Source organism: Zea mays, chromosome 7 (genome assembly GCF_902167145.1).
Source record: "Zea mays cultivar B73 chromosome 7, Zm-B73-REFERENCE-NAM-5.0, whole genome shotgun sequence".
NCBI classification, from domain to species: domain Eukaryota; kingdom Viridiplantae; phylum Streptophyta; class Magnoliopsida; order Poales; family Poaceae; genus Zea; species Zea mays.
The window spans coordinates 155395950-155468038 of record NC_050102.1 but is presented as its reverse complement, the minus strand read 5'-3'; the positions used below and the strand labels follow the sequence as shown (position 1 = coordinate 155468038).

Here is a 72089-nt window from a genome sequence, read left to right as displayed (position 1 = left end):
ATAACGAATTCAGACTGCGACATGAACGAAGACCTTAAGCCGAAGGTCCGAAAAAACACCTTCCCTTTGCTAGAATAGCAACAGTCAATGACGGACGGAGCCCCCCAATTTGGAGCGTGCTGAGCGTATAAATAAGAACTCACACCAGCTATATTTGATACGCTGCTTGTGTCATTTGCTTTACTTCCTCAATTTCATAGTTCTTGCACACTAACGCTTGCTAGTTTTTCAAGCTTTCTGAGCTTTGGTTAAAAAGACGCATTTTCATCATTTCTTGAAGGAGAAATGTCTCAAGACAAGAAGGTTGCTGCTGAGACGAAGCTGACTGAAGAGGAGAAGCTTGTTGAGGAGAAGAAGGCTGTGAATCCTTACATTGCTGGATTTATCGAGTCAATGGCAAAAACAAATACAGAGAGGATTACTAAGGAGATACTGGAAGGCCTGTCTGAAGATACTGGTGACAGTGATAGTTATGATGCGAAAAGCGGGGGCGAAGATTCTGAGGATCAGCCCTGGAGGCCAAGTCATACAATCTTTGGGAAATCAACAATTAAACAGAGTCATCTTGACAATATGAGAGGAAGGTACTTTCGGGATATGTCTATTGTGAGAGCCGGTGGAGACAACAATGTCCCTGCCCCCGAGGAAAATGAAGTTGTGATTTACCGAAGCTTCTTCAAAGTTGGGCTTCGGTTTCCACTGAGCAGGTTTTTGGTTGAAGTGCTGAAAATATATCAGATTTACCTTCATCAGATAACCCCCGAAGCTATTATTAGAATGGGGATTTTTGTCTGGGCTGTAAGAAGCCAAGGGCTGGAGCCAAGCGCGAAATACTTTTGCAGTATGCACGAGCTTGTATATGAGACGAAGGCCATGGGCAAAGAACAATATCATAACAATTTTGGCTGTTATGGATTTATCGCTCGCCCCAACGCAAGCCATCCGGTGCTAACATTCCAGAAAAGGTGGCCCAGAGCTTGGATGGAGGAAAGGTTTTACGTGAAGAATGATTTGAAGGCAAGGGAAGATATTAAGGAAGTCATTATGCGTCCCATTTGGTCCCGCTTTGGCCTCCGAAGACCGAAGGTTGAAATTGATGATGCTGCGGAAGCATGTCAGAAGGCCTTCGGCACTGTTTGCTCTTTTATTTGCACAAGAGATTTAGTTCAAGAGCACATAGCCTTTAGGGTGTGGCCGCTTGCGGAAGGCTGGGAAATGCCGAAGGAAACCATCAATGATTCTAGCAAAGGTTATTTGGTCCGGCTGAAATACACCTTCAGGTTTGGAGATAAGTTTGATGAACCAAATGATGATTGGCTGAAGTGCATTGAAACTACTAGCGACGAGTTACTTGGGGTGTACTCCAAAACCGAGGACAATGCCTTGTCCGCAGCCTTTGGTGGCCGGAGAAAGAAAAGATTAAACAGAGTTTTCGACGCCATCGGCTTCGTATACCCTGACTAACGCTACCCGCTGCGGGGACAAGAGAAAAAGAGGAAAACTTCTGCTCCGGACATCCCAGATAAGCCAGTGTCGAAGGGCAAAAAGTTGAAGGTTCTTACCCACCGGTCGCGTTACATTGAACCGGTCGTGGTTCCTGAGTTTGGCGCAGGGACATCTTCTGCTATGGAAGCAAAAGAAACTGCCCCACCTACACAGAATATTGAAAAGCCAGCTGTAATGCCGAAGGTGCCTACAGTCAAGGTGGTTGAAATGAAGGTTGATAAGACTGAAAAGCCAGAAATTGAAGAAATAATGAAGATGCCAGAGGTTTTGAGCCCTCCAGTAAAGGCAACAGTACCGAAGGTACAAATGGGTTCTGTTGTAACTCCTAAGAGTAGGAGAATGGTAAATGTACTGGATGTGCTAGAAACAGCCAAAGCCTTGAATCCTGCTCCTACAGGGAAAGTTGCCGAAGCTTCCAAGGCGCAAACCGAAGCTGATACTAAGCAAGTAGAAGTCGAGGCTGTAGTAATTGAGGCTGAAACCGATGCTGGGCCTTCAGTGCCTGCTAAGACGAAGCTCGCCGCAACCGAGCAAAAGACCGAGGGAAAATCTCTAGATACTAGCATAGTTTTTGAGAAAAGTATGGCTAAAGAAGCCAAATCCCTTACTCCCGAAGCACTCACCGAAGATTCTGATTATATTATTCGACATGCTTCGGGAAAAAGATTATCTGAAGAAGAAATTTTTGAAGCCAAACACTACGCCCGGAAACTGAAGTATCCGAAGGGGGCCTTAGTGTTCAACGGTACGAACAAAGATGATTTCCTGTACTGCCTCCCGGACAACAAAGAATTATCCGTCTGCCAGGAGATGGCCAGAAGTATGGGTTTTCCGAAGCTCGAAGCTGGCCTTTGTGCCATGACGAAGGCCGATCTCGCAGATAGTCTTGCATACAACAGTCTGAAGGTACAAAAGTTGTGAATTTTGAAGCTTATGGACTTTGAAATGAAGTCTTTTATTCTCATGTTAATCCTTTATTCTTTCTTGTAGGGCTTAATACTTAGCAACGCCCTAAGGGCGCAAAAGAATGCTGAAGACGAGAGCTGCACTATAGCTCTCAACAACCTTCGATCAGAGGTTATCAGTCTGAGAAACGAAGCCACGGAAAAAGACAAATATCTACTTTCATTGGTGGATAAAGTAAAAGAAGATGAAGCTAGCTTCAAAACCCAATCTGAAGCCCAAAAAATTGAGATTGAAGACCTTCGGAAGCAGTTGGCCAAAGCTAAAGAGAAATGCGCAGTCGCAGAAGCTAAACGAGGAATTAGTGAATATTGGACAAATCATTTAGAGAAAAACGTTGAAGAACTTCGCACATCCAAGGAAAGATGCTTTGAAAAATCTATGGACTATGTGAAGAAAATAAAAACTAGTTTTGCCAACGTGGGCTCCTATTCTTCCGAAGAAAACTTCATACAAGGCGACCCCGAAGGCGTTATCGAATGGTTAAGTGGGGAGGCCGAAGCCTTTGAAGAAATTCTAAGTGACCGCGGGGATGTATGTGCGTTCTCCGGTGCGAGGGGGATTTCAGCTATCTTGGAGAAGGCGGGATGCGACCATATTAAAACCATAGCCCAGGACGAAGTTGCCTTCTCCATAAATGATACGAAGGACCCCTCAGCTGAAGCAAGTTTAATAGGCGGGAAATTTTATAACGACATCTGGGCAAATGGTGGCCGAGAAATGGCTCACGAAATTATGAAAAAGAGTGAAAATGACATCCATGAGACACGGGCCAAAGCAAGACAAGCTGAAGAAGCTGTAGAGCGTGAAAAACGTATAGGTATTATGTCATGATTTTTAACTTCGGCATTTGTTTTTATAGCTTTGGACTGATTAACTTTTTCTTTCTTTAGCTGATTTATCTCCGTCGTTGGTACCGCTCGATCTCCTGGCTGATCCAGAAGCGAAGGAAGCACTGGAGGTCATCAATATAGCCGAATCTGTTATTGACGAAGTCGTTAACAAATTGCTAAATGAAGTTGCGGAGAAGGTCCTGAAGGAGGACTAGTACTTTTTGTAAAAACATTTTTAGATGATCAATGAAACTTTGTTGCAACAAGACTGTAATATTCGATGTGTATAATTTTGAATCTGATCTATAAACTATTCGTAATTCACTTCTTTGCGATGCATGAAACTTTTACATACATACCGTTTTTGAGCCTTCGACGAAAAAACACCTTCCCTTCTTTTCATGCTTCGTAAAGAAAAATATCCATGCTTCGTAAAGAAAAATATCCATGCTTCGTGAAATATCCGTGCTTCGTAAGAACATCCCAGCTTCGTAAACAGAGGATCCCTTCTTTTGCAATAGAGCTGATGAAGTTGTATTTCTCAGCTTACTTTGTGCCTTAGCGCATTTTCATAGCATTCTCTGAAGATCGACTTTGTATTCAAGACGTGTCATTGGTGCGGTATGATGTATGATGTGATGCTATGCGAGATGATGTGATGATATGATGCAAAGAATGATGCTAATGTCGAAGACACATTCCCACACACCCACGCTGAAACACACAATCTCTGCGTCCCCTTAGGAACGATCGGAATCTCTTTGTCGTTTATTTTTCGGCTTCACTGCTTATTTTTCGGTGCAAGTTCTGCATCCCCTTAGGAACGTCTTTTGAACTTCTTCGCCTTCTATTTCAGTGGTATCACTGTTGACTTTTCGGTGTAAGTTCTGCATTCCCTTAGGAACGTCTTTTGAACTTCTTCGCCTTATATTTCGGCGGTATTTGGCTCTGCATTCCCTTTGGAACGACTTTTGAGCAGAAAACTTACACTGCGCTCCCTTGGAACGACTTTTTTGTAGCTTCGACACAACTTACGCTGCGCTCCCTTAGGAACGTCTTTTTTTATAGCTTCGGCATTTATCTAGCTTTGTATTCCCTTAGGAACAACTTTTGAGCTTCGACAATTTTTGAGCTTCATAAATCTGTGAAAAAAGATATATTTCATTTTAATAGAAACGAAACTATTACAAGAAATTAAAACTAAATTTACATTACTTATTCCTTATTGAAAAACAAAATGACATAGAACGTAAAAATATTTCAGGGGTAGGATATCTCTCAATAAATGTGCTTTGATTCTGGCACAGTATTGTTAACTGTGCGAGCTTCGGATTCCTCCCTGAATTCCTGTTGCTATTGAGAATGCTGGCGCCCTTCTGGCTGCTGGCTTCGAGAATAGGTCGGTTGTAGTGGTGTTGGGGGTGGGAGTTGTGGCCAAGAAGCCTATGAATGGCTAGCCGAAGCAACAGAAGCTGCAGGATGATTGCCCACATACTCTGGTATGTAGGGAGAATGACATGAAGCAGTGTGCAAGACCTGCTTCGGCTGATTCTGCCGAGCTTCGGCTTCTGCTATCTCCTTTTGCTTCTGAATGGTGATTTGGCACATTCTTGTAGTATGGCCCTTGTCCTCACCACAGAATAAGCAGTAGATCTTTCTAGGCTGATCCCCAAATCTTCCCCTGAAGCCCCTGGCGCCTCTGCCCCTTGGAGCTGGTGGCATGAAAGAGCTTTGATGTTGCCCCAAAGATTGTGAGGTGTATTGCGACCTCTGAGGCTGGCTTCCTTTGTCGTCACTCTGAGTGGAATTATGGATTGACCTGACATGCCTCGGGTGGATTCTTCCTCCGAAGCCCCTGGTCATTTCCGAGAATCTATAAGCTTCCTCCCTTCTTTGGCAGAAGTCGTTGTCAGCTCGGATGTACTCATCCATCTTCTGAAGCAGCTTCTCAAGAGTTTGTGGGGGCTTCCTGGCGAAGTACTGAGACGTAGGTCCTGGTCGAAGGCCCTTAATCATGGCCTCAATGACAATTTCATTGGGCACTGTGGGCGCTTGTGCCCTCAATCGCAAGAACCTTCGTACATACGCCTGGAGGTATTCCTCATGGTTTTGCGTGCATTGGAACAGGGCCTGAGCTGTGACTAGCTTTGTCTGAAAGCCTTGGAAACTGGTCACCAGCATGTCCTTGAGCTTCTGCCATGACGTAATTGTCCCTGGCCGAAGGGAAGAATACCAAGTCTGGGACACGTTCAGGACTGCCACGACGAAGGACTTAGCCATGACAGCTGCATTGCCTCCGTATGAGGATATTGTTGCCTCATAGCTCATCAGAAATTGTTTTGGGTCTAAGTGTCCGTCATACATGGGTAGTTGGGGTGGCTTGTAGGATTGTGGCCATGGAATAGCCTGCAATTCTACTGCCAAGGGAGAAGCATCATCAAAAGTAAAAGTATCATGATTAAAATCATCATACCATCCACCTTCGTTGAATATGCCTTCCTGACGAAGCTCCCTATGTTGGGGCCTTCGATCTTGTTCATCTTGAGCAAGATGATGCACTTCTTCAGTAGCTTCGTCGATCTTCCTTTGAAAATCAACCAGTCGCACCATCTTCTCCTTCTTCCTTTGTACTTGCTGATGGATGATTTCCATGTCCCTGATTTCTTGGTCCAATTCCTCCTCCTGGAGTGTTGAACTGGTGGCCTTCCTCTTCTGGCTTCGAGCTTCTCGGAGAGAAAGAGTTTCCTGGTTTGGGTCCAGTGGCTGCAGTGCAGCAGCCCCTGTCGTTGAAGCCTTCTTCGGCGGCATGACGAAGGTGGTCGAAAGAGTTCACCGGAGGTGGGCGCCAATGTTGGTCACTTGTTCTCAAATGCTATGAGTTAAGAACAAGGCAACACAAAATGTTAAATGTTAATGCCCTTCGTCCTTCGAGGCATTATTTCCCTTAGGATATAATAATCTTCAGACGAAGGTTATGAAGGACATGCCTTCATAAACGCGGTATATGTTAATAAAAGAAGAAGCATATGAAATATAAGAGACAACATAAACAACCATATAACATTATTAATTCATTCTCATATTATCCTGGAAAGACATAAACAATATTGAATTACAAATGTACCTTAGGCTTGATAGAAGGAAGTACAAGCGTGACGCACAAACGAATACCAGTCAGCGTGAATAGTACAGGGGTACTGTTCATCTATTTATAGGCACAGGACGCAGCCTGTGCAAAATTACATTCATGCCCTTCATGTTTACTATTGATTTATAGACAAATCTATGAGGACTAGATAGCCTTTTCCCCTTTAAGTTGGTTCCTTTTTCGCTATTTAGTCGAAGCTCCCTTGCGCGTAGCTTCAGAGCAACTCCATCGTTTGTTACGGTCATGCTTTTTACATCGTACATGCTTTTAACCTAAGTTCGAAGGTACCTGTTCATATGTCACACTTGGAAGATATTGTTAAATCACGTTTTTGAGGACCTTCGGAGGACGAAGGCCCCCAACAGGTACCATCCGTAGGGGATGAAGATTATGATGAGGACGAAGTCGCCCAAATCCGGCACTTCAATTCTTAAGCAACTACTATACTCCTCACCTCTCTAAGTCGAGAGGAGTATAATAAGGTGCAAGGGTTGAAGAGTGCCAAAGAGATTTGGGACGTACTAAAGACCGCGCACGAAGGAGACGAGGTGACCAAGATCACTAAGAGGGAAACGATCGAGGGGAAGCTCGGTCGGTTCATGCTCAACCAAGGAGAGGAGCCACAAGCTATGTACAACCGGCTCAAGTTCTTGGTCAACCAAGTGCGCAACCTCGGAAGCACAAAATGGGATGACCATGAAATGGTCAAGGTTATTCTTAGATCACTTATTTTTCTTAATCCTACTCAAGTTCAACTAATTCATGGTGATCCTAGATATAAGCTAATGTCTCCCGAGGAGGTTATAGGAAAGTTTGTGAGCTTTGAACTAATGATCAAAGGCTCCAAACAAATCATCGAGCGAGGCGCCACCTCCACACCCGAGGTGCAACCCGTCGCATTTAAAGCGACGGAGGAGAAGAAAGAAGAGTCTACGTCAAGTAGGCTCCCCATCGACGCCTCCAAGCTTGACAATGAGGAAATGGCGCTCATCATCAAGAGCTTCCGCCAAATCCTCAAGCAAAGGAGGGGGAAGCATTACAAGCCCCGCTCCAAGAAAGTTTGCTACAAGTGTGGTAAGCCCGGTCATTTTATTGCTAAATGTCCATTATCTAGTGATAGTGACAGGGGCGACGACAAGAAGGGAAAGAGGAGGGAAAAGAAGAGATACTACAAGAAGAAGGGTGGCGATGCCCATGTTTGCCGGGAGTGGAACTCCGATGAGAGCTCCACCGACTCCTCCTCCGACGAGGACGCCGCAAACATCGTCCTCAACAAGGGTCTCCTCTTCCCCAACGTCGGCCACAAGTGCCTCATGGCAAAGGACAGCAAAAAGAAGGTAAAATCTAGAGCCTCCACTAAATATGCAACATCTAGTGATGAGGAAAACTCTAGTGATGATGAAGATAATTTGCTTGCCCTTTTTGCCAACCTAAACATGCAACAAAAGGAAAAATTAAATGAATTGATAGGTGTTATTCATGAGAAGGATGAACTCTTGGATAGCCAAGAGGACTTCCTTATTAAGGAAAATATGAAGCTTGTTAAGGTTAAAAATGCTTATGCTCAAGAAGTAGAAAAATGTGAAAAATTATCTAGTGAGGTTAGCATTTGCCATGACACTATTTCCAACCTTAGAAATGAGAATGCTAAATTAACTGCTAAGGTTGAGAAGATAAATGTTTGTGATGATTCTCTTGTCAACCTCAAAAATGATAATGCCAGTTTGATTTCTAAAATTAACAAGTTGAATGAATCACTTTCTAGCCTTAAGATTGAGAATGACGATTTAATTTCTAAGGCTAAGGATTTAAATGTTTGCAATGATTCTATTTCCAATCTTAGAAATGAGAATGTCATGTTACATGCTAAGATTGATGAACTAAATGCTTGCAAATCCTCTACATCTAGTCTTGATCATGTTACTATTTGTACTAGATGTAGAGACATTAATGTTGATGCTATTCATGATCACCTAGCTTTAATTAAACAACAAAATAATCACATAGCTCAACTTAGTGCTAAAATTAATGAGTATGACTTAGAAAATGAAAAATTTAAATTTGCTAGAAGCATGCTCTATAGTGGGAGACGCCCAGGCATTAAGGATGGCATTGGCTTTCAACAGGGAGACAATGTCAAGCTTAATGCCCCTAAGAAATTGTCTAACTTTGTTAAGGGCAAAGCTCCCATGGCTCAGGATAACGAGGGTTATATTTTATATCCTGCTGGTTATCCCGAGCACAAAATTAGGAGAATTCATTCTAGGAAGTCTCACTCTAGCTCTCATCATGCTTTTATGTATAAGAGTGAGGCATCTAGTTCTAGGCAATCCACTCATGTTAAATTGCCTAAAAAGAAATCTCCTATTGCATCAAATGAACCTAATGTTTCATTTAAGACTTTTGATGCATCAAAAGAAATCTCCTATTTCCAATGTTTTTCTTGTAGATTCTTTAGATTACAACTTCCTTTCTGTTTCTCAATTATGCAAAATGGGATACAATTGTCTTTTTATGGATATAGGTGTTACTGTCTTTAGAAGAAGTGATGATTTAGTAGCATTTAAGGGAGTATTAGAGGGTCAGCTATCCTTAGTTGATTTTAATAGAGCTGAACTCGATACTTGCTTGATTGCTAAGACTAATATGGGTTGGCTCTGGCATCGCCGACTAGCCCATGTTGGGATGAAAAATCTTCATAAGCTTCTAAAGGGAGAGCACATTTTGGGACTAATAAATGTTAATTTTGAGAAAGACAGGGTTTGAACGCATGTCAAGTAGGGAAGCAATTTGGTGTTCATCATCCACACAAGAACATCATGACGACCGACAGGCCGCTTGAGCTACTCCACATGGACCTATTCGGCCTGATTGCTTACATAAGCATCGGCGGGAGTAAGTATTGTCTAGTTATTGTGGATGATTATTCTCGCTTCACTTGGGTGTTCTTTTTGCAGGATAAATCTCAAACCCAAGAGACCTTAAAGGGATTCTTGAGACGGCCTCAAAATGAGTTCGGCTTAAGGATCAAAAAGATTAGAAGCGACAACGGGACGGAGTTCAAGAACTCTCAAATTGAAGGCTTTCTTGAGGACGAGGGCATCAAGCATGAGTTCTCTTCTCCCTACACACCACAACAAAATGGTGTAGTGGAGAGGAAGAATAGAACTCTACTTGACATGGGAGGACCATGCTTGATGAGTACAAGACTTTGGACCGGTTCTGGGCGGAAGCAATCAACACCGCTTGCTATGCCATCAACCGTCCCTACCTTCACCGAATTCTCAAGAAGACATCATATGAACTCCTAACTGGTAAAAAGCCCAATGTTTCATATTTTACAGTCTTTGGTAGCAAATGTTTTATTCTTGTTAAAACAGGTAGAAAATCTAAATTTGCTCCTAAGGCTGTAGAAGGCTTTTTACTTGGTTATGACTCAAACACAAGGGCATATAGAGTCTTCAACAAATCCACTGGATTAGTTGAGGTTTCTTGTGACATTGTGTTTGATAGCTAATGACTCTCAAGTAGAGCAAGTTGATCTTGATGAGCTAGATGATGAAGAGGCTCCATGCGTCGCGCTAAGGAACATGTCCATTGGGGATGTGTGTCCTAAGGAATCCGAAGAGCCCACACAAGCATAAGATCAACTGTCATCTTCCATGCAAGCATCTCCACCAACTCAAGATGAGGATCAAGCTCAAGATGATGAAAATGAAGATCAAGAAGAGCCACCTTAAGAGGAGGACAATGATCAAGGGGGAGATGCCAATGATCAAGACAAGGAAGATGATCAGGGTCCAAGACCGCCACACCCAAGAGTCCACCAAACGATACAACGAGATCACCCCGTGAACTCCATCCTCGGCGATATTCATAAGGGGGTAACAACTCGATCTCGAGTCGCTCAATTTTGTGAACATTACTCTTTTGTTTCCTCTATTGAGCCATACAGGGTAGAGGATGCACTAAGAGATTCGGATTAGGTGTTGGCAATGCAAGAGGAACTCAACAACTTCACGAGGAATGAGGTATGGCATTTAGTTCCACGTCCTAATCAAAATGTTGTAGGAACCAAATGGGTATTCCGCAACAAACAAGATGAGCATGGTGTGGTGTCAAGGAACAAAGTCTGACTTGTGGCCAAGGGATATTCACGAATCGAAGGTTTGGATTTCGGTGAAACCTATGCACCCGTAGCTAGGCTTGAGTCAATTCGTATATTACTTGCCTATGCTACTTACCATGGCTTCAAGCTTTATCAAATGGACGTGAAGAGTGTCTTCCTCAATGGACCAATCAAGGAAGAGGTCAATGTTGAGCAACCTCTCGGCTTTGAAGATAGTGAGTACCCTAACCATGTGTATAAACTCTCTAAGGCGCTTTATGGGCTTAAGCAGGCCCCAAGAGCATGGTATGAATGCCTAAGAGATTTCCTTACCACTAATGGCTTCAAAGTCAGCAAAGTTGATCCTACTCTATTTACTAAAACAATTGCAAATGATTTGTTTGTATGTCAAATTTATGTTGATGATATCATATTTGGGTCTACTAACAAATCTACTTGTGAAAAATTTAGTAGGATCATGATTCAAAAATTCGAGATGTCTATGATGGGGGAGTTGAAGTACTTTCTAGGATTTCAAGTGAAGCAACTCCAAGAGGGCACCTTCATCAGCCAAACGAAGTACATTCAAGACATACTCACAAAGTTTGGGATGAAGGATGCCAAGCCCATCAAGACACCCATGGGAACCAATGGGCATCTCGACCTCGACACGGGAGGTAAATCCGTAGATCAAAAGGTATACCGGTCGATGATAGGATCTTTACTCTATTTATGTGCATCTCGACCAGATATTATTCTCTTCGTATGCATGTATGCAAGATTCCAAGCCGATCCTAAGGAAGTTCACCTTAGGGCCGTAAAATGAATCTTGAGATATTTAGTTCATACACCTAAGTTTGGTCTTTGGTACCCCCAAGGGATCCACATTTGATTTAATAGGTCATTCAGATGTTGATTGGGTAGGGTGTAAAATTGATAGGAAGAGCACATCAGGGACTTGCAGTTCTTGGGAAGATCCTTGGTGTCTTGGGCTTCAAAGAAACAAAATTCAGTAGCTCTTTCTACCGCCGGAGCCGAGTACATTGCCACAGGCCATTGTTGCGCGTAATTGCTTTGGATGAGGCAAACCCTTAGGGACTATGGCTACAAATTAACCAAAGTCCCTCTCCTATGTGATAATGAGAGTGCAATCTGCATGGCGGATAATCCCGTTGAGCACAGCCGCACTAAGCACATAACCATTCGGTATCACTTTTTGAGGGATCACCAACAAAGGGGGGATATCGAGATTGCTACGCACCAAAGATCAATTAGCCGATATCTTTACCAAACCATTAGATGAGAAAACTTTTACCAAACTTAGGAATGAGCTAAACATTCTTGATTCTAGGAATTTTGATTGATATTTTGCACACATAGCTCATTTATGTACCTTTGATCATCTCTCTTTCATGTGCTATGACTAATGTGTTTTTCAAGTGTACTTCTTGCTAAGTCATAGATTGAAAGGGAAATGGAGTCCTCGGCGAAGACAAGGCTTCCACTCCACTCCATCGTATTATTTATCCTTCGCCGTCACTCCGCATCGCTCTCCAACTTTGGTATAATCTTCACTCATATTTATTTGTACCATTGGGGAGAAAGTAAAAGGGGGCTCATATTTCACTCACGAAGTATCCGTTTTTGGCGATTCATGCCAAAGGGGGAGAAAGTATTAGCCCAAAGCAAAAGGACCGCGCCACCACCAATTTCAAAAAGTGTTTAAATGTAGTCTTTCAATTTGTATTAAAGAAGTGTTTCAATTGGTATCTTATTTTTTATATAATTTCAAAATGGTATGACCTCTTTCAAAATTAATATCTAAAACCCTCTTGAACACTAAGAGGAGAATTTCATTGAGGGGGAGTTTTGTTTAGTCAAAGGAAAAGCATTTGAAACAGGGGGAGAAAATTTCAAATCTTGAAAATGCTTCTCGAAATCTTATTCATTTACCTTTGACTATTTGCAAAAAGACTTTGAAAAGAATTTCCAAAAGATTTTACAAAAACAAAACAAGTAATGCAAGTGTGGTCCAAAATGTTAAAAGAAAGAAAGCAATCCATGCATATCTTATGAAAGTATAAATTGGTTTAATTCCAAGTAACCTTTGCACTTAACTTATGCAAACTAATTCAATTCTGCACTTATATATTTGCTTTGGTTTGTGTTGGCATCAATCACCAAAAAGGGGGAGATTGAAAGGGAAATAGGGTCAAACTTTTTCTAAATGATTTTGGTGGTTGAATTGCCCAACACAAATAATTGGACTAACTAGTTTGCTCTAGATTATAAGTTCTACAGGTGCCAAAGGTTCAACACAAACCAATAAAAAGTCCAAGAAAGGGTTCAAATAGAAAGGAGCTAAACCAACCGAAGGTTGCCCTGGTCTGGCGCACCGGACTATCCGGTGTGCCACTGGACTATGTCCGGTGCACCAGGGAGATCCACTCTGAACTGCTCAGCTTCGGGTTTTTGGGGAGCCACTCCGCTATAATTCACCGGACTGTCCGGTGTGCCAAGCGGAGCAACGGTCGCCAGCGCAACAATCGAGTTCAACGGTCGGCTAACAACGCTACAGTGCGTGGACAGAGCGCGCAGAGTCAGAGCAGCGCCAGAAGGCGCACCGGACAGTGAACAGTGACCGTCCGATGCACCACCGGACTGTCCGGTGGACCCACCTGTCAGAGCTCCAACGATCGAACCCTAACGGTTGGGTGACGTGGTTGGCGCATCAGACTGTCCGGTGCGCCCGTCGACAGACAGCCTCCCCAACAGCCACTTTGGTGGTTGGGGCTATAAATACCCCCCAACCACCACACTTCAAGGCATCCAAGTTTTCAGCCAACACATTCAATACAAGAGCTCTAGGCTTCACTCCAAGCCACAAAAGCAAAGATAAAATCCTCTCCAAGTCCCAAACACATTCCAAAGATTTAGTGGCTTGTGAGAGAGAGACATTTGTGTTCATTTGAGTTCTTGTCGCTTGGATCGCTTTTCTTCTTCCCCATTTATTGTTCTCAACATCATTGTAATCAAAGCAAGAGACACCAATTGTGTGGTGGTCCTTGTGGGGTCTAAGCGACCCAATTGATTGAGGAGAAAATCTCACTCGGTCTAGGTGACCGTTTGAGAGAGGGAAAGGGTTGAAAGAGACCCGGTCTTTGTGACCACCTCAACGGGGAGTAGGTTTGCAGGAACCGAACCTCGGTAAAACAAATCATCGTGTCATCTGCCTTCATTTGCTTGTGATTTGTTTTCGCCCTCTCTTTCAGACTCGATAATATTTCTAACGCTAACTCGGCTTGTAGATTGTGCTTAAAGTTTATAAATTTCAGATTTGCCTATTCACCCTCCTCTAGACGACTTTCAATTGGCCAATACAAAGTTCAAGAGACATACAAAGATTGTAGCCCACAATTTGATGCAACCCCAAAATCTATGTATGTCTTCATATAAACATCTAATGCCATTTCATTTTTGACCACATTATGAGTTTCAGGATCAATAGTTATACAATATGTTGTTCATTTTATTAGGTTGACTTTCGCATGGCAAGGGCGATAAAGCCAAAAATGTGGCTGACATATTTGTTTGTCATACTAATCGTTTTAATTTTAAAACATTTGTTGTGTTTTTATCTTTGTCATTATTTTATTAAATTATTTCTAATATATCCATATTTTTATTAGTGTCTGCTTCCTGAGGAACCCAAAATGGGTTATAATGTTGTAGTCCATCCACAGAACATCCCTCCCCAACCTTCTTTTGATAAGACACCTGTTGCACAGGTTAGTTATCAATTTTCATAATTTATGTTTTGTATAATTATTTACTTCAGGGTTCAACCACGGAATTCTTGGTTGAAGTCCCACCGAAGGACCACCCTGTTTTGACAAGACACCTGTCACCGAGGTTAGATTGTTTTCAATCCCATATCAACTTATTCTAAATAAGATTTGTATACATTTTTACTACAAACATGGTTGTATTTACCTCAGCCAACAATGCACATCAAATCGGCCCCATCAGACCAAACCACAAAAAGATGTCACGTTTTGAATGTGCTTGTGCTCTGCACCTTCTCCAGAGTTTGACAAGAGCAGGTACATGGTTTAAACAGTCCATAAAATTAATGTCATGCACACCATCTTGCTATGTTCACCACACAATCCATTTTATAGGGTATACTAACATATTTTATTCATCAAATTTCATCACCAGGACAATCATGCACATTGGACAATTTCCCTGCTCATGCCTTGACATTTATGAATCATTCTCCGAAATGATGTGCACCAGACAGTCCGGTGGTGCACCAGACAGTCACTGTTCACTGTCCGGTGCGCCTTCTGGTGCTGCTCTGACTCTGCGCGTTCTGTGCGCGCACTGTGCACCTGTCAGCCGACCGTTGAAGTCGACCGTTGCACTTGGAAGTCATTGCTCCGCTGGCACACCGGATAGTCCGATGGCACACCGGACAGTACGGTGAATTATAGCGGAGTGGCTTTTCCAGAAACTCGAAGGTGGAGAGTTGGAGGTGATCCACCCTGGTGCACCGGACACAGTCCGGTGCGCCAGACCAGGGCAGCCTTCGATTTCGTTTGCTCCTTTCTATTTGAACTCTTTCTTGGACTTTTTATTGGTTTGTGTTGAACCTTTGGCACCTGTAGAACTTATATTCTAGAGCAAACTAGTTAGTCCAATTATTTGTGTTGGACAATTCAACCACCGAAATCATTTAGGAAAAGGTTTGACCCTATTTCCCTTTCATTGTGCCCTTGATCACACTTCTTTACCTAACAATGTTCTCTGTTAATCACTGTGACATGCTCAGGTTAATTTGATGGGACCTAATAGGTTTCCCTAGTTTTGTTTACCCCATACCTTGCAAACCAATGAACTATTGGGTAGACTTGCTATTACACTACCTAGTTTTGGGATTAATGTTACATCTGAATTATGATCATGTTCCAATTTTGTTGTTGGTTTAATTATTGTTCATGACAACATTATTGTGTTAATTAGAACATGGAGCTTAACTTGAGATAACAGTGCTACCACAAGGGTGGAATGGAACGCCCTTGGCCAAGTAATTAGGAAAGCTAGGGAGATGTTACCTTACCTGAAAGGGGCAAGCAGGGAGGCGTCGCTGGAGAGTATAGGGAGGTCCTCAGGGGTCGGACTTTCTGTAAAGATTTTCACACGAGGGATTTCTATGCTTCCTTCTTCCTGAATCTGTAGCAAATTTTCTCGAACTAGTGGAACTTTGGAAAGGCCTCGCGGTGGATCCCTAGCCATTCACCTTAGAAGTGTCTAAGGGTTTAGCTAACCCTGGCTAATCGAGAAACACGTCTCAAGTCTAAGGCAAGTTGTGCCCTTGATCACACTTCTTTACCTAACAATGTTCTCTGTTAATCACTGTGACATGCTTAGGTTAACAATGTTCTCTGTTAATCACTGTGACAATGTCCTCATGACCACGCTGCTGCTTCACTAAGTAGAGATCTGAGCACGTTGTTGAGCTGTAACTCTGTTGTGTTATTTTGTGTGCTCTCTTCTTGACTCGTGTGTTGCTGTGATTTGAGTTCTTGTGTGTGTCTACCCCACCCCCCCCCACCCCCTACTCTTGTGCTTTGATTGAAGCCATTTGTGTAAGGTGTGAGAGACTCCAACTTGAGGAGATTCCTCACAAAGGGAACTTGATATAAGAAAGAAAATTGTGGTACTCAAGTTTGACCTTTGGATCACTTGAGATGGGTTGAGTGCAACCCTTGACTAAAGGAGGTCACCACAACGTGGAGTAGACATTGGCCGAACCACGGGATAAAATCGTTGTGTCTCTTGTGCGTTTCTTCATTGCAATTGTTATCTTCCAAAGAGTTCTCATATTTCACTTGTGTTATTGTCCCTAGGTTTAATACACATCTTAAAGGAACAATCAAGTGAAGAGATCCTCTCTCTTCACCTTCATTCATCACAACTTGGTTTTAGCTTTTACTAACACTTGTAATAAACTAAGTTTGTCTTATTAGAGTTAATTTTTGCAGGTACACCTATTCACCTCCCTCTAGTGCTCGCAGAGGGGTTTGGGCCGGGAAGGGAATTTGGGCCCATGTGGCGGTTTAATTTCTCTTTTTTCCTTTTCTTTTTCATGTTTTCTTTTTCTTGTTTTATTTTTTCTCCTATCTCAAATATAGTTTGATCACCCAATTAAATGCACAATCAAGGAAATTCTCAGCATGCAATGCAAGGTTGATTTTACTTTATATATCAATTATTCATTTAATCAAATGCCTAAAATATGCAACCCTTATAGAAAGAAAGAAATATGTACTAGAACTTTCATTAAGAGATGTTTGTAATTTAAATATCTACTAGGTGAGCACCCGTGCGTTGCAACGGGAACATATAATAACATAATAACTTATATAAAAAATGTGTCTTATATTGTTATAAAAAATATTTCATAATCCATTTGTAATCCTAGCCATACATAAATTTTGTTATTTTAATTTAGCTATTTCACTACTCCATTGCAACCATCAGTATCATGCAGACTTCGATATATGCCACGATTTGCATGGTCTCATCATTGAAGAGCACGTGTCACACCTGTCGGTAGAAGTTCCCTCGTACATTGTCAGTAATCAGATACGCACCACCATACACGCTTGCTTAAACAAAAAAGCAAGTGTATGTGTTTGCGAAGAGAACTAAAGGCAGGCCGACACAAAAGCTACCCCGACAATGGCGAGTAGTCATTGTTGTCGGTCCTCCTCTGCGCCACCTCTGGTGCCAAGATGACGCCACAGTCCTTGATATAGTAGTCGTCGAACGCGCACGACATGGCGAGTATCGATGACTTTTGGCTGGGCTGCCAAACGAAGTGCACCCCGGGCTCATCAGCGAGTTAGTACACCTAGCCGTTGCACCACCGGATGTGCTACTCCTCTACATAAATCTTGTTCGAGGACACTCACACAACGTCAGCAAAGACCATCGTCCTGGCGCACAAGAATTCATGGCCGGTCAGTAGTGACTTACGTGGGAGGTTGAGCTTCAAGGTGGATGATGAGCTGGACGGTGTGACGGCGTCGTTGTCGGATGTGGTGCCCATAACAACCTGAGAGTCGCCGGTGTTGGCGACGACCATGAGGTCCCCCTATTTGAAGATGGACAGCGCGGTGCAGCCGCTCTGGACCGCGTCCAAGCGGCGGCTGCGCCGGAGCTTGCCGAACACAGCAACGCATGCGGTCACGTAGTACTACTTCCAGAGGTTGAACTGGCAGTCGCCAAGCTTCTTTTCGTCGTCGATGAACGACCCCAACGCGAGCGCCTCCTGCCAGTGGTGTTTGTTCGGGGTTTTCAAGTAAGAAACATGGATTCATCTTTGGCGTTGGTTTATAAAAATGACTCACAAGTCAGAGCCATGGAAAAATATTACGGAGAATAAATGTCACACATATAAAAAGAATAAGTTGAAAACATTATTCAAACAAAAAAAATTGCATGCAAGGCTCTTTTTTAAATACTACTCCCTCCATCCAAAATATAATTCAAGAATCTCGTTGATAATTATCTACTACTACACATTGTGCAAAGGTAGCAGGTGGGCTTTGGGAGAGATGTAGTATATATTTTTACTGTAACAGATATTGACATAAACACACATGTGGTGTAGTGGTAGCTACGAGCACATTTGCTTGAGAAGTTGCGGGTTTGAATCCCATTGGAGCCACATTTGTGTTTTTTTAATTTAATTTTAGCTAGGCGTGAGATGCACGTGGGAATGGGAATGAGATTTGCGGGGAGGGGGGAATGAGAAAGACAGTGCGAGGAGGGGTAATGGGAATGACAGAACAATGGCAGAACACGGAATGACAGCCGGGAATGGGAATGAGCTTTGCGGAGAGGGGAGAATGAGAAGAATGAGCTTTGCGGAGAGGGGAGAATGAGAAAGACAGTGCGGGGAGGGGAAATGGGAATGGAGGGAGAATAGGAATGGCAGAACACGGAATGGCAGTCTATCCCTTACCTCCTTAATAAGTAGTAGAGATATATAGTTTAATAATTTACATAGTGACTTTTTATTCAATCTTTTATTGAAATATATTTTTTTCAAGAGTGATTTTAGAGGTAAGAGAATTCTTATTTAATTCAAAATCTTTGGAGATTTTTATTTAAATCCTAGAACTATGATTTTGAGGTGTTACAATGATGGCTAGCAACGCTTCAGCGGGGAAGGTAACTAAATACACAAGAGAACGCATAGAATGGTCCCAAATTTATAAGAGGCATAAGAAACTAAACAATTTGTAAAATATTTAAGGGGTGAATACACTAGAGCTAATAGATAGCTAGAAATTATCGGTGAAATTAGCTAGCTAATAAATAGATAGGTAACTATTAGTTAAATTACTAAAATTAGCTAATAGCTAAACTATTAGATATACTTTTTGAATGTACTCGCCTAATTTTAGTAGCTAACTATTAGCTTTAGTACATTCAAACATAGCCTTAGATATTGAAATTATAGTGGGACGGAGCTCACCAAGAACAAACTAAAAAGTACATTCATTTGACATTCACACAAACTAAATATATATATATATATACACCATAAATATATATATATATATATATATATATATATATATATATATATATATATATATATATATATATATATATATGTTGCCTAGGCAATCAAGAATTTCATGCTCTGCAATCTGCATCGCTAGCTAGTCTATGAAACATGTACTCTAGCCACTAGCTCAAAAAAGAGGAAAGGGTCTTGGAATTACAGCATGTTCTCGCATTACTCATTCAGGAAACTATCGTTTGCGACCGCGCATATACATGCTATGGAAACATTGGCCTAATGTAACCACATACAAAATGAAAACACACCGCCAAGCATATCACTGATGAAAGCACAGGTACCACCTCCGTTCACAAAAATATGGCATTATTGATTCTTTTCAAAAAACTTTGACCATTATCTTATTCAAAATATTTATTCAAAAATATAAAATTTTAAATAAGCACAAACTAAAACTACCTTAAATGATAAAACATTTCACAACAAAATAAATGACTCATTATTTTTTTAATAAGACGAGTGGTCAGTTTAAAAAAAATCAATGATGTCATATATTTATGAACGGATGGAGTATCTCTTAATAAGTAGGTGCATGTGAAATACATTTTGCAATATCACGGTTTGGAGGCTACCGGATTTTGCCGAATTACAGTGCACCAACTCAAATCAAATGAAATATCTTCATGCCTGCTTTGACAGTATAAAGACCCGATGGTGCCCAATCCGAACTTCATGGAAGCGCCCAAGGTGGCGAAGAACCTGGAAGACAGTCAACGTAAGCAACTTCCATTGCTAACAAAACGAGTAGGCAGGACCAGCAAGTTCAACCAACTCAGCAGCAGCGGGGGAGGGGTCATCGCCATGGTGCTGAAGGCAGCAGCGAGGGAGGCGTTGTCCCAACCGCCAGCCGGCGGGGACCAAGTCGTCGAGGTGTGGGTCCCCGGGGGCAGGAGCGCGGGCGGAGCCTGGGGCACGGCGGGCACACCGTAAGGAGGCGTCGGGGGCATGCCGTAGTGAGGTGCAGTCAGGAGGGCCGGCGCAGAGGGACGGGAGGCACTCGGTGCCTGGCCCGGCCACATGGCGATGGTCCCGATCCAGGGGTTGTAGAAGGACGGCCACGCGTGGCCGCCACCCCGGCCGGAGGGACCACCACGAGAGGATCCGCCACCCCCACGGCCGCCCTTGCGGGAGCGGCGACCTCCGTCGGTCGTGGAAGTCGGACGAGGGGCCGCCGGGACGGCGGGTGGAGGGCGGGGAGGAGCCCCGGTCGATGGAGGACGGGTGGCCTGGCCCCCTGAAAGCGGCTGACCGCTGGTAGGAGCGTTGTAGAGAGCCGAGGTAGGAGTGGGCGCTTCATTCGCCATGGTGAGCTCCTCGAGGAGAAGCTCGTTCCGCACGGCGTGGAAGGTGGGGAAGGGCACGCTCCTCTTGATGAGAGCCTTCAGGTGGCCGTAGCGGGGGCTGAGGCCACGCAGGAGGTTCAGCACCAAGGTACGATCGGCGACAGGCTCGCCGAGGTCGCGGAGAGAGTCAGCCAGGCCCTTCATCTGGCGGCAGTATTCTCCCACGGAGAGGTCCCCCTGAGCGAACAGGTGGAACTGGGCGTCGAGGTGGAGTGCCCGTGCCTCCCGATTCCCGAGGAACTGGTCCTCGAGAGCGAGCCACGCCTGGCATGCAGTGTCCGCCTGATCGCGGATGATGTCCTGCAACTCAACGGTGATGGTGTCGTGGAGCCACGAGAGGACAACGCTGTCCATGAGGCACCAGGAGCGAGGCGGTGGAGCGTCGTGGTCGACGAGGACGTGATCGTCGAGGACGAACCGCCGCAGCGTGAGAAGGACCTGTCCTCGCCAGCGGGGGTAGTGGGAAGACGTCGGATCCAACACCACGGACACGAGGGCCCGGATGTTGTGCAGACCAGTGGCTTGAGCGTGGAGAGCAGCGATGAGGTCGGCGTCGAGGTCAGAGTCGAGGGGGTCCTCCGGGGGTTCCACAGGGGCGACCGGCGAGCGACCGAGGAGGCGCTGCGTGGTGGCCATCTGGGTGGTCAGAGCGGCACCCAGGGCACGCTCTCGCTCCAGGGCGAGGGAGGCGGCGCGCTCGCGCTCCCGCGAGGCTGTCACAGCGGCCTGGATCGTAGCGAGAGTGTCAACGAGCGGGGAGGTGGGAGAAGCAAGGGTGGGAAAGCCCGACGGAGATCCGCGACGCAGTGTCAGCGGGGAGACAGCGGGAAGTGGCGCAAGGCCGGCGATGTAGGGGGGGCCCTCCATGGGCGGGCTTGCTGCTGATCGCAGCGGGGGCGATAGTGCCGGTGGCGGCAGTGGTTGTGTCATCCATGGCGGCGACGGTTGGAGGGAGTCGCAGCCGGGGGCGCAGCCGGGTTGGGGAGGGTGCTCCGGCGTGCAGAGACTTGGCGCCTGGACGCAGGGTCGGGGCGGCTGCTTGCTCAGGCGGCGGGAAACAGGGGCGGGTGGCGCGCCGGGGAGGAGGACTGGCGGCCGGAGGTGGGAGGGGAGGTGTGAGGGAGAGGAGGGAGGGAGAGGAGCCGGCGGCTGGGGGCCGGCGGCGGCTGCAGGGCGTGGAGAAGCCCCCGGCGGCTGTAGCTGCTGTTGGAAAAGACCTAAACCTAAACCTAATCTGATACCATATTGGAATGCGAACCCATAACCCTAAACAGGGATGGGGAGTAGTATTAATAGACTTAGTAACTGGGCCAGGCCCATTATAATGAGGGTGAGACGGTAATTACAAGGGGAACACCCTAAACCCTAGACGGGTAGTCTAACAGAAACCAACGCCTATTGAACATATTTATATCCTTTTGAGATGACAAACTGTCAAGGGTATTGCAAGATAATTGTCCTAACCAGTGCATCTTATAGCCTACTGTTCTGAAGGGTTGCAAGACCGGACTGCAGGGTGGATATCTATGGTTTGTACTTTGTAGCACAATATAAAAAAAGCCATAACGAAACTGCATGTTTGTAATTGCAAGATCATAGTATCATTTTCTCTTCTCTCTTCTTCGGTGGTGGTTCAAGTTTGACAACACACATTTAGATTACTTCGATTATGCATCCAAAAGTACAAAAGAAACAACAGCTTTTCCCAAATAACAGCTTGCATACAGGCTAAACATTCTATCAAATATTAATTTTCTTCAGTGATGCAAATGGTTGTTTAAAAAAAATATTGACATGATCTACACGTTGTTACAGTAAGTAGCTAGAGTTGTATATACTTACGGTAAGAATAGCTTTGCCAGTATTGTCAAGTTTTAACCCAGGTCCTTTTATATCTGCTTCCAGGAAGAAATGGTTGCCCTTTACTGCACCACTTGCTGCAATATCCCTTAGTTCCTGAATAAAATATACAAATAAATCTATTTTTTCAAATAAAAGAAGAAAATATATCTGATTGACTACCATGGAGAGGAATGAGAAGATGGCAAGGAAGAGAAATCCCGAATGTAACAATTCCCATAGCAACTTATTTTCTATGCTTCCCATTGAAGAAGTTACTTTTTTAACCGGTGATACAGGTGTTAGCATATAAGAGAATGATGTTTGCTCTTTACGGTTTATGTGCTAGGATGGATAATTTCGATAATCTTGTGGTTCGGCTCCACTACGGTGGGTTTTTGTGAACATTGATGGACTGAACATTTATGTTGGAGAGATTGCTATGAGTTACATTGACTTGGACAAGATTTTGCTTCCTGAAATCAAGGGTCGCCTAAAGATCACTTTAAAATTGACAACGTAGTGTGCATGCATTAGCTGAAACCATGGAAGGAGCTGTCCAATGGCTACTGCTGCTTGATGATAATAGTTCATGTAAACTCATGACAGATCAAACAACAGATGGTGAAATTCCAGACATATATACATGGAGGAATTAGCAGCTCGGGAAATTAAAGTTGACAGGACACCTCAGTGGACTGATGATGAAGCAGAGCAAAGTGTTTGATGACCAAGGAGAGGAGATTGGTATGATGAGGAAGAATGGATCTATATTTCTCCTCAGAAGAAATTGCAGAATGAGAATGAAGGTGGCAATGAAGAAGACAATTGTGGCACTGCTGAAGAACAAGAGGGTGGCTCTGAGGAAGAACATTGTGACACTGACAACAAATAACTGGGTGGCAATGAGGAGAAGAATGTGACAGTGCTGATGAACAGGGTGCCAATCATGGTTCAGATGACACTTCAGACAAGAAACCTACAGACGAGGACAGTTCTGCAGAGGATGAAGAAGTAATAGAATTGAGGAGGTTTGCAAAGAAATTAAGAGGAACATCAAAGCTAAGAAGTTTGGTCTGCATGGTAGTCAGCTCAGAGAAATCAAAGAGCAAGCTTTGGTAGTAGCAGAGGTTCCCAACTTAGAAGACCCAGGAAGTCCAATATGTGATTCAAGTGGTGAGTATTCATAGGAGAACAGTGCAGGAGAAACAGAGAGGTGGAAGAGTCAAGAATAGGTATGACAGCAAAGCACCAATTCCTGTTTTTGCTCTTGGGACAGCGTTCAGATGCAGCAGGTAGTTTAAGAAAGCCCTGATCAAGTATGAACTGAAGACACATAGACACCTCAAACTCATCAAGGATGAGAAGACTAGGATCAGAGCTGTTTGTACTTGGATTAGTTGCAATTGGTTCATATATGGATCAAAGACTAGCAGATCAGAGTGGTTCAAGGTTGTCAGGTTTGATAATGTCCACACCTGCCCACCTAGGAGATATAACAAACTGGTGACTTCCACAAGGATAGCCAAGCACTACTAAAATCAGATAAGGGATAACCCTACTTGGAAGGTGGGCCTCATCAAACAAGTTGTTCTGAAAGACTTCCTTGCTCATGTGACCCTATCCAAGTGCAAGAGGGCCAAACCTTTAGTACTTTGGATTCTGTGAAGGGAGAATACACGAGGGTCTTTGACTACAAAGCTGAGTTACTAAGGGTTGAGGAGCAACCCAGATTCAGCGGTTGTAGTTGCCTTAATGCAGAATTTGAAGACGGGAAAGTATTTGAGAGATTTTATTGCTGCTTTGGTGCTTGGTCGGGCAATCAGCCGTCTAGCAATAAAGGGAAGTAAAGGGTAGCAGTGAAGAGGGGGAGTAAATAGGTGACAGCCAGGGGAGGTTCCTAGTCATCAGCCAGCTAGTAACAAAGGAAGCAGTAAACATGCTAACACTGTAGATTGCGTAGTAGCTCCTAGCCAAGCAACTGAGGTGGTGAAGCAGCTGCCGGACACTGAACATCAGGATGGCGAAGACCATGGACCTGACATCTAAGACAGAAGGTAGTATCGAGAAGGCAGGATGACAGTTGTCAAGATCTGTATGGATAGTTTTTTTATGTGTGGAGCTCAAACTGTATAGTCTGTATAGTATAGCCACATGTTCGATTGCTAGGGTCTCCCTGTATAGACTATATGATCTGAATTAGATTGTCATAACTAAAAAGCAGGTGATCTGCTTCTGGCATTTTCTTTTTCTGCCTGAACTCATCTCAAACTGTTGCATTTCTGTTATATGCTTAATGGAAATGAAGAATGCCTCAGCTCAAAAAAAATGCCAAGAGCTTACCAAAGCTTTTTCCCATGTATCTTCTGACAACTGCAAGGACATTGGCAACACACTCAACAGGCAATCATACAATAGAAACAGTTGTTCACTGTCGAAAAGTGGAATTGAATGAAACAAACCTTTTTCTTAGGGCATGTAACAAGATGAGCATTGGCATCTGCATATGAAGCCACTTCATTTATTGCGATATTAACCTTTTCCAAAGTCAGTCTTCCCCTCATGTACCTGGGTCACAACAGAATACATAATTCACATCCAGTCACAATAACATATGGTCGAACTTGAATGCAAGAAAAGGACAAGGTAGATTGAGAACTAACGATGAGAGTGAATCAAGCTCCTCGGTTGAGATATACCAACGAGGTGCAGGTGCTCTTCCCTTCTTCTCAGCAATACAAGAAAACATAAGTTCAAGAAACAACTACAACTCTTATGAAAAGTCACCAGACCGCTGGACCGTGGAGGACTTGGTATCCCAAACCTGCTATATATGAGTTGGGCGCTGCAAGCTAAATGGCTTTGGCTGATTAAGACTGACCCGAATAGGCCTTGGAGTGGATTGGATCTCCCTGTTTAGTCACAAGTAAGGAAGGTAGTTGCCAGTTCGATGTACACCCATCACCCATGTGGGCAATGGCAAAAACACCCTTTTTGGATGGAGAGATGGTTGAATGGGTGCTCTATCGCACCTGAAGTGCTCTCAAAGGTGGATAAAAAGGTGGTCTCTATCAGCCTATCAGGACAGTGGATCAAGCTTTGGAGGGTATGTTGTGGGTTAGGGACATCAAACCAACCCTCTCCCTTGTAGGTATACAGCAATATCTTACGCTTTGGGACACCTTGGGTGAGATTGTGCTCACTCATCAGGAAGATCACCATGTGTGGAGATTCGAGTCTTCGGGCCTTCTCTTCTAGGTCCTGCTACAAGGTTCTGTTTTTGGGCTCCATCACTTTCGAACCTTGGAAAAGACTTTGGAAATCTTGGGCTCTTCCTAAGTGTAAGACCTTTTTATGGTTAGCCATGCAGAATAAGTGTTGGACAGCTGACAGGCTACAAAAAAGAGGTCTTCCTCATCTGGAAGCATGCCCTTTCTGTGACCAAGAGCAAGAAACGGTTCAGCATTTGTTGACTAGTTGTGTCTTCGTCAGGCAGTTTTGGCATAGCATTCTCTCCCCCTTTGGTATGGGTCACCTAACTCCAGGGCCAGAGGATACTACTTTTGCTGACTGGTGGAAAAAAGTGACCATTCAAGTGCACAAAAACTAATAGAAAGGGAGTCAACGGTGCCATTATTTTGGAAGCATGGTGCCTTTGGTTGCATAGAAACAGAGTTATCTTCGATGGAGATTCGCCAACCATTGGCAAGGTGCATAGAAGCTTCCTCGATGAGCTATCTTTATGGGTGGGTGCAAGCTGGTGCCAAACACCTCGGAAGCCTTGGTTTTGCTGCTGCTCTAGGCGCAGCAAGCTCGACTTAATTTTTTCATTGGTCGTCTCTTTGTATCTTTTTCCTATGGATGGTTTTATTATGCTTGTTGCTGGCCACCATAGGGTGGTTATTGTACTGGTCCTCTTGGACCTTAAATTCCCCTCTTCTTAATATAAAGATGTGCAGCTGCGTTTTTCGAGAAAAAACTCTTATGAAAAAGAAATCCAGCTAGAATCAATGAATAGTCCACAAGATATGTAACTGACCCTAGGAGCTGCAACTGGTTCATCCTTAATCTTCAGTTCACATTCATTAGCTTCAGTAAAAGAAGAGTTAAAATGAGGCAGCATCCTGGAAGACAAACAGCATGCTGTTACTGCCAAATGAAGGCATAAACAAAAGATATAAACGTATTTAGACAATACCTTGATGAGCTCTGTTCGTGCTGATTAGCAAAATCATTCTTGCGCATTCCAGAAGGTAAGTTCGCAAGCATATGCTGCAGCTTCTCTTCCTCCTTCAAGGACCGCTGGACTAGCTTCTGCATATGGATGCAAATATGCAATAAAGTAGCAAGTGAGAAAATAACCCATCTACTGCCAAGAGATTGAACAGAATTGATATATTTATTTCCCTCCAACAATTTTCCAAGCAAACAAAATGTAACATCACTGGTGTTTAAGCGCATGGTTTAATATTGCTTAAGCATGGCATTCAGGTTAATGATCAAGGGAGGTTCCCATAAGAGGACAAGCCATGGTAGAGTTTCACGTTATGGAACAAACCTTCACTGAGTTAAAAAAAAAAGAATGCTAAGAGAATTATTAAGGCTAATAATTATGAATGATGAAAGTTTGTGATGAAGAATGGGCTCTTATTGGGTTTCTACTTTCTAGAAAAAATGTCCTGAGAAATAATAGAGCAACCAGTACACATGAAAAGGGGGGATTATGCGAAAATGTTTAAACATTTCAAAAATTAATGCCAAATGAATTTATAAATTTAGTTCATGCCAACTATAACAGTAAAAACAAGAACAAGGGAGAAACACCTAAGTGTATAGATTATAGTTCACTAGGCTTTTTCGAATATGTTCAATTAAAGTTTTGTTGAACTCAACTAGTATTCATCTTGTATCAATCAAATAAAGGAAATCAAAAGATAAGAGAAGAACAAAAATAATTAAAAGCTCCACATTATGCATCCATTCCCCTCCTCAGAACCTCCACCCGGCTCCCTCCTCCAACAGCAGCAGCTGCCACGCCACCCCTTCTACTCCTCCCTCCCTATGCTGCTCCCATGTTGTTCCTCTCCCTCTAGCAAGATGCAGCCCCTCCCTGTTTCTCCTCCAGTGCGCCATTCCTCCCCCTTACCTTGCTCCATGCGCCCTGGGCTGGCCTGGCTCGCAGCCAGAAGTGCCAAGACCCGCCAAGGTCCGATGTGGCACGCCTGGCAGCTGCCCCATGTTGTTGTGCTCCCCGTTTGCTGCAACTTCCAGGGCAGGCTTGGTCCGCTTGGTGAGCTGCTCCTGCTCCTGAAGTAGAGTTAGGGTTGCCCCTTGGACACTTTTTACTTGGCTGCCATGACATCGCTGTAGCACTGGTGGTTTTCTTCCGTGCTATAAGTGATTGCATCAAACTCCTTTGATGTCCCCTTGAATGGCCTGCATTAAATTGTTGCCTGTTGTGCAGTGTGTGTTGCCATGCTGTTGGTAATATGAAATTATGAATATGTAAGCTCATAGGCTGGTTATGGATTCACCTAGATTTATTGTGCAATCTCTAAGTGCATAAGTTGGTTTCTTCTAGCTTCAAAAAAATGTGAACTCAACTCAATTACCTTCCTAGTAGAATGTCCCATCTAGTCAGCAGCTACACATCTGGTTGGGTTAGTGGCAGGTTAGTGCGTCTTGTTAAGGCCCACGAGGCCATATTATTTGTGTATATATATTCTACCAAGTCCTAAGGACTAGTCATACTCTCTCTAATCCAAGGTTAGTAACACGGTACCAAAGCAAGTCAGGGTTAGGGTTAATCCTTCCTGATCCGTTTTTTTTGTGCCGCCGGTCTTCCCCAATCCGGTCGTCGCCTTCCAATCGGGCGCCGTCGTCGCTGCTCCCCTATCTCGACCAACGTTGTGGGCTTGTGGCTCCACCACCACCTCGCCCGCCATCGCGGCCCCAATTCTGTCGTTGTCGTGGCTCCACACCATCCAGTCTGCATCTGCGGCCACCTCTGCTGCCGCATTAGTCGTCGTCGCGGCTTCTCCCCATCGCTGTCACCGTCAACATCCATGCCGCCTCCGCAGTCACCTGCTGCCGCCGTCGCAGCCACATCCCATTCAGGTGTGTCCATGGCCACCTGTTGTCGTTGTGGCCGCATTGGTCTTCGTCAAGTCTCCTTCCCCCATTCAGAAGCGTCCTCCCATGGTATTGGATCCATCAGGCGCGACTGCATCTACTGTCAGCGCGACTGCATCTGTTGCCGGCGCGAACTCGTTCACACGCGTCTTCCCCCTCTGAGGACTCCTTCAGACGTGTCCTCCCCTTTGTTGTCGATGCGGATCCTGGTCGTGGCTCCACCAGGGTCGCGCAGTTCCTGATACTCGTCGTCAGCATCTTCTCCCGGTGTCTGCAAGTGTTGAGGTCTTCTGCTGCTTCTTTGGAACAGAGAATCAGGTTTGAGACAGAGAATCAGGTCATCTCTTCACTAGTTCCTGTTGATTGCTTCTACCTCTGTTGTTGTTGTGTGGTTTATCTTGTCCTTGTCTTATTTACATTCTTTGTAAGTCACGCATCAATCGAACACTGTTTCAGTCAATGCTATTGTGGTTAACTTCATTCTTGACGATTTAGAGTGGGCTTTCTGTGTTCAGACTGCACTACGTGGTCATGGTTTGCTTTTTCATTTAACTGAAGATCCTCTTGCCTTATATGAGGACCGTAGTAATGCTGTTGAAATCAACGCTTGGCAGATCAATGATGGCAAAGAGATGGCTGCCATGGTTAATAGCACTAAATTGTCTATGATTATGAGCATGTCCAAGTTCACAGCTACTAAAGCTATTTGATCTTATTTGAAGGACTGTTTTGTTCAGGACAGTGGTGCTCTCTTACACACTCTCAAGAAGCAAACTCATGTTATTGAGCGGAATGGTATGTCTATTGATGAGTACTATTCTGCTTTTGGTCGTTTGATGAGTTCTTTGATATCCATGGTGTTACGATCGCTCTTACTTTCACTCATCAAGACGAACACACAGGTGCGCCTCCGCGGCAAATCCGTCGCCGAGTGGTATTTCGTATTGTGATAGTGTCTGCCGCCGCCTAGGTTCATCCAAGTTCACCTGTCTTATTATAGCACATAGTATATATAGAAATCATCCGATGGTCCTGGTCCTACTGGGCCTAATTTCCCCACTGCTCACCTATGTACTTGGGATTTTGCCTGCGTTCCCTTTTTCTTCCTGCTTCAGCCTTCATCTTTTCTTTCGGTACTTCTTGCCCATCGGCATTGCCTTTGGTACTGCTGACATCTCCTCCCCCTTCGAAAACAGCTTGTCCCCAAGCTGGCGCCAACGGAAAACGTTGCTGGATAGCTTGCTTGTATTCCCAGGTGGCCAGTGATGCCGGCGAGTCTGTCCACTGAATCAATACCTGCTTCACGGTCTTGGCGCCTCTCCTGATTAAACGTGAGTCCAACACCTCCTCAGGAACCTGCAAGTCATGAGATAAGTTTGGCAATATGTCATGGACAGGATCTCTATAACCCACGACTGGTTTTAGCTGCGAGACGTTGAACACTGGGTGTATGGAACTGCCTGGTGGAAGTTGTAACTCGTACGCAACAGAATTCACTCTTTTGGTCACTGCAAAAGGCCCAAAGTAGCGGAAAGCTAGCTTGTGGTTCAGTCACTCAGTTACCGAGTTCTGGCAGAATGGTTGTAGCTTCAAAAGTACTCGATCTCCAACCTTGAACTCCCTTTCTTTATGACCTTTATCGGCTTGCTTTTTCATGCGGTCCTGGGCTCTTTGAAGATGTAGTTTCACCTGTTGCAACATGTTTTGGCAAGTCTGCATCCACTGTTGCAGATCTGGTACCGAACACTTGTCAACTGACACCAGCCCCAGTTGAGATGGAGTATAACCATACAGAACTTCAAAAGGAGATTTTCCTAGAGAGGAGTGATGACATGTATTGTACCAAAACTCTGCTAGTGACAACCATGCATACCATTGTCGGGGGCAAGAATGGACGAAGCAATGCAAATATGCTTCCAAACACTGATTGACTCTTTCCGTTTGGCCATCCGACTGCGGATGGTACGCGCTGCTTAGACATAACTTGGTACCAGATAGTTTGAACAATTCTTGCCATAACTTGCTTGTAAAGATGGCGTCTCGGTCAGAGATAATCGAAGATGGCATACCATGCAGTCTATAAGTCTCCTTCATGTACAGTTTTGCAACCGATAGTGCTGAAAAGGGATGTGCCAGAGCAAGGAAATGGGCATACTTCGATAGCTTGTCAACAACCACCATGACACAGTTGTAATGATGTGATAAAGGTAACCCAGAAATGAAGTCTGTACTAATCACTTGCCATGAATGTTCAGGTATAGGCAAGGGAAATAGCAGCCCTGGATATCCACTCCTCTCTAGTTTCGCTGGCTGAAAGACAAGGCAAGATTGCACAAACTCCTCAATGTGTTTTTTCATACCAGGCCAACTGAATATTGCTTTGATGCGTTGGTAGGTCACTGAAAACCCGAGTGACCACCTGTTGCACTGTCATGTAACGTTGTCATGACCCTAGTCTGGACCTCACAGTTGGCACCTAGCCACACTCGATTCTTGTGTTTAATTATCCCATTGTTGTATGTGAACTGATCCACCTGCCCCCCAGTAGATAATATACTTAATAGCTTCTTCGACATCTCATCGGTTTCATACCCTTTGGATACTTCGAGCAGCCAGCTGGGAACCACAGATGAGCACGTGGTAGCATTCAACTGCATGTCAGCACCATCAGACTGGAAATCAGGTCGGGTGATAGAGCATCTACCACCTTGTTCTCTATTCCCTGTTTGTACATTATACGAAATTGCAAACCCATAAGTTTGGTTAATGCTTTTTGCTGCCATGGTGTGGTTATCCTTTGATCATCGAGATACGTTAGACTTTGTTGATCTGTTTTAATCACAAATTCCCCTTGTTGCAGATATGGATGCCATTGCTCTACGGCAAACAGAATAGCTAGGCACTCTTTCTCATATGTTGATAACCCCATATTCTTTGGACCCAACGCTTTGCTGATATAAGCTATGGGGTGACCTTGTTGTAGAACTGCTCCAACACACATTCCACTTGCATTTGTTTCTTTTTTTTCTCGAACACGCAGGAGAGCTGCGTATCATTATATTAAAAGAAGAAATAAACAAGGTCCAAAATAGACCGGGGTACAACTGACGCCTTACGGCGGCCTGAACGAAACTAGCATAGACTGACTCATCTATAAAAACTCTAGGCTACATGAGATAGGGAGGCAACAAGGGATGTCAACCCCTTGGCCCCGGCAGTCTCCCACAGACGGCGCTCATCCCCCACATGGATTAGGAAATTAGCAACATTAGGGGAAAGGCCATCAAAGATGCATCTGTTCCGGTGATTCCACAAAATCCAAGCGCCCAGCATAATGAGGGAGTTTAGGCCATCTCTGAAGGACCCCTGAATAGCTTCATTTGCTTGATGCCACCACTCCATAAAATTAATATCCGTTGGTTGGGGGGCCAAACCCTGCAGCCCGAATTGCCTTAGAAGGAGGAACCAACATTCTCTTGAGAAAACACAACTCACAAGTAGATGGTCAATTGTCTCCCTCTCCTGCTCACATAAAGGACATTTTTCCGGATGATCCAGCCCCCGCTTCTCAAGTCTATCTGTTGTCCAACATTTCTTGTGAGCCACCAGCCACAAGAAGAATCGACATTTGGGCGGAGCCCAAGTTTTCCAAATCCGCTCAAAAGGTTCAAACTCCACAGATCCAATGAAGAGCCCCTCATAAGCGGCTTTAGTCGAATATTTGCCATTACCAGCCAACCGAAAAATATGTTTGTCCTCCTTATGGGGGTCCAGATCAACATGTGCCACCAAATCCCAAATACGCAGGAAGTCTGCAAGTGCACCAACAGATAAATTCCCAAGAATATCATTAATCCAGCCATTATCCTCAATCGCCTCCTGAACTGTCCTTTTGTTAATCAGCTTCATAGGAATGGTCTCAATAAGTCGGGGAGCGATATCCCCAATCTGCTGCCCATCCAACCATCGATCACTCCAGAAAAGGGTAGAAGCTCCATTTCCAATCTCAGAATACAAGGCTACTTGTAGAAACTCTCGAATTTTTTTCGGGGTATGCAAAGGCAGGGATGCCCAGGGCCGACCTGGCTCAGTTTTTTGCAGCCAAGCCCAACGCATTTTAAGGGCCCAACTCAGTTCAGTGATGCTGAAAATACCCAGTCCACCAAGATCTCGAGGTCTGCACACACTGCCCCAGGCCACTGCACAATGGCCACCCATGGCATTTTTACGACCACGCCAAAGGAACCCTCTTCGAATTTTATCAATGTCCTTCAAAGTAGTAGAAGGCAAGTCTACAGCCATAACACTATAAATCAGCACCCCTGTCAAAACAGATTGCACCAATACACTTCTTCCTGCTTTAGTCAACAAATCAGCTTTCCATCCAGGTAGTTGATTAGCTATTTTATCCACAATGGGCTGCACCTGCTCCCTTCTTAATTTATGTAACGACAGGGGCAGCCCAAGGTACTTGCAAGGAAAGCTAGATATCTCGCAGGGCCAAAACTGTTGAATAATCTCTAAATTGTCTTCATGGCATCTGATGGGGTAGACACTAGATTTCTGATTATTATTATATAAACCAGAAGCCTCACCAAAAAGCTGAAGGATGTCTGAAATCATAGTCATGTCCTCTGCCACGGGATTAATAAAAAGAACCACATCATCAGCATAAAGAGAAACCCGGTGTTGAAGCTGCCTAGTAGAAAGAGGTTGTAATAAACCTTCCTCATCTGCTTTAGAGACAAGTTGACCAAGCACATCCATGACAAGCACAAACAGCATCGGAGAAAGAGGATCCCCCTGTCGCAGCCCTCTTCTATGAGAAATTATGCTTCCCGGATGACCATTAACTAACACTCGAGTAGAGGAAGTGAGAAGCAGCCCTGAAATGATATCTCTCCAGATCTGCCCAAACCCTAGATTCTGCATGACCTCAATAAGGAAGGGCCAGGAAACCGAATCAAAAGCTTTAGTAATATCCAGCTTGAGCATCAGGCAAGGATGCCTTTGTTGATGAAGTAATTTAGCCGTCTGCTGAACCAACATGAAATTATCCTGGATAAAGCGACCCTTAATGAAGGCATTTTGGTTTGGAGAGACCAAATCGTTGAGCCTTGAAGCCAATCGAGAAGCCAATATCTTTGTGATTAGTTTTGCAAAGCTGTGAACAAGGCTGATAGGTCTAAAATCTTTGACTTGATCAGCATTATCTTTCTTTGGGATTAGAGTGATAAAAGCAGAATTCAGCTTATGAAAATTATCAAATTTTCTGTTCCAAATCGCAATCACCGCAGCCATAAGATCCTCTTTAATAATGGACCAGCAAATTTTGTAAAATCTACCAGTAAATCCATCCGGTCCAGGAGATTTATCAGAGGGCAGAGAATTTATAGCATTGCACACTTCTTGCTCAGTAATGGGGCTGTCCAACTCGATCAAATTTGGAGATGGAGTGCCAGCAGTTTCCAGAGCCTCAAGGTTAATCGAAATATTTCTGTCTTTACTAGCCCCAACTAAATCAAAGTAAAACTGATCCACTGCTGCAGCTATGTCGCTATGAGCAGTAAGGACTTGATTTCCAACAGTAAGCTTGGAAACACTGTTTTTCTTCTTTCTGTACCTTGCAAAGGAATGGAACAACTTAGAATTTGCATCTCCTTCTTGAGCCAAGAAATTCTTGATCTAAGGCGGGCAATGATACGCTTGGTTGAGGCCAAAGCCAGAGCGAGCTTCTTCAATTTACTTAACAGCCACCTTTCCAACACAGACAGAATACGACCATCCTGCGCAATCTCAAGCTGATGGATCAAATCTCTAGCAAGGTGCAGTTGAGTCTCAATGTGCCCCACCTTCTTGCTGCTCCATCCTTGAAGGGCTTTGGCTGTCCCTTTGAGTTTTAAATCAAAAGTGGAGAAAGGGCAGTGGCCAACAGGAACCGAATTCCAGGCGTAGTGCACCACTTCATGGAACCCTTCAATTTTCGTCCAGAATGATTCAAAGTGGAAGCGCCTTTTAACACCTTTGCAATCTTTGAGACCCAATAATAAAGGACAGTGATCAGAATCTTCAGAAGCCACACTTTGTAACACTGCACCAGGAAACAGCTCCTCCCAATCAATAGAGCACAGGACTCTATCAAGTTTGACAAGAGTAGGCTGATTCTGCTGATTAGACCAAGTAAACTTGCGCCCATGGAGTGGAATTTCTTTAAGAGCGAGATCATCTACCAATTTTTTGAATCGACCCATCATAGCCCGATTAATATGCGAGTTGTTTTTATCCTCGGCATGCAAAATGAGATTGAAATCCCCAGTAATCATCCAAGGGCCCTGACAAGCTGCTCTAATATGTCTCAGCTCTTGCAGAAATTCAATCTTGGCTTCATTAGATTGAGGTCCATACACACAAGTAAGCCACCACTGGTGTCCCTCCACTGAACAAAACTGCACAGAAATACTATGGATGTCTGTCCTGGTAGCTCCAGTTATCCCCATGTGTCGTCTCCAAGCAATAAGGATTCCACCCCTCGAACCATTAGAAGGCAGGGCCAATGAACCGGTAAAATCAGACCCCAACATAGAGAGGAGAACACGCGAAGAAGGTTGTGCCATCTTAGTTTCTTGAAGACAGATTATATCCGCTCCATAACAATTGAGGAGCTCACGGACAGAATTCTGTCGAGCTAGAGAATTAAGACCTCTAACATTCCAAACAATTATTTTTTCCGGATCCATGTAGAAACAATGAGAGGTAAATCGACAAACAATATCAGCAACATCGCCAGCTAAAATAAGCTTGCTGCGGTAATATCCCCAGTCCCAGTTATATATTCTAAATTATCTGGGACAGACCACCCAAAAAGGGCAGCAAGAGCCTGCACATGACTACGAGAAAGAGTATTCTTGAAGAGCTTGGCGTAGTCGTCTAAAGCTTGACGGCTGAATCCTTCATTGTCCTCAATAATATTTAGGGCCACCATAGCTTGTTTCTTAGATCTTTTTCCCCAATCCTGAATTTTAAATTCAACTCTAACCCCCGCCACACGTCGGCTGCGTCTTGGAACTGCCAGGGGGATAGAGGACTGACGTCTGACAGATTTTGGGATTGGTAATACGCGTGTGATCTGGTTTGACAATTTGCTGATGAATTGCTCTTGAGCACAAATCTCCACAGAATCTTGTGTTGTTGCTGAAGGGTCCTCAGATGGAGCAGCCAACGCAGCATGTGTTGTTGCTGAAATGTCCTCCTCAGATGGAGCAGCCAACTCAGCGTCAACGTCTAAGGCATTAGCCTTCGACGGAGCCGCGTGTGCTGCTGCCACATCAGACAGGGAGGAAGTTAATGTTCTAGACAGAGTTGCCAACACAGCGTCAACATCTGAAACAGGATACTCAGATGGATCTGTGTCAGCAGCTGCCACGTCTGTGGTGGATGGAGGAAGCACAGTGACAGAATTGGGAGTTCCAGCTTCCTCCTGGTTCAGGACATTCTTGAATCTTTGACGAAAATAAACTTTCAGCTGCTTCGCCTTCACCGGTGAAACAAGAACCATGTCATCAGTCATCTCTACCAGCCTAGGAGACAAGGTCCCCCCATCAGATTCCAAAGTTCTCCTCAAATCTGAAACTGCCACCCCGGAGCTAATGCTCCGCTGCTGCATGTTCTCATCTCTTGGGCCCAAACGCTCATGAACTGAGAGACGTCCCGAATGACCATGTTCTCCCCTTCTCCCACTCGAATGGGGAGGTCTTGAAAAAGGAGGGGATCCCTGCTGCACGTGACCAGAACCATCCCCGCCCGAAGTAATAGCATGAAGCTTAGGATCGGATCCATCCCTCCGTGGGGCAGACGAGAATGTGATGCGGATTGGATACATCAGCGTTCTCCTGCCAGAAGACATCCCATCAACGGCAAAGGGAGGTTCGACGATCCAAAGCTCCCTTGAAGCAGGCACCAAGGACGGGTCTAAACACCAAGCAGAACATCGGTAAACAGCCACATCCTTTAGCTCCAGGGTGTCAGGCAACAAAAGGTTTGGAGAAATCTGGAACTGCTAGAACTGGTGCTTGGGTTAGAGCTGTTTTTAGAGCATTGAAAGCTTGTTGTGTCTCATCATTCCACACAAATACAGTATTCTTCCGGAGTAGATTTGTCAGCGGTTTACTGATGATGCCAAAACCAGACACAAACTTACGATAGTAACCAGCCATTCCAAGAAAACTGTGTATATCCTTAACACAATTAGGTGTTGGCCAATCTTGAATGACCTTGATCTTGTTTGGATCGGTGGATATTCCTCTAGAACTGACCACATGACCTAGGAATTCCAATCTGTCCTGAGCAAATGAACACTTGGTTTGTTTGAGTCTGAGTTGATTTTTCCTCAGCAACTCAAACACCTGTTCTAAATGCTTCACATGCTCTTCTAAATGCTCCACTATACACCAGAACATCATCCAAAAACACTACCACACATTTTCTCAGAAGAGGTTCCAGAATTTGGTTCATAAAGGCCTGAAAAGTGGCAGGGGCACCAGTTAAACCAAATGGCATAACTCTATACGCATAATGACCACGGTGTGTCTGAAATGCTGTTTTATATTCTTCACCCTCCTTAATCCTAATTTGATGATAACCTGATATGTGGTCCAATTTGGTAAAGATAGTAGCTCCCCCAAGCTCATCAGTGATTTCTTCAAATATGGGCATAGGATATTTGTTCTTGACTGTATATGCATTTAGCTTTCTATAGTCCACACACAACCTCCACTCCCCATCTTTCTTCTTTACCAACAGAATTGGAGATGCAAAGGGGCTAGAGCTGTGCTGTATCACTCCAGTATCCAACATCTCATGGACTTGTTTCTCTATTTCATCTTTTTGTTGTGGTGTATACCTGTATGGCCTCAGCCTAAATGGTTGAGCTCCAGGCATGAGAGGAATGGTATGATCCACTTTCCTTTTGGGAGGTAGGCCTTGGGGTTTCTGAAACAAATCCTGGTATCTCTCAATCAACTGAGACACGGGCCTGGGTATGTCCAGCTGTTCATTTTCAGTTACTTCTCTTAGTTCTAAGATTTGCTCCATAGCTTCGTTCCTGACTAAGCCTTTCAGTTGGGAAGAAGACAGATGGTGGCATGTCTGCAACTGAGGAACTATTCCTTGCAGGTGAATTGTTTTCCCTTGGTATTCAAATTTCATCCACTTTTCTGCCCAATGAACAGACATAGGACAGTACTTCTCCTGCCAATCCATACCAAGTATGAAGTCATACCCACTCAGAGGTAACACCTTGAAATCAGTACAAAAGTTGATACCCCCACACACAGCCATTGGCAATTAGACACCAGATAATTGCTCCACATGCAACCGCCATCAGCTACTTTTACTTGCAGGGGCTGTTTCAATTTCTGTGAATCAGACATGACCCCCATTAGATGACTTCCCATGAAGCTGGCTGAGCTACCGGAATCAACAAGTATTAGGACCTGTTGACAGTGAATTGAAGCCCATAGTCAGATGGCTCTGTTACCCTCTCCTCCTCCACTCACTGCAGCAGCTGAGATAGCCAACACTGCTTCCTCGGTTGTTTTGTCAGTTTAATCCTCTGTCTCTTCATTGCCATCCTCTTCTTCAGCTGAATTGACAACATTTCCTCCACTAGGTGCAAGGGAACACTAGTAGAGCATTTACGGTTATGCCCCCATCTATCTCCACACTTGAAACACAATCCCTTGGCCCTTCTGTATGCTTTCAAAGCTGTGAGTCTGTTGTCATCAGGTTTGATACTGGATCCCGACTGACGGTGACGGTCTTCCCTTGGTGTGTACGCCACTTGGGCAGTAGGCACATGTTATGGTTTATAGTAGGAGGCCTAAACAGCCCTCTAGTCGGCCCATTATAGAGGGACATATAGATAAGGATTAGGAGGATCCTTAGATAAGGAGAATCTGTTTAGAGATCCTAATATTAAGGAGTCTGTTTTTTAAGGAGAGTCTGTTAGAGTTCCTAAGATTAAGGAGTATGTTTAGAGTTGGACTATAAAGTCCAGGCGTCTGTAATCAATTGGAAGCATTGATCAATCTAAGAAGTGATTGTTCCCTGCCTCACCTGTGTTCCGCACCTCACCTAAGTTCCCAGCCGAGCGGCAGCACGGCGCCCCTTCGCTCCCGCTCGTCCAGCCAACTTGATACTCACTCCTATAATCTGCGCAGCCGAGGTGTTTCTACCAATTTGGTATCGGAGATGCCAGGATCCAACACCGACGACAGTGCAGCGTCCGCCACCCAGGCGTCGGAGTTGGCAGCGATCACCACCGCCCTTGCCGAAGTCCAGCGCCAACTAGGGGCCTTCGCAACGCAGATGTCCTCCATGTCCTCGCGCATTGCAGCAGTGGAGACTCCGCCTGCATCAGCGGCGCTGTCCCTTCCAGCAAGCTGCCCCTATGGCTTGCCCGGGTATGGAGGCATACCCCCCACCACGACGCCAACTGATGATGTGCCACCACCCACCACCACCCAGCTCCCAATCCATCTTCTACCATTGCCACATTCCCCTTCGCCCATCCCACATTATCCACCACCTACACTGCCATCTCTCAACACCATTCCCCATACTCCTACTGCAGGAGTTCCTCGCTTCCATCGCCTCGAATTTGCCCTATTTGACGGCAAGGAAGACCCCCTCCAGTGGCTCAATCGATGCGAACAATTCTTTGAAGGTCAGCGCACGCTGGAGGATGAGAAAGTCTGGCTCGCATCCTATCACATGACAGGAATTGCCCGGACGTGGTACACCCAGCTACAGCGCGACGAACCTTCCATGTCATGGGAACTCTTCAAGCAGCATTGCCAACTCCGCTTTGGGCCCCCATTACGCAGCAATCCTCTCGGCGAACTGGCACGCCTTCCATTCCGCACGACAGTGGATGACTACCAGGAGAGGTTTTGGGACCTGCTAGCCCAAACAGCTCCACTGTCACAGGAGCAGAAGGTACATCTGTTTACGGCTGGACTTCCGGAGCGTATCAAGATCGACGTGGAACTCATGGCACCACGGGATATCAATCACGCCTTGAGTTTGGCGCGCGCATATGAACGGAGGTCACAAGTGCTCGATCACCAGCCGACATCAACCACCAACAAGACCATGCGTCAACCCCAACGCCCGTCTGTACCAGTACCGGCACCTCAACCAGCGATTCCTGCAGCTCCCAGTACAGGACAGCAGCGAACATTCAAGAAGTTGACGCCTGCCGAGATGGCTGAGCGGCGTCGCCAGGGACTTTGTTATAATTGTGATGAACAGTATGTCCGTGGACATCGCTGCCCTAAATTGTTCTATCTTGAGGTCACGGACTATGAGGAAGATGAATCTATAGAGGCCGATTCAGTGCCAGGGGACCCAACACCAGTGATCTCCTTACATGCCCTCACGGGTATCCATTCTGAGAGTACCTTGCAGCTGGAAGTACATATCATGGGGAAAGCTCTTACAACCCTGTTGGACACAGGATCTACTCACAACTTCATCAACCAAGACACGGCACGCGCTCTGAAACTGGACTACCAGCCAAGCCCAGCCCTCCAGGCATCTGTGGCCAATGGGGATAAAATCATGTGTTGTAAGCTCTCCAACAGCATCAGCTTGACTATCGGCCAGGAAGACTTTCTGATGGATGCTTACGCCATCCCAATTGATTCTTTCGACATCATTCTCGGGGTCAAATTCTTGCGCACTTTGGGGCCAACACTTTGGGACCTCGAGAACCTGTGCCTAGCTTTCTGGAGAAGGGGACAACGAATTGTGTGGAAAGGACTGGGATCAGATCGGAAGGCCATTAATGTGTACCCAGCAGTGAGAACAATTAGCACAGATATCACAACCACCAAACCGATGATGGATCGTCTGCTCCTGCAATTTCAGAAGGTGTTTGCTACGCCCAGTGACCTTCCTCCAGCAAGAAGGTGTGATCACAGGATCCACCTTTTGCCAGGAACAGCACCCGTTGCAGTTAGGCCATATAGGTACCCACAGCTTCAAAAGGATGAATTGGAGGCACAATGCACAGCCATGTTACAACAGGGGATTATCCGCTACAGCACATCAGCTTTTTCAGCTCCAGTACTCCTAGTGAAAAAGAGGGACAAATCATGGCGCTTCTGCATTGATTATAGAGCACTGAATGAGAAAACAGTCAAAGACAAATTCCCTATACCCGTGGTTGATGAGCTGCTAGATGAACTGCAAGGGGCACATTTCTTCACTAAATTGGACCTCCGATCCGGCTACCATCAAGTCCGTGTTCATCCAGAAGACGTACACAAAACAGCCTTCAGGGCACACCATGGGCACTTTGAGTTTCTGGTTATGCCATTTGGTCTCTCAAATGCCCCAGCGACATTTCAGGCGTTGATGAATGAAGTACTGGGTCAGTTCCTTCGCCGGTTTGTCCTAGTATTCTTTGATGACATCCTCATCTATAGTGCCACATGGTCAGACCACCTCATACATGTCAAGGCTGTCCTACAGACCCTGCTGACCAACAATTTGTTTGTCAAACAGTCCAAATGTGAATTCGGCGCGACATCCGTTGCTTATTTAGGGCACATCATCTCAGCTAAAGGAGTGGCTATGGACAGCAGCAAGGTGGAAGCAGTTACTTCTTGGCCGATCCCAAAGGCACGAGGACTGCGGGGATTTCTGGGATTGGCAGGCTACTACCGGAAATTTATCAAGGAATTTGGGTTAATCGCTGCACCGTTAACCAAACTCCTAAAGAAAGAAGGCTTTTAGTGGTCTCCAGAAGCCGACTCCGCCTTCCAAGCGCTCAAACGGGCACTCTCATCAGCACCAGTCCTGCAGCTTCCTGACTTTGAACGGACTTTCACTGTGGATTGTGATGCCTCGGGCTCGGGGTTTGGTGCTGTCCTACACCAAGATCACGGCCCAATAGCTTTTTTTAGCCGGCCATTTGCAGCCCGACACATAAAATTGGAAGCATATGAGCGCGAGCTCATTGGGTTGGTACAGGCAATACGTCACTGGCGTCCTTATTTATGGGGCAGACGATTTGTGGTACGAACTGACCATTTCAGTCTCAAGTTCATACTAGATCAACGACTATCCACGGTACCACAACATTAGTGGATTAGTAAGTTGTTTGGCTTTGACTTCACAGTGGAATATCGGGCAGGACGACTCAACACAGTGGCTGATTCTTTATCTCGCAGGGACACAACTGAAAGTTCAGTCCATACCATATCAACCCCAACATTCCAGCTGTACCAAGAATTGCAGGCAGAATGTGCTAATAATGATGAGTGGAAACTCCTCCAGGCTCAGATTACAGAGGGATCCCTAGAGGCCCCATGGCAGATACGGGAAGGCTTGATACTGCACGGCCGCAGGGTGTTTATCCCAACATCATCCAAACTCATTCCCTCAATACTGGAGGCCGCACACTCAGCAGGACATGGTGGAGTACAAAAGACGCTGCATCGATTAAGAGCTGATTTCTTCATTCACAAGGATAGGACACTGGTACAAGATTGGGTCAAATCATGTGCAATCTGTCAGAGGAACAAAACAGAGTCGCTGCATCCCGCAGGGCTCCTCCAACCGCTGGAAGTCCCAATACAAATATGGACAGACATCTCAATGGATTTCATTGAGGGTTTACCAAAGGTCCATGGTAAGTCTGTCATATTAACAGTGGTTGATCGGTTCTCTAAATATGCCCACTTTATTGCCCTCAGTCATCCTTACACAGCTGCGACTGTGGCACGAGCATTTTTTATTGACATAGTGCGGCTGCATGGGTTCCCAAGTTCCATAGTCAGCGATAGAGATCCAGTTTTCACCGGACATAACTGGAGGGATCTGTTCAAGCTAACAGGTGTCAAGTTAAGAATGAGTACTGCTTTTCACCCCCAAACTGATGGTCAGTCGGAAGCAGTCAACAAAACTATTGCCATGTATTTGAGGTGCATCACGGGAGACAGGCCAAGAGCTTGGGTGGACTGGCTTGCATGGGCGGAATACTGTTACAATACATCATACCACTCAGCATTGAAGACAACTCCTTTTCGTGTAGTATATGGCAGGGATCCACCACCTCTCATTCCATATAAGCAGGGGACAGCAGACACTCAAGTTGTGGATGATATGCTACGGGAAAGAGATATATTTCTAGGGGAAGTCAGAGATAGGCTGCTGCAAGCTCAAGAGCATGCCAAAAAGTTTTATGATGGCTGACACCGGGATCTCGAGTTCGATGTGGATGACTGGGTCTGGCTCCGTCTCCTCAATCGACAAGCTCAGTCACTGGTCGAACGACCCAAAGGGAAATTGGGACCGCGATATGCGGGACCATTTCGTATTCTTGAGCGCGTGGGCGCAGTAGCATATCGTCTGGAGTTACCAGAAGGGGCACGAATTCATGATGTCTTTCACGTGGGACTCCTTAAGCCTTTCCGGGGTACCCCTCCTGTCCTGCCCCCAGACCTCCCACCTATGCAAAATGGCCGGCTTCTGCCATCGCCAGAGAAGATAATAAGAGCAAGGATGCAGCACGGACAATGGCAGGTGTTGGTGCACTGGAATGGTACTCAGTCAGTAGATGCAACATGGGAACCTCTACAACAGTTCAAGGCTTCATATCCGCAGTTTCAGCTCGAGGACGAGCTGTTCGTCGAGGGGGGGAGAAATGTTATGGTTTATAGTAGGAGGCCTAAACAGCCCTCTAGTCGGCCCATTATAGAGGGACATATAGATAAGGATTAGGAGGATCCTTAGATAAGGAGAATCTGTTTAGAGATCCTAATATTAAGGAGTCTGTTTTTTAAGGAGAGTCTGTTAGAGTTCCTAAGATTAAGGAGTCTGTTTAGAGTTGGACTATAAAGTCCAGGCGTCTGTAATCAATTGGAAGCATTGATCAATCTAAGAAGTGATTGTTCCCTGCCTCACCTGTGTTCCGCACCTCACCTAAGTTCCCAGCCGAGCGGCAGCACGGCGCCCCTTCGCTCCCGCTCGTCCAGCCAACTTGATACTCACTCCTATAATCTGCGCAGCCGAGGTGTTTCTACCAGCACACCTTTGATGTGGCTTCATAAACCCCCTGAATTCCGTCCTTCTACCATCCTTCCTTCCTGAATCCTGAGGTTGTCAGGATGTCCTCCTGTAAAAGAGCAAGGGAGCAAGCAGTATCTAGGTCTGAATGATGGAATAAGTCTTGAGCATCTAGAGGACAGTCTGCTTTTGACTGTCCTCTGTAGTCCTTTAGCATCTAGAGGACAGCTTGACTGTCCTCTGTAGTCTCTTTAGCATCTAGAGGACAACAGTCGCTTTTTGACTGTCCTCTATAGTCGCTTTAGCATCTAGAGGACAACAGTCGCTTTTGACTGTCCTCTGTAGTCTCTTTAGCATCTAGAGGACAATCCTGTTGTGTAGTGTGTGTGAGAAGGTGTGGTAGTGCAGCCCCTAGGGCTATAAATATGTGTCCCCAACCCCTCTAAGGGTATGGCATTGTGTAGTGTTTGAGGAAATAAACAGAAAATTGCCCCAATTCATAGTGTCATCCTCTTGATGAGAGTTAGAGTCCCTCTACTTACAATTGGTATCAGAGCCAAACTATCCTGCAGCCTAAACATCTCGTGCTCATCTCCTTCCCACGCCTCTCCCCACACTCAGTCGGCAGCAAGAGCTCCAACTGTTCCTTCCTCCCCTGCTCAGACGAGCAGCCTTTCGTCTGAGACAGCCTCTTCCACACGCAGCGACCCCTCACTAGCCCACCATGTCCCTACGCTCGGCCACTTCGAGTGTGCGGCGCCAGCAGGAGGCCGAGGTCGCCGCGGCACAAGAACGCGAGCGAGCAGCAGCAGCGGCTGCAGCGACAGCGGCGAGGGCAGCACGGTTGGCGGCGGCGGAACTGGCAGCGGCGAGAGCAGAAGTAGAAGCAGCGGAGGCGGCGGATGCTGCACGTGCGGCGGCAACAGAGCTCGAGGTTCTGCGCGGCAGTAGAGCTGGCAGCTCTGCTTCTGTCGACGATAACACCGACGAAGAGCTCAGGCTGGCGAGGGAAGCAGCGCGAGAGCAGGCGGCACAGTGGGCAGCCGCGCATCCCCATGGGGGCGCGCGTGGCGGCAGCCCAGATAGGCGCCGACGCGCTGACGGTGCTCCAGGCGAGGGCGCACGCGGCGGCAGCCCAGACGGGCGTAGACGCGCCGGCGGTGCTCCCGGCGGCGGCGACCGAGTCGATGGAGATCGCGGCCTCTACAGGCGGCGCGGTTCTCCCTCCCCGGATCGGTACCATGGTCGCCGCATGGCCCAGGCCATTGTCAGGGACATCGGTCCCGGCGGTGGGTGGCCTACCCTCACCAAGACCAACTACGTCGAGTGGGCCGCGGTGATGAGGGTACGGCTCCAGGTTCGCCACATGTGGGAAGCAGTTCGGTACGACGACGTCGACTACCACGAGGATCGGCGGGCGTTGGATGCCCTCATTGCTGCAGTCCCGCCCGAGATACAGTTTTCGCTTTCCCAGAAGCGGACTGCCAAGGAGGCCTAGGACGCCATCGCTGCGACCCGCATCGGCAGCGATCGTGCCTGCAAGACCACACTGCAGGCACTTCGCAAGGAGTGGGAGAACCTGGCCTTCAAGCCAGGTGAGGATGTTGATGACTTTGCTCTCCGCCTCAACACTCTGTTGCAGAAGATGGTGCAGTTCGGCGACGACACCTACGATGAGGAGAGAGCTGTTGAGAAGCTCTTTCGTTGCATCCCCGAGAAGTACAGGCAGATTGCTCGCTCGATCGAGTCTCTGCTAGACCTCTCCACGATGACGATCGAAGAGGCGATTGGTCGCCTCAAGGTGGTCGACGGCGACGAACCACAGGCTCTCTCTGGGCCTATCACTATCGGCGGGAAGCTACATCTCACTCGAGAGCAGTGGGAGGCCTGCCATGGTGACAAGAAGAAGGGGGAGTCCTCCTCGACACGAGGCCGCAAACGCGGCAAGCCGCGCAAGGCGCGTGGAGGCGCCCAGGCCGGGGCGCGAGGACATTCTGAGGGTGGTGCCCGTGGAGGTGCCCAAGGCGGCGCCGTCGGCAACAAGAAGCCGGCACGAGACGACGGTTGTCACAACTGCGGCAAGCTTGGCCACTGGGCCAGGGACTGTCGGCAGCCACGACGTGGCCAGGCCAACGTCGCACAAGCGGAGGCGGAGGAGGAGGCCCTGCTCCTGGCACATGCAAGCATCGAGCCATCTCCAGCGGCACCGGCCGCAGCGGAACTCCTCCACCTTGATGAGTCGAAAGCACGCGCTTTCCTCGGCGACGGCTCCAGCAAAGACATGATCGAAGGATGGTGCCTCGACACCGGCGCCACTCATCACATGACCGGCCGACGGGAGTTCTTCACCGAGCTTGACTCTAGCGTCCGAGGCTCCGTCAAGTTTGGGGACGCCTCCGGCGTAGAGATCAAGGGCACCGGCTCAGTCGTCTTCACCGCGGCGTCTGGTGAGCACAGGCTGCTCACCGGAGTCTACTACATCCCCGCATTGAGGAACTCTATCATCAGCTTGGGACAACTGGATGAGAACGGTTCGCGCGTGGAGGTCGAGCACGGAGTCATGAGGATCTGGGATCCCTCTCGTCGCCTTCTTGCCAAGGTACGCAGGAGTCCAAATCGGCTATACATCCTCAATGTGAAGGTGGCACAACCTTGCTGCCTTGCTGCTCGTCGAAACGACGGGGCATGGCAGTGGCACGAGCGCTTCGGGCACCTTAACTTCGAGGCCCTGAAGCGGCTCAGTGCCAAGGAGATGGTACGAGGACTGTCGTGCCTTGACCATGTGGAGCAATTCTGCGATGTCTGCGTGTTGACAAAGCAGAGACGGCTCCCCTTTCCCCAGCAGTCGAGCTTCCGAGCCAAGGAGAGGCTCGAGCTCGTGCATGGGGACTTGTGTGGCCCGGTGACACCAGCCACACCAGGAGGACGACGCTACTTCTTGCTGCTCGTCGACGATCTCTCCCGCTATATGTGGGTGATGATCCTTGGCAGCAAGGGAGAGGCTGCGAACGCCATCAGGCGTGTGCAGGTCGCTGCAGAGGCGGAGTGCGGCCGCAAGCTGCGCGTGCTGCGCACCGACAACGGCGGCGAATTCACGGCGGCTGAGTTCGCGTCGTACTGCGCGGATGAGGGCGTTCAGCGCCACTACTCCGCGCCGTACAGCCCGCAACAGAACGGCGTCGTCGAGCGGCGCAACCAGACAGTTGTGGGGATGGCTCGGGCTCTCCTCAAGCAGAGAGGAATGCCGGCTGTCTTCTGGGGAGAGGCGGTGGTGACAGCGGTTTACATCCTCAACCGCTCGCCCACCAAGGCTCTCAACGGGATGACACCGTACGAGGCTTGGCATGGGCGCAAGCCGGCGGTCTCTCATCTACGGGTCTTCGGCTGCCTCGTGTTCACCAAGGAGCTTGGCCACATCAGCAAGCTCGACGATAGGAGCACCCCGGGGGTGTTCATTGGCTACGCGGAGGGCTCGAAGGCCTACCGCATCCTTGACCCAAGAACACAGCGTGTGCGCACGGCGCGCGATGTAGTGTTCGACGAAGGGCGAGGATGGGCGTGGGACAAGGCGGTGGACGACGGCGCGACTCCGACGTACGACTTCACCATCGAGTACGTCCACTTTGAGGGAGCTAGGGGAGTAGGCAACTCTTCTCCGAGCAGGTCTACCCCAGCCCCCAAGTCTCCACCGACTCTAGCGCCAAACTCTCCAGCTCCTGCTACAACGAGCTCTTCACCACCACGCACTCCAGCCACGACTCTGGCTACAGCGAGCTCTTCGCCACCACGTACTCCAGCACCGACGGTACCCTCTCCGGGAACGTCCTCTCCGACACCAGCTCGTGTCGAGCACGACCCAGTGGAGCTCGTGACCCCTCTGTCCCGCGACGAGGAGCGCGTCGACGCGTGCTACGACGGCGAGCCGTTGCGGTATCGAAGGGTGGAGGGCCTTCTCATCGACCCGTCGATGCCAGGCCCTGCATCTCGCATTCTGGCAGGAGAGTTGCATCTTGCATGCGACGATGGTGAGCCTCGGTCTTTCGCGGAGGCCGATAAACATGCGGCTTAGCGTGCCGCGATGCAGTCGGAGATAGACGCGGTTGAGACGAACCGCACCTGGGAGCTCGCTGATCTCCCTCATGGTCATCGCGCGATCACCCTTAAATGGGTGTTCAAATTGAAGAGGGATGAAGCCGGCGCCATCGTCAAGCACAAGGCTCGCTTGGTGGCACGCGGTTTCCTACAGCAGGAGGGGATCGACTTCGACGATGCTTTCGCCCCCGTGGCACGGATGGAATCCGTGCGACTCCTCCTTGCGCTGTCAGCCCAACAGGGCTGGCACGTTCATCACATGGACGTCAAGTCGGCGTTTCTTAACGGCGACTTAAAGGGGGAGGTGTACGTACACCAGCCGCCAGGTTTTGCGATCCCTGGCAAGGAGGGCAAGGTGTTGCGCCTGCGCAAGGCTCTCTATGGCCTGCGACAGGCACCGAGGGCGTGGAATGCCAAGCTGGATTCCACGCTCAAAGGAATGGGTTTCACGCCAAGCCCGCACGAGGCGGCCATCTATCGGCGGGGCAATGGAGGAAGTGCCCTGCTGGTGGGTGTCTACGTCGACGACTTGGTGATCACCGGCGCCAAGGATGCAGAGGTGGCAGCGTTCAAGGAAGAGATGAAGGCCACCTTCCAAATGAGTGACCTGGGGCATCTCTCCTTCTACCTGGAATTGAGGTGCACCAGGGAGACTCCGGGATCACACTTCGCTAGACCGCCTACGCCAAGCGCATTGTTGAGCTAGCTGGGCTCACCGACTGCAACCCAGCTCTCACTCCGATGGAGGAGAGGCTGAAGCTGAGTCGCGACAGCACGACGGAGGAGGTGGATGCTACACAGTACCGGCGTCTTGTGGGGAGCCTTCGCTACCTCGTCCACACACGGCCTGACTTGGCATACTCCGTCGGCTACGTTAGTCGGTTCTTGCAGCGACCGACGACGGAGCATGAGCAGGTTGTGAAGAGGATCATCCGCTATGTTGCGGGGACTCTCGACCACGGTCTCTACTACCCGAGGTGCCCTAGGGAGGCACACCTTGTCGGGTACAGCGACAGCGACCACGCCGGTGACATCGACACTAGCAAGAGCACAAGCGGGATCCTCTTCTTCCTCGGCAAGTGCCTCATTAGCTGGCAGTCGGTCAAGCAGCAGGTGGTGGCCATGTCCAGCTGCGAGGCCGAGTACATAGCGGCGTCCACTATTTCGACTCAGGCTCTCTGGCTGGCTCGACTGCTCGGTGATCTCCTCGGGAGAGACATTGGAGCGGTGGAACTCAGGGTGGACAGCCAGTCCGCTCTGGCATTGGCCAAGAACCCCGTGTTCCATGAACGGAGCAAGCACATCCGGCTGAGATACCACTTCATCCGAGACTGCTTGGCAGAAGGGAGCATCAAGGCGCGCTACATCAACACCAAGGATCAGCTTGCAGACCTGCTCACCAAGCCCCTTGGGAAGATCAAGTTTGTTGAGCTTTGCTCCAGGTCCGGGATGGCCCAACTTTCTCACAAGACGACGCCCAAGACTTAGGGGGAGAATGATGGAATAAGTCTTGAGCATCTAGAGGACAGCCTGCTTTTGACTGTCCTCTGTAGTCCTTTAGCATCTAGAGGACAGCTTGACTGTCCTCTGTAGTCTCTTTAGCATCTAGAGGACAACAGTCGCTTTTTGATTGTCCTCTGTAGTCGCTTTAGCATCTAGAGGACAACAGTCGCTTTTGACTGTCCTCTGTAGTCTCTTTAGCATCTAGAGGACAATCCTGTTGTGTAGTGTGTGTGAGAAGGTGTGGTAGTGCAGCCCCTAGGGCTATAAATATGTGTCCCCAACCCCTCTAAGGGTATGGCATTGTGTAGTGTTTGAGGAAATAAACAGAAAATTGCCCCAACTCATAGTGTCATCCTCTTGATGAGAGTTAGAGTCCCTCTACTTACACTGAAGGCCTTTGAATTACTACTACAGATTTAATCTCATCCGTGAGCCCATCAACAAATCTAGCAGTGATCATGGATGAAGTTAACTGGGTTTCATGAGCAAGTAACTGGTGCATGAGAATATCAAACTCCTCTATGTATTCTGCTACAGATGTCTGCTGGTAGATGTGGTAAAACTGCCTAATCAGCAAATTATGTTGATCTCTACCAAAACGGGTATTCAAGTGTAAACAAAACTCTTCCCAATTCATCTCCCTCAATCTATTTTCTACAGCATGTAACCAAAATACTGTTGGGACCTTGAAATGCATGATGGCCAGCTTAATCCACATCTCTGGCTCTACGACATAAAATTCAAAATAAGTTTCACACCGTCGTTTCCATAATTTTGGGGTTGGGTCCATCACATGAAGGGAAATCCATATTCCGAACTGCAGAACCCATCCCCGATCCGTGAGACCAACCCCCAAAAGAATTTCACCCCATGGTTTCGAATTGGAATGGATCACAATTTGAGGGGTGGGATCGTAACTCCGACCGGAGTGGGTGACCGGAACATATCGTTCCCGACAGCACCCGCTCTCCGGTAAGGGTCTGACGAGTGGTGGCGATTATGCCCGTGCATCGTCTCCGTAGAAGGTGGTTCCAGATGTGCGAAACCCGACGCACCATTCGTCGCCTTAATTTCTGCCTTCGATGAAGCAGATACAGATCTCTGCGCCACTTCATTCACCTTGGCTGGATGGCTTGGAGCGCCTCGGCGATCTCTGTCACCCTGGTCTCCACTTCGGGTCGCCACCTCTGGAACTCCACTTGTTCCCCCATCACGCTCTTCACCGTGGATTCCATGTTGCCAATCGCCGTCTGCGTCACCTCCATTCTCGGATGTGTCTCTTTGTTCCCTTCCTCAATTTTCGCCAACAACTACGTCACCAGATCATCACTCTTCGCCGGTGCCATAGCTTCGGCCTTCAATTGCAGCCTCGTCCGGTAGTCGTGGTGGTGCTCCAGCACGGCTCCGAATACCAACTGTTACGATCGCTATTACTTTCACTCCTCAAGACGAACACACAGGTGCGCCTCCGCAGCAAATCCGCCGCTGGGTGGTATTTCGTATTGTGATAGTGTCTGCCGCCGCCTAGGTTCAGCCAAGTTCACATGTCTTATTACAGCACATAGTATATATATATCATCCGATGGGCCTGGTCCGACTGGCCTAATTTCTCCACTGCTCGCCTATGTACTTGGGATTTGGCATGCGTTCCCTTTTTCTTCCTGCTTCAGCCTTCATCTTTTCTTTCAGTACTTCTTGCCCATCGTCATTGCCTTTGGTACTGCTGACACATGGTACCGGCCTATACAACTAATCCATGTCCATCTCATAGGTTTATTGAGAAATTCTTCAAATATATATTTGTTATGAGTGTTCGGATTGAATATGACTCACTTCATGCACGATTGCTCAACAGTTCTTATACTCTCACTATGTCCAAGGCATTGTCTAATCTACTAGCTAAAGAGACTCGTCTAGTCGTCTTAAACACCAGCAGCTCCTGATATTATGGCAGCCGTGGATGTTGCAAATACTAACAGTTGAGTAATTGTCTGGGACGTGGCATGTGGAGTCAGCGAGTGTGGGGAAGGTTGGTGTGTGTGATCCCTTTGGGTTGATGCATCACGTGTTTGGGTGTACCCAGCTAGATGCAAATCGATTCAAATCGCCACACCCACACCTATCTCTCGGATATGAGTACCTTGCTCCTTATGCTAGCATCGTAGTTAATGCAAGTGAAACATGGTATGATTATGAGGACGACAACACGATTGTTGTTGATTGTGGCATTGACAACACGCACGAATCTGGCGGATCAGAATGCGTAGGGACTCAAATCAGAGGAGCGCCGTCTATACCTTGGCCTTAGGGATGGCGTCAAGCTCCTCCTGAAGGCGGCGGCTGATGGTTTCCACCTGCGACTCCATCGCCGTCACCAACGCGTCCACGTTGGCGAGGTCGGGCAGCGCCGTGGCCGGGAACACTGAAAAAAAGGTGTGGAAAATGGGGACCCACCTGGGGTTAGGTGACAAGGCGAGCGAGGATTCATGGAAGCAAAGGAAAAGCGAGCGTACTGCTGCGGGCGAGGACGAGGTCCTGCAACTCCATGACTTGGGACTTGAAGGCGGCGGCCACGGCGTCCAGTGGCGGGGTGGCGCGGCTACCGTCGTCCACTTCCATGGAAAGAAGAGGCGGCGGGTTGGCGGCGGTGCGGAATGAAAAGGCGAGTGGCGGCGGTGCGGACGAGAGAAATTTGGAATTATGCCAATATGAGAGCTGGTTTTCGTTACTTCCACATCGAGCGAGCGGGTTTTGTCTGTGTGCCGTTATAAAACCTGACCCCAAACACTATTAAAATTAAAATATTCTATAAAATAATATTCTATAAAATAAATGAATAGAATTGATAATAAGAAAATTGCAAAAAAAAGGGAATTTAAAAGAGGAACTCATTAAAATATCAGATTGGGGAGGAAGGTCGGAATTAGCAATTATAATATCATTTCCTTGTCTAATAAAATTGAAAAATGATCAACTTTCTCTAACCGCTCTGTCGTATCTCAGTGTTAATGTACATCGTATGGTACAGACAAAACGGGGGTGGAGTCAACGCCCTGGAGTGCCACTGTGGCCTGCTTGGAGGCAGCGGACACCACGGGCACGGCTAGCTTGAGGGCCTCGTAGCTGGCAGTGGCACTTTTCAGAACCGGAAGCGCCGGTTTGACGGCCTCGCCCAACGCATGAGCACGGTCGCCACCTGCTCCGCGGCCTTGCCGCCGACGTCGATGGCCTGGCTCACCGTGTCCACTTCCTGCGCAACGAGTCCAACCACAACGCATGGAACGAATTACTATTGTGCGCTCCAACAAGAGCGGCGGTCCGCTGACGCCGAATTTTTTTTATTTTAACCCTACTTTTAAAAAATATTTACGTTTGGACCCCTAAAAATTTTATTTGCAACTTTAGACCCGATGCTCGGTGCCACAGCTATGACGCCGAGATATGACGTGGCAGCAACGGATACCTGCGTATAGGGCTGACCTGACATCGATGTAGCGGCGACGCGGCCTCGTAGCTCGGTGCCACAGATCTTGGCGCCGAGCTACGGAGGCCTATAAAACCGCCGCGATGCTGGCCGAGAGCAGCACAATTTCTCTCATTTCAAAACTTCGTCAAATTTATTTGGATTCAAAGATTCGAGTTGGTTTACTTCGTAGACTAAGGTATAGTGCCCAACTGATTTGTTTTGTATATTGGGTTGTTAGTTTTATAGTTGCTCATAGTTTCATAGTTTGATAGTTTGTGTAAACTTATTATATTATCATTTCGTTTATTAGTTTGATAGTTGCTCATAATATATATAGTATCATTAATATGATGAGTATATTTTATTTGATAGTTTGTGTAAACCTGTTATAAAGCATATTAGGTACAAGTGATAATTATAATTGTTTATTAGATGAAAGACATGTACCGAGAGGCGTTGTGGCAGAAGAGAGGTCGTCCTCGGGAGTTATATCCGGACGTATCTAGTAAGGATGCTCCTGTTCCTCCTGAACTCCCCGTGCCTAACTGTGACTGTGGCAGACTGGCTTGGGTACATCAATCCCAACATCCAGACACGGTTGCTCGCTGCTACTACCTTTGTGGCGGTTTGGACGTATGTAGCTTATGACTTGTCACTTAATTTTGTTCGCATTCATTATTTTGTAGATGTGTAATAGTGCTTCGTTCCATTGTTTTAGGGGCACCAGAGGTGTTTCTTTTTCCAGTGGATCGACGGTCCTGATAAATTTGACCCTCGATATCTTCTTTTCGTTAATTGGTTGAGTGGAAGGACTAGTCATGAGCGTTTTAAGCGTTGGGTACCTCCTCCCCCGAATCCTCCACCAATGACGGATGCGGAGAAGGAGGTAGCAACAGAAAGACGGATGGACTCACCGCCTCGATGCGATTGTGGAGACCGTGATGTCATCGACGAAGACTATGAGAAGCAGTTCTGTTGTCCGAACATTGATTATGTGAGCCCATTGATACGCTAAATGTATGAACTAGTTATTTTTTACAATAAATTACTAATTTTTTCTCCTGCAGCCATACGGGTGGCGTAAGTGTCGTTTCAGAGAGTGGTTGTATGGTCCTTTGTCCCATTGGCCAGAGCCAGAGGTAAAGGAAAAGAGATACAATCAGTGGGCGGAAGAAGAGTTGAAATTTGATCCAGTACTATGCAAATGTGGTATTGAAGCTAAGTATGGATTAGTTCCTCCAAGCTTGGTGTTGGATATTTTTGTGGACATATGGTCGATTACGATGAGGTTGGTATTTTTTTGCACCAGCTGTAATGTTATAGCGGTACTTACTATTTTTTTGTAGGAGACGAGGAAATGCAGTTGGGAGAGTTACGACGACAAAGGAGAGGTGATGCGCACAATAGAGTCCAAAAGACTAATGGGACAGAAGATGCGTTGTGGATCTCAGCTCGTCGATTCGTACATTAATGATCGCATACGTGACATGCGTAGGGAAGCAAAATCTGCCTTTTATGATAGCCCGAAGCGTGCAGAGTATAGGAGGTTGAAGGCGGCAGATGAGAAGAGAACACAGGATGCAAGGGAATGGGAAGCGGCTCAAGCCGAGAAACAGATGTTGGATAATCTTGCTGATCGCCTTAAGGGAAGTGGGTGAGAAAAATGATACTATAATTATGTTAGTACAATTTATTTATCTATACTTTGCTAACTTATTTTGCTCATTATATTTGCAGAGATTGGATGTGGCGTAAACTATTTGGTCGATGAGGAGCATGCAAGATATGTTCAGGATAAAATGGCGACGGTTGAGCTGACGGAGGAGGAGGAGGACGACACATCTAGATTGAGTGAGCTTATCGCTCTTGCAGAGGCAGGATTACATGAAGAAGAGGAGGAGGACACATCTAGATTGAGTGAGCTCATCGCACTAGCTGAGGCAGGATTACTTGCTCAAGAGGAAGAGGATGAGTTTATGTCTCAGGCCGCCGAAGAGGTAGAGGCGGCTTATTACAAGAAGAAGTCTGATGAGGCTGAGGCTGAGGATGAGCTATTCTCCCAAGCTGTAGATGAAGCAGAAGCCAATTATTACAAGAGAATTGTTGACAAGTGTGATGCAGGACAATGCAACAAGTGGAATGAGGTTGTCGTTGAGGATTGCGCGACGGATGACTTCGAAGATGAGTTACTTATAGATTGTGATTCAGACTGAAGAAACTTGTAGCATGTTATGTAGTATTTTCGTATCCAAAATAATTTAGAACTCTACTTGAATATCTAAAATAGTTTAGAACTCTAAAGGTGCGTTACTTATTGCTTGTCATGTTTTTACAATTCACAAAAAAAAATTGCAAGAGTTTCCCTTGTTTTATTAACAACCAGAGTTCAAATAATCACATATTATAAGACATGACCACATTTCAACATATAATACATCACAAAATAACATCAAATATAAAAACATCCACAGAACATAGTTCTTCATACAATGTCCACAAACAAAGTCCAAAATACAATGTCCACAAAACATAGTCCAAAACACATAACATAGTTCACATTACAACGTCTCCAGCATGAGTCCAAATCACAAAATTTTCAGCATAAGACCAACATCACAAATGTATTCATTTCCTCCTAGTCTTACCCTTGCCCTTGGCCCCAAGAGCGTCGGTGCCTGGAGTGTAAGGGTCACATGGACGCCTTCTACGTGGTGTCAGCTGTGATGGCTGAGTTGTAGGAGCATCCTGCAACTGTGATGGTCCAATCTCCTCCTGACCTGCGGCGCCAGCGCCGGTGTCGTCATCGTCCTCGTCCTCGCCGTCGTGGGCCACATCCTCAAACGTGTCCCACGTTTATCGCGAGGAGCTCAGTCCTGCTGTAGATGGTCCAACTGCAAAAATGGGAGGTTGAACGTCCTGCTGCATAGGAGGCACAAGCAGTTGCACGTCAACGCTCGCTAGAGACCGGCATCCACAACGAGCCGCTGCACGACGAAGACGACGTGATACCCTCTGTAATCGAAATATTAGTTACAGACATATGTTACAACATACAAATAAACAAGTTTTCTTTTAAACATTGATACTCATTGATAGTAACGAAAGCGTAGTACTATCTAAAATTATCTGTGAGATACGCTCAAGTTCAACAACAGATACGATAATAGAGTTTCCCTATTCACAAGTTAAAACATTAGGATGCTCAAAACTAGACATAAAGCATTGAATTGAAATCTCTAATTTTAGTAAAGAAATAGTTACCACTCTGTCAAGGATTGGAGCAGCCTCAATTTGGGACCCGTGCCGAGCAGCTATGTCGAAAGCTGTGTCTTCGTCGTCTTACGATTCTTGCTCGGCATAGTCTGCAGTTGTCCACTGTCCCTTAAGCTTGCACCTAGTCACACCAGCATACCAAATCAAATACCTCCGGAAGTGGTAGTTTGTGTGCGCATGTTCGTTCTCATAGTTAAGATCCCCCCTGTTGTTCCCATTCATCAATGTAATCATGGTGGTGGGTCTCGAAATCCGTGACCTTCTTCTGTCTCTGTCTGTCGAACCTGCAAAAGTTAGAAACATATATTAGTAACTCATTCAATATTTGAATTATTAGTTAGAATAACAAGTGCATGTAGTCACTCACTTATGAAGTTCTATTGAAGTCGAGAATGGCTCCACCGGAAACTCCTGTCGCAATCTGAACTGTCGAGCAACTCTGTGGGGCAAGTGGTACTCAACAGCATAAAAACAGATGAGGGGACACCTCATTAGGTAGAGGTCCTCGTCTATTGAGCACATGCTGCTCAACTGTATGCTGGGGAAATATGGATCAAGATACGGTTGCCAGGTCACCTGCAAAAGTTTTACAAAGCACATCTAAGTTTATAGTCATTTTACCAACTATTTAAGGAAAAAGATAAAAGTAGACAACTCACCATCAAAGGAGTAAGTGCGTCGAGCTCATTTGAGTACTCCACGTAAGCACGCTGGTGTCGTGCGAATGGCTCCTCGACCTGGTCCCAGCGGTAAGCAGCCGTGGGCTTAAGCCGATGTCTGGCTACCACGAACCACTCACGAGGAGCAAACTCTCTGGGTCGCCCGATGGGTATGTGTGCCCACATCCACAGCTGTAGTAGGTAGACACATCCACCTAAGCTAGCGGTCCTCGACGAACGACGACAAGCCTCGCAAAGTTGCCTGTACAGGAAGGCCAACACTGCAGAAGCCCAGCTGTAACCTCCTGTCATATCCCAGTCAGTCAGGCAGGGCAGAAACATCCATGACGCGTTGTCGCCTGTCGCGTCTGGAAAAAGAACTGAACCAAATAGGTGGAGAATCCAAGCTCGACAATGGTATCCAACCATCTGCTCGTCTGCACCAGGTGGACACTGCCCAAAAGCCTGCCTAAGCCAGGTCAGTGGGACTCTAGTGTTGTGGCTACCTCGTAGGTCATCCGGAAGCAGTCTCCCAAGAAAGGCCTGCACCCTCTGCCTCCATCCTCCTGGTGATGCCTGATCGGTCACTGGACGACCAGTAATGTTGAGACCAAGAATCTTCTGGCAATCTTCCAGCGTCACGGTCATCTCCCCGCAGGGAAGGTGGAAAGTGTGAGTCTCTGGCCGCCACCTATTGGAAGACAAACGAATACAAAATCATTAGTATGCAAAGTAGATTTGATAATTGTAAATATTAAACAACTAGAGAAGTCTTTACCTGTCGACCAGAGCCGTCAACGCCGCTGGGTTGAAAGTGGACAGCCCACGGCGAACCTGGTACGATATGACGTCCAAGCCAGCCCTCTATAGGAGAGGAGTGTACCTCTCATCGTACCTCATCTCCTCCAGAAACCGGTCGTGGGTCCGGACCCGCAGAACAGGCAACACCTAGCAATCAAAAGAATTTCATTAGTCAAATATACGTCGCATATATTAATTCGAAAATTTAATATTTGTGCTAAATATTACCTCCCCCTCTGCGGTGAGACGGCCCCTGTGGTGCTCGTCGTAGTGAGGGTCCAGCAAGTGGAACTGCGCCATCCTGCAAATTAAGATATCAACATATTAGAATATAAGTTGTGTACGAAGTGTAACAAAAAGTTCCACATATTAGAATAAAAGTTGTGTACAATAAAATATTAAAATGTATCACACCTGACTAAGTGTCCAAATGCATGTACGTGAGTTGTGGCCAAGTCTCCCGCATTTTCCGCATTCATTCTGCTCTGGGTCCACGAGAAAGGGGGACGCTCGACCTCTCCTACTTCGACCGGAAACCTGATCCATAACCATGTTGCACCGGCTCCTTTTCCTACTACCATGTTTGTCCCATCGATGCGCTGGATCAGCAACGTATACCGGACCGGTGTACGTTGGCCATTGTGACTCATCAAGAAATGGCTCAAAACGAGGGTTCCAGGTACGTACTAAGCTCTCTACACTGAACTCAGAAGGTATTCTGCTCTCAAATGCAAAGTTACGATGACGTGCGGCCACAACATAATGAGAACATGGAAAATGGTATTGTCTAGGTTTACCACAACTGCACGAGAATGCATCAAGTAACACGACATGTGTCCTCGAAGGCTGCACCTCACCGTCGGAAGTTATGTCGCCTAGTGTTGTTACCTCGTATTTACCCAACTCCTCATCAAAGCATTGTACCTCATGTCTATGGGCGTGTTCCTTTGCATTATTAAGGTGTGATGTTGGTTTAGGTGCCCATCTCTGCCCTCACGTTCCTTTGCATCTATGAATATTGTACGAAATCAATGTATACCTGAGATCGCGTACGAGTCCAGCTAACGGTGGAGAAGGTCAAGTCAGAAGAACACCTATGTACAAAAAATACTATTGTCAATAAAAAATTCGGCAGCACCTCCCCTATAAAGTGATGTTTCTAAAACCTGCAAATAAACAACAACACGATGGTTGCCAACACAGAAAACTGCACGATATCTACAAGTATGCTAAACAATATGCTACAAATATATCTATATACTCACTAACTTTCCTTCATCCAAGATCTGTGGCGTCGAGCTCCGGTCCACGTCGGCGCCGCGTCAGCTGGTGGGCGACAGCGCGGCAGGTAGCTCGGCGCCAAGATCTACGGCGCCGAGCTGTGTAAGCTCGGCACCATAACTCATGGCGCGGATAAATGGGTCCAAAATTGCATTTAAGTTTTCTGGGGGTCTAATTGTAAATTTTTGACAGAAAAAGGACTCAAAAACAAAAAAATTGGTGCGCTGACGCTACAGACCGACATAGCACTCCTTGGACAAGGTCGTGGCGGGCGCGGCCGGCGTCAGTGCCAGCAACGCGGCCGAGCCGGCGACATAAGAGGCTGCTGTGGACGCGGCGTCAGTCGGCGCACGTCGTTCCTAGCTCCTAGTTTTCGCCCGGTACTATGATTTTGAGGGCCCTTAGGCAAACTGATCATGGTTGAACCTCTAGACTATATTAAAAATTATATGATATGCAGCGAAACAGATTAATACTTCGTATGTAAATGATGATGTGCATTTAAATTGGTTTTTAAAATATCTAAGACGCTAGATAATTGTCGGCATTTCGACCCCGGGGGGTCCCTGGACCGACGAGTAAATTGTCGCCGCGTGTCCCAGCCTAGATGGATCGGCGCGAGACGGAACACAAAAGGGGGGAAAGACAGCAAAGGGGAAACCCGCGGCCTTCGTGTTGTCCTGCGCCCAGGTCGGGTGCACTTGCAATAGGGGGTTACAAGCGTTCGCGTGGGAGAGAGAGAGAGAGACTGTACGCCAGCCCGTTCTCCCGCGCGGCCAACCTTCTCGTATGAGAGCCCTGGACCTTCCTTTTATAGGCGTAAGGAGAGGGCCCAGGTGTACAATGGGGGGTGTAGCAGTGTGCTAACGTGTCTAGCAGAGAGGAGCTAGAGCCCTAAGTACATGTCGTCGTGGCAGTCGGAGAGGTTTTGGCGCCCTGTTCATGTGATGTCGTGGCCGTCGGAGGAGTGCTTGAGCCTTGTGGAAGTACAGCTGTCGGGGCTGTCGGATCCTTGCTGACGTCTCCTTGCTTCTGTAAGGGGCTGAGAGCCGTCGTCGTCATGGAGCACGCGGGGTGCCATCATTACTTGTTTACCGGGGCGAGCCAGATGGGACGCCGGTCTTGTTCCCCGTAGCCTGAGCTAGCTAGGGGTAGGGTAATGATGGCCTTCCCTGTGACGTGGCAGGTCCGAGCCCGAGGTCGGGCGAGGCGGAGGCTCCTCCGAGGTCGAGGTCGAGTCCGAGCCCTGGGGTCGGGCGAGGCGGAGACCGTCTTCCGAGGTTGAGGCTGAGTCCGAGCCCTGGGGTCGGGCGAGGCGGAGTCTGTCGTTCGAGGTTGAGTCCGAACCCTAGGGTCGGGCGAGGCGGAGTCCGTCGTCCGGCGTCGAGGTTGAGTCTGAGCCCTGGGGTCGGGCGAGGCGGAGTCCGTCTTCCGAGGTCGAGGTTGAGTCCAAGCCCTGGGGTCGGGCGAGGCAGAGCTTCCTATGGCGCCCGAGAATGGACTTAGTGAAAGGGAATTAGGCTTACACCTAGTTCCTATATAATTTTGGTGGTTGAATTGCCCAACACAAATCTTTGGACTAACTAGTTTATTCTAGTGTATAAGTTATACAGGTGCAAAAGGTTCACACTTAGCCAATAAAAAGACAAAGTATTGGGTTCAACCAAAGAGCAAAGGGACAACCGAAGGCACCTCTGGTCTGGCGCACCGGACTGTCCGGTGTGCCACCGGACATGTCCGGTGCACCAGAGGACTCCGACTTCAAACTCGTCACCTTCGGGAAATTCCGGAGGCAACTCCGCTATAATTCACCGGACTGTCCGGTGTACACCGGACATGTCCGGTGCTCCAAGGAAGAGCGGCCTCCGGAACTCGGCAGCCTCGGGAATCCACTTCGGCCACTCCGCTATAATTCACTGGACTGTCCGGTGTAACAGCGGGGCAACGGCTACTACGGCGCCAACGACTACCTGCAGGCGCAATTAATGCGCGCCAGCGCGCGCAGAGGTCAGACACGCCCATGCTGGCGCACCGGACAATCTACAGTGCATGTCCGGTGCGCCACCGGACATCCAGGCGGGCCCAGAAGACAGAACTCCAACGGTCGAACCCAACGGCTTTTGGTGACGTGGCTGTCGCACCGGACTGTCCGGTGCGCCATCGAACAGACAGCTCCACCAAACGGCTAGTTTGGTGGTTGGGGCTATAAATACCCCCAACCACCCCACATTCAAGTGATCCAAGTTTTCCACTTCTCAACTACTTACAAGAGCTCTAGCATTCAATTCTAGACACACCAAAGAGATCAAATCCTCTCCAAATTCCACACAACGCCCTAGTGATTAGAGAGAGAGATTTGCTTGTGTTCTTTCGAGCTCTTGCGCTTGGATTGCTTTCTTCTTTCTTGATTCTTTCTTGTGATCAAACACTCACTTGTATTTGAGGCAAGAGACACCAATCGTGTGGTGGTCCTTGCGGGAAGTTTGTTTCCCAAGTAATTTGAGAAAGAGAAGCTCACTCAGTCCGAGGGACCATTTGAGAGAGGGAAGGGTTGAAAGAGACCCGGCCTTTGTGGCCTTCTCAACGGGGAGTAGGTTTGAGAAAACCGAACCTCGGTCAAACAAATCCGCGTGTCACACTTCTTATTCGCCTGTGATTTGTTTTCCGCTCTCTCTCGCGGACTCGATTATATTTCTAACGCTAACTCGGCTTGTAGTTGTGATTATTTTTGAGAATTTCAGTTTTGCCCTATTCACCCCCCCTCTAGGCGACTTTTAATTGGTATCAGAGCCCGGTGCTTCATTAGAGCCTAACCGCTCGAAGTGATGTCGGGAGATCACACCAAGAGGGAGATGGAGACCGGCGACAAGCCCACTACGAGCCAAGGGAGCACTTCATCGGAAGAGTCCCGCACCAAGAGGAAGGAGAAGAAGAAGGACTCCTCCAAACGGAAGGAGAAAAGATCTTCCTCCTCTCACCACAAAGAGAAGAAGGAAAAATCTTCTTCTCACAAGTCGCATCGGAAAGGCGACAAGCACAAGAGGATGAGGAAAGTGGTCTACTACGAGACCGACACTTCATCAACATCGACCTCCGACTCCGATGCGCCGTCCGTAACTTCTAAGCGCCAAGAGCGCAAGAAGTTTAGTAAGATCCCCTTACACTATCCTCGTACATCTAGACCTACTCCATTACTTTCCGTTCCATTAGGCAAACCACCAACCTTTGATGGCGAAGATTATGCTAGGTGGAGTGATTTAATGAAATTTCATCTAACCTCACTCCACAAAAGTATATGGAATGTTGTTGAGTTTGGAGCACAGGTACCATCCGTAGGGGATGAAGACTACGATACGGACGAAGTGGCCCAAATCGAGCACTTCAACTCTCAAGCTACAACCATACTCCTCGCCTCTCTAAGCAAGGAGGAATACAACAAGGTGCAAGGGTTGAAGAATGCAAAGGAGATTTGGGACCTTCTCAAGACCGCGCACGAGGGTGATGAACTCACCAAGATCACCAAGCGGGAAACGATCGAGGGGGAGCTCGGTCGTTTTCGTCTTCGCCAAGGGGAGGAGCCACAAGATATGTACAACCGGCTCAAAACCTTGGTGAACCAAGTGCGCAACCTCGGGAGCAAGAAATGGGATGACCACGAGGTGGTTAAGGTTATTCTAAGATCTCTCATTTTCTTTAACCCCACTCAAGTTCAATTAATTCGTGGTAATCCTAGATACACACTAATGACCCCCGAGGAAGTTATCGGAAATTTTGTGAGCTTTGAATGTATGATCAAGGGCTCAAAGAAGATCAACGAGCTTGACGAACCCTCCACGTCCGAAGCACAACCGGTGGCATTTAAGGCGACAGAGGAGAAGAAGGAGGAGTCTACACCGAGTAGACAACCAATTGACGCCTCCAAGCTCGACAATGAGGAGATGGCTTTAATCATCAAAAGCTTTTGCCAAATCCTCAAGCAACGGAAGGGGAAGGACTACAAATCCCGTTCCAAGAAGGTTTGCTACAAGTGTGGTAAGCCCGGTCATTTCATTGCAAAATGTCCTATATCTAGTGACAGTGACAAGGGCAACGACAAGAAGGGAAAGAGGAGAGAAAAGAAGAGGTACTACAAGAAGAAGGGCGGCGATGCCCATGTTTGCCGGGAGTGGGACTCGGACGAGAGCTCCACCGACTCCTCCTCCGACGACGAGGACGCCGCCAACATCGCCGTCACCAATGGACTCCTCTTCCCCAACGTCGGCCACAAGTGCCTCATGGCAAAGGACGACAAAAGGAAGAAGGTTAAATCTAAATCCTCCACTAAATATGAATCCTCTAGTGATGATAATGCTAGTGATGAGGAAAATAATTTGCGTACTCTTTTTGCCGACCTAAACATGCAACAAAAGGAAAAATTAAATGAATTGATTAGTGCTATTCATGAGAAGGATGATCTCTTGGACTCTCAAGAGGACTTCCTTATTAAGGAAAACAAAAAGCATTTTAAGGTCAAAAATGTTTATGCTCTACAAGTTGAAAAATGTGAAAAATTGTCTAGTGAGCTAAGCACCTGCCGTGAGACTATTGACAACCTTAGAAATGAAAATGCTAGATTAATTGCTAAGGTTGATTCTCATGTTTGTGATGCTTCAATTCCCAAACTTAGAAATGATAATGATGATTTGCTTGCTAAGATTAAGGAATTGAACGATTCTCTTGCTAGCCTTAGAGTAGAAAATGAAAATTTGATTGCTAAGGCTAAAGATCTTGATGTTTGCAATATTACAATTTCCAATCTTAGAGATAACAATGATATTTTGCGTGCTAAGATTGTTGAACTTAATTCTTGCAAATCCTCTACATTTACTGTTGAGCACACTTCTATTTGTACTAGATGTAGAGATGTTGATATCAATGCTATTCATGATCACATGGCTTTAATTAAACAACAAAATGATCATATAGCAATGTTAGATGCTAAAATTGCCGAGCATAACTTAGAAAATGAAAAGTTTAAATTTGCTAGAAGTATGCTCTATAATGGGAGACGCCCTGGCATCAAGGATGGCATTGGCTTCCAAAGGGGAGACAATGTCAAACTTAATGCCCCTCCTAAGAACTTGTCTAACTTTGTTAAGGGCAAGGCTCCCATGCCTCAGGATAACGAGGGTTACATTTTGTACCCTGCCGGTTATCCCGAGAGCAAAATTAGAAGAACTCATTCTAGGAAGTCTCACTCTGGCCCTAACCATGCTTTTATGTATAAGGGTGAGACATCTAGCTCTAGGCAACCAACCCGTGCCAAATTACCTAAAAAGAAAACTCCTATTGCATCAAATGATCATAGCATTTCATTTAAAACTTTTGATGCATCTTATGTTTTGACTAACAAATCCGGCAAAGTAGTTGCCAAGTTTGTTGGGGGCAAACACAAGGGCTCCAAGACTTGTGTTTGGGTACCCAAAGTTCTTGTTTCTAATGCCAAAGGACCCAAAACCGTTTGGGTACCTAAAGTTAAGAACTAAAATTGTTTTGTAGGTTTATGCATACGGGGGCTCAAGTTGGATACTCGACAGCGGTTGCACAAACCACATGACAGGGGAGAAGAAGATGTTCTCCTCATATGAGAAAAACCGAGATCTCCAACGAACTATCACATTCGTGGATGGAAATCAAGGTTTGGTCAAAGGATTGGGTAAAATTGCTATATCACCTGACCATACTATTTCCAATGTTTTTCTTGTAGATTCTTTAGATTACAATTTGCTTTCCGTATCTCAATTATGTCAAATGGGCTACAACTGTCTCTTTATTGATGTAGGTGTCACTGTCTTTAGAAGAAGGGATGATTCAATAGCATTTAAGGGTGTGTTAGAGGGTCAGCTATACTTGGTAGATTTTGATAGAGCTGAACTCGACACATGCTTAATTGCTAAGACTAACATGGGTTGGCTCTGGCATCGCCGACTAGCCCACGTTGGGATGAAGAATCTTCATAAGCTTCTAAAGGGAAAGCACATTTTAGGACTAACAAATGTTCATTTTGAGAAAGACAGGATTTGTAGCGCATGCCAAGCAGGAAAGCAAGTTGGGACTCATCATCCACACAAGAACATCATGACTAGTGACAGGCCACTGGAGCTCCTACACATGGACCTATTCGGCCCGATCGCTTACATAAGCATCGACGGGAGTAAGTACTGTCTAGTTATTGTGTATGATTATTCTCGCTTCACTTGGGTGTTCTTTTTGCAGGAAAAATCTCATACCCAAGAGACCTTAAAGGGATTCTTGAGACGGGCTCAAAATGAGTTCAGCTTAAGGATCAAGAAAATAAGAAGCGACAACGGGACGGAGTTCAAGAACTCTCAAATTGAAGGCTTCCTTGAGGAGGAGGGCATCAAGCATGAGTTCTCTTCTCCCTACACTCCACAACAAAATGGTGTAGTAGAGAGGAAGAATCGAACTCTATTGGACATGGCAAGAACCATGCTTGATGAGTACAAGACACCGGATCGGTTTTGGGCCGAGGCGGTCAACACCGCTTGCTACGCCATCAACCGGTTATATCTACACTGAATCCTCAAGAAGACATCCTATGAACTCCTAACCGGTAAAAAGCCAAATATTTCATATTTTAGAGTTTTTGGTAGCAAATGCTTTATTCTTGTTAAGAGAGGTAGAAAATCTAAATTTGCTCCTAAAACTGTAGAAGGCTTTTTACTAGGATATGATTCAAACACAAGGGCATATAGAGTCTTTAACAAGTCCTCAGGACTTGTTGAAGTTTCTTGTGACGTTGTGTTTGATGAGACTAACGGCTCTCAAGTAGAGCAAGTTGATCTTGATGAGATAGGTGAAGAACAGGCTCTGTGCATCGCACTAAGGAACATGTTCATTGGAGATGTGTGCCCTAAGGAATCCGAAGAGCCTCCAAGTGCACAAGATCAACCTTCCTCCTCCACACAAGCATCTCCACCAACTCAAAATGAGGACGAGGCTCAAGTTGATGAAGGAGAAGATCAAAGAGATGAGCCACCTCAAGATGACGGCAATGATCAAGGGGGAGATGCAAATGATCAAGACAAGGAGGATGAAGAACCAAGGCCGCCACACCCAAGAGTCCACCAAGCAATCCAACGAGATCACCCGTCAACACCATCCTCGGCGACATTCATAAGGGGGTAACCACTCGATCTCGTGTTGCCCATTTTTGTGAGCATTACTCTTTTGTTTCCTCTATTGAGCCACACAGGGTAGAGGAAGCACTACAAGATTCGGATTGGGTGATGGCGATGCAAGAGGAGCTCAACAATTTCACGAGGAACGAGGTATGGCATTTGGTTCCACGTCCTAATCAAAATGTTGTAGGAACCAAGTGGGTCTTCCGCAACAAACAAGACGAGCATGGTGTGGTGACAAGGAACAAAACTCGACTCGTGGCCAAGGGGTATTCACAAGTCGAAGGTTTGGATTTTGGTGAAACCTATGCACCCGTAGCTAGGCTTGAGTCAATTCGTATATTATTGGCCTATGCTACTTACCATGGCTTCAAGCTCTACCAAATGGACGTGAAGAGTGCCTTCCTCAACGGACCGATCAAGGAGGAGGTCTATGTTGAGCAACCTCCCGGCTTTGAAGATAGTGAGCACCCTAATCATGTCTATAGGCTCTCTAAGGCGCTTTATGGGCTCAAGCAAGCCCCAAGAGCATGGTATGAATGCCTTAGAGATTTCCTTATTGCTAATGGCTTCAAAGTCGGCAAGGCCGATCCTACTTTATTCACTAAGACTCTTGACAATGATTTGTTTATATGCCAAATTTATGTTGATGATATCATATTTGGGTCTACTAACGAATCTACATGTGAAGAATTTAGTAGGATCATGACACAAAAATTCGAGATGTCGATGATGGGGGAGTTGAAGTATTTTCTAGGATTCCAAGTCAAGCAACTCCAAGAGGGCACCTTCATTTGTCGAACAAAGTATACTCAAGACATTCTAACCAAGTTTGGAATGAAGGATGCCAAGCCCATCAAGACACCCATGGGAACCAATGGGCATCTCGACCTCGACACGGGAGGTAAGTCCGTGGATCAAAAGGTGTACCAGTCGATGATTGGTTCATTGCTTTATTTATGTGCATCTCGACCGGACATTATGCTTTCCGTTTGCATGTGTGCAAGATTCCAAGCTGACCCTAAGGAATCACACCTTACGGCCGTAAAACGAATCTTGAGATATTTGGCTTATACTTCTAAGTTTGGGCTTTGGTACCCTCGGGGATCCACATTTGATTTGATTGGTTATTCGGATGCCAATTGGGCGGGGTGTAAGATTAATAGAAAGAGCACATCGGGGACTTGCCAGTTCTTGGGAAGATCCTTGGTGTCTTGGGCTTCAAAGAAGCAAAATTCAGTCGCTCTTTCAACCGCCGAAGCCGAGTATATTGCCGCAGGCCATTGTTGCGCGCAATTGCTTGGGATGAGGCAAACCCTGCGGGACTACGGTTACAAACTAACCAAAGTTCCTCTTCTATGTGATAATGAGAGTGCAATCCGCATGGCGGATAATCCCGTTGAGCATAGCCGCACTAAACACATAGCCATTCGGTATCATTTTCTTAGGGATCACCAACAAAAGGGGGATATCGAGATTTCATACATTAACACTAAAGATCAATTAGCCGATATCTTTACAAAGCCTCTTGATGAACAAACTTTTACCAAACTTAGGCATGAGCTCAATATTCTCGATTCCAGGAATTTCTTTTGCTAATTTGCACACATAGCACACAAGTATACCTTTGATCATGTCTCTTTTATATATGCTATGACTAATGTGTTTTCAAGTGTATTTCAAACCAAGTCATAGGTATATTGAAAGGGAATTGGAGTCTTCGGCGAAGACAAAGGCTTCCACTCCACTCTACTACTCATCCTTCGCCGTCACTCCGAGCATCTCTCCAACTTTGGTATAATCTTCACTCATTTATTTTATGACCAAAGGAGGAGAAAGTACTTCGTTGGGCTCTAATGATTCCGTTTTTGGCGATTCATGCCAAAGGGGGAGAAAATATGAGCCCAAAGCAAAAGGACCGCACCACCACCTAATTTTTAAAATTTGGAGATTTTCAATTGGTCAATTTCAAATTGGTATCTTATTACGTTCTAAAGGGAAAGGAAGTAGTATTTCAAAAATGATAAATCAAAACCCTCTTGAACACTAAGAGGAGGATCTCATTTAGGGGGAGTTTTGTTTAGTCAAAGGAAAAGCATTTGAAACAAGGGGAGAAAATTTTTAAACTTGAAAATGCTTTGCAAACTCTTATTCATTTACCTTTGACTATTTGCAAAAGAACTTTGAAAAAAATTTACAAAAGATTTTGCAAAAACAAAACATGTGGTGCAAGCGTGGTCCAAAATGTTAAAAATGAAGAAACAATCCATGCATATCTTGTAAGTATTTATATTGGCTCAATTCCAAGCAACCTTTGCACTTATATTATGCAAACTAATTCAATTATGCACTTCTATATTTGCTTTGGTTTGTGTTGGCATCAATCACCAAAAAGGGGGAGATTGAAAGGGAATTAGGCTTACACCTAGTTCCTATATATTTTTTGAAAGGGAATTAGGCTTACACCTAGTTCCTAAATAATTTTGGTGGTTGAATTGCCCAACACAAATATTGGACTGACTAGTTTGCTCTAGTGTATAAGTTATACAGGTGCAAAAGGTTCACATCTAGCCAATAAAAAGACCAAGTGTTGGATTCAACAAAGGAGCAATAAGGCAACCGAGGGCACCTCTGGCTGGAGGCACCGGACTGTCCGGTGTGCACCGGACAGTGTCCGGTGCGCCCGTAGACTTCGTTTTCTACCCTTCGCCAGAGGACTTCGACTTCAACCCTTCGCCCTCGGGAATTCGCGGAGGCCGGCGCGCTATAATTCACCGGACTGTCCGGTGTGCACCGGACATGTCCGGTGCGCCAACGAACCGCGGCCTCCGGAACTCGCCAGCCTCGGGTTCGCGCGGCAGCCGCTCCGCTAAAATTCACCGGACTGTCCGGTGTGCACCGGACTGTCCGGTGAACCACGGAGCAACGGCTACTTCCGCGCCAACGGTCACCTGCAAGCGCATTTAATGCGCGCTCTGCGCGCGCAGTCGGCAGGCGCGCCCATACCGATGCACCGGACAATGAACAGTTCATGTCCGGTGTACACCGGACATCCAGGCGGGGCCACATGTCAGAGCTCCAACGGTCAGAATCCAACGGCAACGATGACGTGGCAGGGGGCACCGGACTGTCCGGTGCGCCATCGAACAGAGAGCTCCCAGCAACGGCCACATTTGGTGGTTGGGGCTATAAATACCCCAACCACCCCACCATTCATTGCATCCAAGTTTTCCACTTCTCAACTACTACAAGAGCTCTAGGCATTCAATTCTAGACACATTCAAAGAGATCAAATCCTCTCCAATTCCACACAAAACCCTAGTGACTAGAGAGAGTGATTTGCCGTGTTCATTTGAGCTCTTGCGCTTGGATTGCTTCTTTTCTTTCTCACTTGTTCTTGAGATCACAACTCCATTGTAATCAAGGCAAGAGGCACCAATTGTGTGGTGGCCCTTGCGGGGAAGTTTTGTTCCCGGCTTTGATTAGAGAAGAGAAGCTCACTCGGTCCGTGGGACCGTTTGAGAGAGGGAAGGGTTGAAAGAGACCCGGCCTTTGTGGCCTCCTCAACGGGGAGTAGGTTTGCAAGAACCGAACCTCGGTAAAACAAATCTCCGTGTCTCACTTGCTTATTCGCTTGGGATTTGTTTTGCGCCCTCTCTCGTGGACTCGTTTATATTTCTGACGCTAACCCGGCTTGTAGTTGTGTTTATATTTATAAATTTCAGTTTCGCCCTATTCACCCCCCCTCTAGGCGACTATCAATTGGTATCAGAGCCCGGTGCTTCATTAGAGCCTAACCGCTCGAAGTGATGTCGGGAGATCACGCCAAGAAGGAGATGGAGACCGGCGAAAAGCCCACTACAAGCTACGGGAGCACTTCATCGGAAGAGTCCCGCACCAAAAGGAGGGAGAAGAAGAAGAGCTCCTCCAACAAAGGGAAGGAGAAGAAATCTTCTTCTCACCACAAAGAGAAGAAGGAAAAATCTTCTTCCCACAAGCCGCATCGGAAAGGCGACAAGCACAAGAGGATGAGGAAGGTGGTCTACTACGAGACCGACACTTCATCAACATCGACCTCCGACTCCGATGCGCCCTCCGTCACTTCTAAGCGCCAAGAGCGCAAGAAGTATAGTAAGATCCCTCTACGCTACCCTCGCATTTCCAAACATACACCTTTACTTTCCGTCCCACTAGGCAAACCACCAACTTTTGATGGTGAAGATTACGCTAGGTGGAGCGATTTAATGCGATTTCATCTAATCTCGCTCCACAAAAGCATATGGGATGTTGTTGAGTTTGGTGCGCAGGTACCATCCGTAGGGGATGAAAACTATGATGAGGATGAGGTGGCCCAAATCGAGCACTTCAACTCTCAAGCCACAACCATACTCCTTGCCTCTCTAAGCAAGGAAGAATACAACAAAGTGCAAGGGTTGAAAAATGCAAAGGAGATTTGGGATGTGCTCAAAACTGCGCACGAGGGAGATGAGCTCACCAAGATCACCAAGCGGGAAACGATCGAGGGGGAGCTCGGTCGGTTCCGGCTTCAAAAAGGGGAGGAGCCACAACACATGTACAACCGGCTCAAGACTTTGGTGAACCAAGTGCGCAACCTCGGGAGCAAGAAGTGGGATGACCACGAAGTGGTAAATGTTATTTTAAGATCTCTCATTTTTCTTAATCCCACTCAAGTTCAATTGATTCGTGGTAATCCTAGATATACTAAAATGACCCCCGAGGAAGTTATCGGGCATTTTGTAAGTTTTGAGTGCATGATAGAAGGCTCGAGGAAAATCAACGAGCTTGGCGACTCATCCGAAGCCCAACCTGTTGCATTCAAGGCAACGGAGGAGAAGAAGGAGGAGGCTACACCAAGTCGACAACCAATCGACGCCTCCAAGCTCGACAATGAGGAAATGGCGCTCGTCATCAAGAGCTTCCGCCAAATCCTCAAGCAAAGGAGGGGGAAGGACTACAAGTCCCGCTCCAAGAAGGTTTGCTACAAGTGTGGTAAGCCCGGTCATTTTATTGCTAAATGTCCTATATCTAGTGACAGTGACCGAGGCGACGACAAGAAGGGGAGAAGAAAGGAGAAGAAAAGGTACTACAAGAAGAAGGGTGGCGATGCCCATGTTTGTCGGGAATGGGATTCCGACGAAAGCTCAAGCGACTCCTCCGACGACGAGGACGCCGCCAACATCGCCGTCACCAAGGGACTCCTCTTCCCCAACGTCGGCCACAAGTGCCTCATGGCAAAGGACGGCAAAAAGAAGAAGGTTAAATCCAACTCCTCCACTAAATATGAATCTTCTAGTGATGATAATGCTAGTGATGAGGAGGATAATTTGCGTTCCCTTTTTGCCAACCTTAACATAGCTCAAAAAGAAAAGTTAAATGAATTAGTTAGTGCTATTCATGAAAAGGATGACCTTTTGGACTCCCAAGAGGATTGTCTAATTAAAGAAAACAAGAAACATGTTAAGGTTAAAAAGGCTTATGCTCTAGAAGTAGAAAAATGTGAAAAATTGTCTAGTGAGCTAAGTACTTGCCGTGAGATGATTAACAACCTTAGAAATGAAAATGCTATTTTAAATGCTAAGGTTGATTCACATGTTTGTAATGTTTCAATTCCCAATCTTAGAGATGATAACATTGACTTGCTTGCTAAGATTGATGAATTGAATGCATCTCTTGCTAGCCTTAGATTAGAGAATGAAAATTTAATTGCTAAGGCTAAAGATTTTAATGTTTGCAATGCTACTATTTCCGACCTTAGAACTAAGAATGAAATGTTGCATGCTAAGGTTGTAGAACTTAAATCTTGCAAACCCTCTACATCTAATCTTGAGCATGTTTCTATTTGCACTAGATGTAGAGATATTGATGTTAATGCTATTCTTGATCATATGGCTTTAATTAAACAACAAAATGATCATATAGCAAAATTAGATGCTAAAATTGCCGAGCACAATCTAGAAAATGAGAAATTTAAATTTGCTCGTAGCATGCTTTATAATGGGAGACGCCCTGGCATTAAGGATGGCATTGGCTTCCAAAGGGGAGACAATGTCAAACTTAATGCTCCTCCAAAGAACTTATCTAACTTTGTTAAGGGCAAGGCTCCCATGCCTCAGGATAACGAGGGTTACATTTTGTACCCTGCCGGCTATCCTGAGAGCAAAATTAGGAGAATTCACTCTAGGAAGTCTCACTCTGGCCCCAATCAT

General features: G+C 46.6%; 1 protein-coding gene across 2 annotated transcripts; it reads right to left on the bottom strand.

Annotated features, from left to right (window-relative positions):
- Positions 1-19358: 19358 nt before the first annotated feature.
- On the bottom strand, positions 19359-51941 carry LOC100193922 (Spindle and kinetochore-associated protein 1 homolog). Of its 2 annotated transcripts, XM_035960392.1 has the most exons (10): positions 51715-51941; positions 51499-51623; positions 26601-26716; positions 26442-26526; positions 25066-25127; positions 24865-24970; positions 24746-24775; positions 22406-22519; positions 19989-21289; positions 19359-19919 (listed from the first exon to the last, which is right to left on the bottom strand). In XM_035960392.1, exons 1-10 carry the CDS (start codon positions 51818-51820, stop codon positions 19775-19777), a joined length of 2190 nt encoding a protein of 729 aa, XP_035816285.1. In that variant the 5' UTR covers positions 51821-51941; the 3' UTR covers positions 19359-19774. The 2 variants fall into 2 exon arrangements, with proteins under 2 accessions (XP_035816285.1, NP_001132466.1); NM_001138994.2 differs by lacking the exon at positions 19989-21289 and having other exon boundaries at positions 19484-19919; positions 51715-51928.
- Between the last annotated feature and the right edge of the window lie 20148 nt (positions 51942-72089).

Coding starts and splice junctions, on each gene's coding strand:
- LOC100193922 (XM_035960392.1), bottom strand. CDS start 51,820: ATGGAAGTGGACGACGGTAGCCGCGCCACCCCGCCACTGGACGCCGTG. Junction 51,624..51,714: donor CCTCGTCCTCGCCCGCAGCA/GTACGCTCGCTT, acceptor CCTTTTTTTCAG/TGTTCCCGGCCACGGCGCTG. Junction 21,290..22,405: donor CTGGCAAAGCTATTCTTACC/GTAAGTATATAC, acceptor GCTACGATCCAG/GCCGCTGTGACAGCCTCGCG.